Source organism: Tiliqua scincoides, chromosome 3 (assembly GCF_035046505.1).
Source record: "Tiliqua scincoides isolate rTilSci1 chromosome 3, rTilSci1.hap2, whole genome shotgun sequence".
NCBI lineage: Eukaryota > Metazoa > Chordata > Lepidosauria > Squamata > Scincidae > Tiliqua > Tiliqua scincoides.
This window is the reverse complement of record NC_089823.1, coordinates 44,922,973-44,995,061: the sequence shown is the minus strand read 5'-3', so window position 1 is coordinate 44,995,061 and position 72,089 is coordinate 44,922,973. Positions and strand designations below refer to the sequence as shown.

The 72,089-nt window shown below is 44.3% G+C and overlaps 1 protein-coding gene across 1 annotated transcript; it reads right to left on the bottom strand.

The window, feature by feature from the left end:
* Nucleotides 1-44,415: 44,415 nt before the first annotated feature.
* On the bottom strand, nucleotides 44,416-58,963 carry CD2 (CD2 molecule). The gene is made up of 4 exons (XM_066622357.1): nucleotides 58,750-58,963; nucleotides 48,634-48,888; nucleotides 45,989-46,111; nucleotides 44,416-45,309 (listed from the first exon to the last, which is right to left on the bottom strand). Exons 1-4 carry the CDS (start codon nucleotides 58,955-58,957, stop codon nucleotides 45,095-45,097), a joined length of 801 nt encoding a protein of 266 aa, XP_066478454.1. The 5' UTR covers nucleotides 58,958-58,963; the 3' UTR covers nucleotides 44,416-45,094.
* Nucleotides 58,964-72,089: the final 13,126 nt, after the last annotated feature.

The window sequence follows — 72,089 nt, the reverse complement described above, 5'->3', positions numbered from 1 at the left end:
ATTCTTGTGCCAAAACGTTTGGGAACCACTGCTCTAGGTCAGTGATTCTTAAACTGTGGGTTGGGACCCACCAGTGGGTTGAGACCGCCCATATTTGATGAATCGTGAAACTGACAAACTTATAACTGACCAGGAAAATGTATTGAGCCCTATGGAAACCGAAACGGAGCAACACTTGCACATTTATGCACCAGCAAGCAAACATGCCTCAGCATCTATCAAAGGCCAGGCAAAGGTGAATGCAAGGCTGCCAGAACTGTCGTGATCTGATGGATGTGAAGCTCAACAAACCCTCCAGAAAGCAGCCCCCCCCCACCTCCATCATAAAAAGGGGCTTGAGCTGCTGGTAAAGTGAAACTTTAAAAAAAAAATCTCGTAGAGCTAGGTGGGTCCTGATAGAGTATCATTTTAAAAAGTGGGTCCTGGTGCTAAAAAGTTTGGGAATCTCTTCTCTAGATCCTGGCATTGCAGGCAACTCTTGAAAGTCACCCTTTTCAGTCAGAGGAACAAAAAACAAGTGCCGTATTTTTAAAGTATATTTCTTTAAAAGTGGCAGCACAGTGGATGATAGATTTTGCTCCACAGTCATTTGTTTGCAGTGCTGAATAAATGTTATTTCTGTGCATACACAAGAAAAAGCATCTGGGATACTTTGGATGAAAAGCATTTAGAAATGTTGCTGCTGCTGAGATTCAGAAGCATTAGAACCCATCGTTCAGAATTTATGGGAGGCCCTTAAATAAGTTCTGTTCAAATACTAGTCAGCAGTTTGGCACGCTTGTTTGTTTAGGTGCACAGTAATGCAATCTTTGAGATCTCAGCTTGAGGCATGTGCACTCCCACACAAACATATAAAGTTAACACATCAACTCCATTTCTAACCATATATATCAATTTATTTACATTTTAAGCCACCAGTATTTATGAAATGCTCTGACAATCTTTTGAAACTGGTTGTGTGTGCAGGATGATCAGATTTTCCATGGAGTCACGAGTTTGGAGATCCTCCACAAAAACATTGTTCTGGTCTGGATACATTTAAAGCAGTCCAGAGATTGTCAAACAATTCTGTCCTGAAATTCCATCCTTAGAGGTGGGAGGTGGTGTGGAAGTGCTATTGTCATCCACAATCTAAATCTGAACCACTGAACCAATAATAAGTCCTTTGCAGACACTGGGAAGCATGAACGGGTTGAATTAAGAAAGATCAGGATCATGCCTGCTGGCCTGGATCTAATCTGTAAGTATTTGAGGCCCCAACTCCACAGTAATCACATGTGCATCGCCTGAAGAAAACACAGGTCATGGTTCAGGATGTGGCCTCACCTCCCTGCATTACAATCTCTGAACATGAACTGGAGGTTGTCCATGACTTTGTGTACCTTGGCTCAACGATCTCCGACACACATTCTCTCGATACCGAGCTAAACAAGCGCATCGGTAAAGCAGCTACCACGTTTTCCAGACTCACAAAGAGAGTCTGGTCCAACAAGAAGCTGACGGAACATACCAAGATCCAGGTCTACAGAGCTTGCGTCCTGAGTACACTTCTGTACTGCAGCGAGTCATGGACTCTTCGCTCACAACAGGAGAGGAAACTGAGCGCTTTCCACATGCGCTGCCTCCGACGCATCCTCGGCATCACCTGGCAGGACAAAGTTCCAAACAACACAGTCCTGGAACGTGCTGGAATCCCTAGCATGTATTCACTGCTGAAACAGAGACGCCTGCGTTGGCTTGGTCATGTCGTGAGAATGGATGATGGCCGGATCCCAAAGGATCTCCTCTATGGAGAACTCGTGCAAGGAAAGCGCCCTACAGGTAGACCACAGCTGCGATACAAGGACATCTGCAAGAGGGATCTGAAGGCCTTAGGGATGGACCTCAACAAGTGGGAAACCCTGGCCTCTGAGCGGCCCGCTTGGAGGCAGGCTGTGCAGCATGGCCTTTCCCAGTTTGAAGAGACACTTTGCCAACAGTCTGAGGCTAAGAGGCAAAGAAGGAAGGCCCATAGCCAGGGAGACAGACCAGGGACAGACTGCACTTGCTCCCGGTGTGGAAGGGATTGTCACTCCCGGATTGGCCTTTTCAGCCACACTAGACGCTGTGCCAGAACCACCTTTCAGAGCGCGATACCATAGTCTTTCGAGACTGAAGGTTGCCAATACTATCCTCTGATCACATTCTCCATGTCCTCCAAAAGCAGTTGTACAGATCAGGTGCACAGAATCTATGAAAAATGCTGCAGGTATATTGATGAGATTGTGAACCTGTAAGGGTGAAAGGTGAGTCCAATAGGTGTTATCCCAACCCCAGTGGGATTTGTACATGACAGATTGATCTGTACATGACTTCACCATCCATATAGAGCTTCTATGCACAAATCAATTCAGGATGTTTAATCAAATTAGTCCCAGCATAATTTGTAAAGGATATTATAAATTTCATTTTGCTCTAATTTCTGTACTCTCCCATTTTCAGTCAGTGTATACACAACAGAAGATGAAGGCAAATGATGATAGGGTTTTGAGTTTGCCCAGAATGACTTTATTTCTCCAGCTTTTTTCTCAAGTGGGTGGGTTGCAAAGGTTAATCTCATGTCATTCTTGGGCTACCATTGGGCTCCTTTACTTTACTGCTGGGCTCCACTCCAATACTATATTTCTCCAATCTCCCATTTTTTTAAGCATTGGTAGTCATCACTAGGTAGTCAATGGTTGTGACATCACTAGGATCCATCTCAAAAATGGATCTGGAACTCATCTGTTTGGAATTCATCTGTCCTGGCAATCATAATTATTGATGAGAAGATAAAGCTCCAGAGACAGAGCCCTGACATTGAAAACCAGTTCTGGGGCTAGGCCCTGGTGGGCCCAGGTTCCAATTAAGCCCTGATTGTGTTATCCAATAATAGCATTCCAGCAAGGAAAACAATCATGTACACTGGACCTCAAATGTATCTACCCCATTGGTGTGGGTCTCTCAGCCTGAAGATGAAAATGCACTGAATTCAACCCAACAATAATATCAAATGAAATCACACAGTAGCTTCAGGGTGGTTGTTTTTTCATCACTCTCTCTGTCTCTTAGTGCAAAGGCTCTAGCATGAAAATTGCTCTGTTTTCATCCTGCAAGTCAGTTTTGTCTCCACGCTACAGCTTTCTTAAGCAGACACGGTGCCTTTACAATTGCTCTCTCTAGTTTTCCTAAGGGGGTTCTATCAAAAACCTCAGTAAAGACGACTCATCTCAGTGCCCAGGAGCTTTACATAAGCAGTGCCCATTAGCGCTAATGGAAGATGCTTGCATAAGTCTCTCAGGCAAAGATGGGAGAATAGACCCTGGGGTATATGCATGCATCAGTGCCAGGGTTCTTATCAGACAAATGGAGGAAGATGCACTCACACCTATTCCTGTTCTGCTTCTTGGCCTCCCAGAAGAAGCCTCATGTGTGCCTGGTTATTCAAGCTGACCACTCAGAAAGCAAATTCCATTGTACTACTGTATATCTAGTGAAGTCAATTCTACAGCTGTAAAATCCAGGCCAGTATATCAGAACATTCAGCACCGAACAGGCAAGGCGCAGACCATGTTTGTCAAAAGTGAATGGGTAGGATCTCTATAGCCTGCATTTCACTCTTTGTTCTTTGTGCTCCCATTCTGCACACCAGATTATTTCTTCAACCATGCAAAGAAGAGCTTAGTAACAAGAATCCCCCACTTTTCTCTTGGAAATGTGCCACATTTTTGCCTAAGTAGAAACTACACTGGTAGAGAGGACAGAGCAGTTGAGTTTGCTTTTAAAATTGGTTCTGTAGTATTCAGGCTTCCAACTCATTTGAGTGGGGAGGGGCTGTAGCTCAATGGCAGCAGGGGGTCCCAGCTTCAATCCCTCGCATCTTCAGGTAAGGCAAATAAAGAACCCTGCCTGTAACCCTGGGGCAATGGTGTACAAAGAGGGTGTCTGGGGGATAGCCCTGGGTGCCAGGTTGTAGGGGGGTGTCTGAGAAACCTTAGTATGCCACTGCCCTGGGGACCAGCTGCCAGTCTGTGTCCACAATGCTGACCTAGATTGATCAATGGTCTGACCCAATATAAGGCAGCTTTATGGTGTTACGTATTTGGAATTTGATCATAAATGAGTATTACAATTAGCTAAGCAATGCTAAGCCAGTGGAATTTTGCAAGAGTTAGAATCATAGAGTTGGAAGGGACCCACAAGGCCATCTAGTCCAACCCCCTACCTGTAGCAGGAAATCCTCCTAGAGCATCTCCAGCAGGTTCCTATCAAGCCTCTGTTTGAAGATCTCCCGTGAGGTAGAATCCACCACCTCCTTTGGCAATCTGTTCCACTGCCAAACTGCCCTTACCGTCAAGAATTTCTTCCTGATGTCCTACTGGAATCTCCTCTCTTGCCATTTGTGCCCCTTCGATCTGTATGGTTCAAGGTGTGTCCTGAATGAGAAATTTCCTGGGAAGGTGGAAAAGTCATTTGATGGGTGGGATTGAGGTATAAGGTTTGTCCCCTCCTTGCATGGTCAGTGTTGTGTAAACAAGGAAGCGGTTTTTGCTCACAGTTTCTGAGATGAGATAGGATAGTTGATTTGACTTCGGCAAGAGACCAAAAAGATGACCTAAAATGGAGAAGCCAGGTGAGAGAAAACCAAGAGCCAATGCACCTTGGGGTGTATGGCAGGATTCTGGGAAAAGGATGTAGCTTGTTGTTTACAAGGAGTGCTCTGCTATCTTCCCCTATCAGTGCTCAAGCTGCAAATTTGTAAATAAAGCTTATATTACAAAAGTACCATAAGTTTCAGTGATCTCTCCTTCAAAGAAATCCAGGACTTTGGATAATGCTCTGCCCCTGGAACTTCTCACCATACTGGGAAGTGGGGTATGCACATATCACCATGTTGAATCATACCTGGCTACTGGCACGCTCACTAACATAATGATTTTCATTTCTACGAGTATATTGCCAATGATCATTGATGAAGATGGGTTTCATGTTCTTCCCCTCTATATCTCCCATAAATCTGCATCAAAGAGTCCTGTGGCACCTAAAAGACTAACAAATTTATGGTGTATCACTTCCATGGTAACAACTTCCAGAAGGGTAGCTGTGTTCCTCTGTAGCAGCAAGAACAATAAATACTAAAGTAAATTTGATGGGCTTTGAGGTGACACAAGTGTCTTGGTTGTGTTTGTTGCTGCAGACAAACCCAGCTAACCCTCTGAAAATTATCTCTCTGTGTGAAACTGAGTGATGGATGTTGGTGCATTGTTTTGCAGGGACTCTGCAATGGTTTGCCAACAATTTCTTCATTTACAGGTTTTATGAAAATAAAGGAGACACAAAACTAAAGCATTAAAATACATGAGCACATAAAATTTTTGCATGACGTAACATGATTAAAAATAAGAACAAACTACACCAATGGCATTTTCTCATCTGCTGAGTGTATAAACAATTATCCCAACAGAGTATATTACAAAGGATGAATCATTGTTTAACCAGAAAAATGGGTCTCTTTGCAGATTGTACATTGAAATGCTTTAACTACCAGCTCAAGTAATTTCTTTCAAATCCTTATACAGCCAATATTTCAACATATACGTAGTATCTTGGATCTTTTATTTCATCTAATTCACATGGATATCCATCATGAAAAAGAAAGCCTGTTCCATCATTCCAAAATTACAACAGTTTTACATCACTAAAATATAAGCTAGTAATTACTTCACTTAGTTTAAAATTCAAAACAGTCATTAATTCGTATATTACAATAAAAGAATTCTTAAATTATAATATAAAAGAGATAGTATGAGATAAATTTCCTACTGACACATCATGCTTGATGATCCTCTGTGTTAGCAGAGTGACAGCATGCTAGCCAGAACATATGGTAAAACCCCAATTGAAAAATGGTGATGTAGTTTAGCCTGCCTAAACCAACTAGAATGCTGTGCTAAAACAGAGATATATATAAATACCTATGTACAGGTGGTGCCTCCTTATCTGTGGGGGTTCCACTTCCGGACCCCCCACAGATACTGAAAACCACGGATAATGAAATCAGTAGTTTTTAGGGCCCACTGGATGCGTCCAGAGCTGTTTTAGTTTAACAAAAACTAGAAGTCACTGAAAAAAAGGCTTTGGGAGGTATTCTGAGCATCAGAGAGGCTATCCATGGTCTTCAACCCTTAGAATGGCTCAGGATGTGTCTGGAGCTCCAAGGGGCCCCGAAAACTGCCAATTTTACTATCCGTGGTTTTCAGTATCTATAGGGGATCCAGCAATGGAACTCCACAGATAAGAAAGCACCACCTGTACATAGATATTTATATATTACCTTTTTCTGTTTTTGCACAGCATTCAAGGTGGGTCAACATCTGAATGACAGCACTGGAAAATTCAGTGCATTTTGAAAACTTGTGAAACATCAGTTCAGCCCTAGAAATGGCCCTCTCTGAGGCTCAGAAAACCTCCCAGATGCGAGCAGAACAAAGTTTTGATTACATCTGGGAGGTCTTCAGAGGGGCAATCTGGGAGTTTTGCATGTGCAGTGAGGCAAATCCATGGATGCAGAATCCACAGATAAAGAGGCCCCCTATGTATGTGTGTATGGCCCTTAAAATGCTGACCCATTCAGCTTGGGTCACTAGTGTACTCCCACAAATTACTATGACAAAAGTCATGTCAAGAGTATTTATAGTCCAACTTGAATTCATGTCCAACTTGTGGACACAGCTATGAGACTTTCTGACATGATCTTTGTTACCTCTGCACAGTCAAAAACCACATGAGCTACTTAGAAAAAGGCGCTGATCCCAGCTTCCAAAATTGAAAGTCAGAACCATAACCAGCGATAGCTATAACAGATAATTCCTGCACGCTGCAAGAAAAGACTGGTACGTCAAGCAATTATTTCATTAAAAGATGGGGGACAGGGGGAGTACAGCAGTCTGTTTAGAAAGGAAATATGCTGAATTCCTGTGAATGAAATGACACTCGGTGGACATAAGCAATTCCAAACTTTGCCATTTGAATCCAAAAGGTAACATTACTGCATGCAGAGTTCACAATGCCCTCAAGTATGGAAGGGTTGTTTTTCTAAAGCCAAGATACAGTTAGTTTTGCCACTGTCAGTGATGGATGAAGAGACCTTTTTCCATTCACGGACATTTCCCAGGCTCTGGCACCAGCTCCAAAATTCATTTCACCCTTTAATTTGATTTCATGGTGCAGTGTTAAGAGAGGTGGGGCAGGGAGAGAGGGCCAGGGGGATAAGCAGGAGGAGGACATTTGACATTTTTCCTTAGAATGCAGAGATGCTCTTGATCGGTGAGGGGTGGGATAAGTGGTTGCCATGGCAATATATTCCCAAATACGCACATACACACACACATGGCAGGGAAAGAATCCGGGCCTTGTACTGGGTGTCAAATTTCAGCAAAAAAGTCACTTCCATTTCATCACACTCAAACCTCCCCCCCCCCCAAAAAAAAAAGAAAAACGACTGGCTTTTAACTAGGTCACTTTTCCTTACCAGAGAAGAACTACTTGCTCCGAGTGGTTTAACCACCCGAGAAGAATTTTTGCTAAGGAGCTCCTTATATACACCAGATTGGTGATAAATTCTCTTCCAGTGCTCTCAAGAAATAAAGAAGCCCAGTGTAGGAGGTGGGGCAAAGAATTTGGCACAAGTCCATTCAACTGATATATTAGAACAGCGGTTTAAAACAATGACGTATTCCAAAACAGAGCACAGCTGCACACACATTGAACAATTTTGGAAGGGGGAAGACAGGAGGGGGACGAGGGAGAGAGAGAGATTCTGTCAGAAAGCCTTTACTCTGTCTTTCATTTTCCAAGACTAAATGGAATAGCATGTGATGCTATTAATTCATTGCTGGAAAATACACAGAATGCACACTAGACCAAAGAAAATACTGGGCCCAATCAAGGCAAATCTTAGCGCATGCAAGTCCCATCAGTTTTATTGAGGCCTAAAATCAATGTGCTAAAATATGCTTAATTTTGGATAGACCTTGCTGCCCCTTTGATTTAGGAATCTGGCATTCCTATTGGTCAATTTCAGTGCAATCCTATCTTTGCATTACACTGGCTGAATGAGGATAGATTGTTACTAATTGCTTATGAAGTGTAATATTCTAGTTACATTGTAAACATTGATTCAAAAAATACCTAATTGCTGGCTAAGAATCTGAAGTATAAAACCAAACTGGGCAAGTAATCTCAAATCACAAGGTGGATACACAAAGTATCTGGAATCCAGCCTCTGCCCTACAAATCAGAGCCACTCTGACAATGGCATAGCTAATGATTATATAGTTCAGGGCCGGGTTCAAAATATCACAACCAGAAGTGACATCAAGCCCAGGCTTTTGAAAAAGTGAAAATTGAAACCTGCCTCCTCCCCCCCCCCCAGTAGCTCAACACCCACTTGCCCTCAGCCATTAGCATAGCTAAGGCATCTATCTGCTACAGGGGATCAAAGAAGAATTTGTAGCCACCCCTTCACAACAAAATTGAATTTAATTAAATACATAAATAAAAAGTGTGTCCCTTATTTGTTAGAACACTGTCCTGGGTTGAAGAGAGATATTTATTTTCCCCCTGCTAAATATAAGAGGAGCACTACTTCAAAAAGTGCCTCTTTATCCAGTTAGCAGGAGTAACTGTATTATGATACATGGAAATGAGAACTGGATTCATATTTACACCTTATTGGTTCCCTGCTATATCATAATAACACCTCATTGGCTTTGAGAATAATCAGTCTCATAGGTCAGTTTTGAATTGAAGAAATTGACTTTTTGTTCCATAAGGCAGTTGTGTTTTCATTTTCTGGTTAATTGGCCATAACTTTTGAAAGAATATAGATATTCCAATGCAGTTTGTTTCATTGCATTCTGCATTAAATTACTTTTCCAATGATATAAAACATGATGGTATTATTCATACATACCGAAGTTTTCACAGTTTTGGCCACTAGTATCAAGCTCAGCTTGTTGCCCCCCCTAAAGTTTGTTGCCAGTTGCGGACCTTCCATTAAGTCCAATGGGGCAAATGCCCCAGGCGCAGGCCTCTAGGATCCTACGGAAGCCTGTCTGAGGTTCCCAATGGGGTCAGAAACTGTGCTTCTGGAAGCACAGTTTATAGCATCGGGGAACCTCAGAGAGGCTTCCCAATGCGGGCTAAGGTCGCACAAAACTCCATGAGCCTCAGGTGAGTGGGGGTGTGGATTTTTGCTTGGGGAGTGGTGACAGCCAGTGGGGGGTGCCATCACGGACCTTTGCATGGGCATGGGGCTGGGGAGGTCTGTTGCCCAGTGCAATTGCTACCCCCTGCATCCCCTTAGCTATGCCACTGAACTCTGATATCTCATGGTCCTGGCAATTGATGAAATGCCTTACCAATGTTTTTGATGAGAAACTTAAAGCATACTGTGGGTTGTGCATGTTGCTCTATCGCTTCCAGAGCTGGAAAGAGTGCAGAAAATATCCTGGAAATAGGCAGATACTTTTCCACCTTCCTACAAACCTAGAGCAACATCTTCATGCTTCCTTCTGAAAGCAGTTGGGTAGGTGACATAACCTGCATTGGTTGTGCCACCTGCCCAACTGCCCAACTGCCTGTGTGGATCTTTATCAGATTAGTAGACGCATTTGGTTTGATGCAGGATGAAGTACCCCAAATTCTGGAGAGGGATCGGTGCATAGTGATGTATAATACTGTCATCCACTTATATAGTGATGTATAATTCTGTCAGGCCCAGAATTAGGGTCAAAACATGTATGATAATTACTTTTCCACTTACAGGATCCCAGCTGAGCAAGTAACCATCTGGTTCGCATTTCAGGTACCTCTAATTTTCTGTATTCTCATTTATTATCTGTAGCCCTGTATGAGCATTCCAGATCTGTGAATACTGTAGCCAGGTTCCATATCCATAGATGTGCCTAACCAAGACCCCACTCGTGCATTGAAGTGCACTAAAAACCCCTCCACCATACTTCTAGCATCTGTCTGAAATGACAAATGCTGTACAGGGTAGAGATCCTTCTGGCTCTCGCAGGGCCCAATCCTATTCAACTTTCCAGCGCCAGTGCAACGCAGCCCCAAGGCAAGGGGACAAACGTTCCCTGACCTTGTAGAGGCCTCCATAACTGCCCTCCCACCACAGGGTGTAGTGTACATCCCTTTGGCATGGCTACAGCAGGGCTGGAAAGTTGGATAGGATTTGGCCCACAATTCTTAACTATGAGGAAGTTATCTCCCTGTGCACAATGTCTGTCACTTCAGACAAACTTCGTAAGTGTCCTGGGTGGAGTTTAGCACACATCAGCATGGGGAGCTTTGGGAATTGCATCTGCTGATACTGTAACTACAGTAGGTGCAGCATTCACAGAGTCTGAGTATCTGTACAGAGCTTGTACACCCAGTCCTATCCAACTTTCCAGCACCGGTGTAGCCAAAAGGCAGCCCTGAGGTAAGGGAACAAATGTTCCCATACCTTGAGGAGGCTTCTGTGACTGCCTTCCTGCTCAGGACGTAGCATATGTCACATTGGCAGTGCTGCACCAACACTGGAAAATTGGACAGGACTGGGTTCTGTGTGTTGGAGGAAATTAAAAATAGTTTCCTCTTTGAGGGGAAGCAGAGTAGCTTAAGCACCGGACCTCCCTTTGGGTATCACCCCAGGGAACTTCCCTCACCCGGCTGACTGCTAATCAATAAAAAAGACAAAGGGGCAATGGCTTGTTAAAGTTGCAAAAAAGAAGTTATTTACTTACAGTTCCATTGAGTGTATATTTACAGCATCTGATTAGGATCAGAAGTTCAGCTAACACTTAGAGATAGCAAGGCCCTGGAGCTGTCTTGCCCTGCATGCCTTGTGCTCAAGATGGCCTGGGCATCAGAGCCCTGGGGTGCGCATCTTGACAGGTCGGTGGTCAGAGGACAAGAAGAAGTGCTCAGAGAAGGGAAGGATAAAGGGTTAGGTCAACACCCCACAAGGATCACAGAGAGAACAGGTAGAAAGGTCAGAGTCACTGGGCCATAGCTTGACCCCTTCTGGACAGCATCCTGCCCCCTCTGGACAGCAGACGGAGTTGCACAAACACCAGTACTGTGTCCCTGCCTTGTGACTGAACTATCATGCCCTCACTGCTTTGACTCCACAAAGTTCACTGCATTCCAGAGCCTCTTATATGCATATTGGTAAACTCCCTATTCTGGAAGAAGTATTGCTGCCACCATCTTTCACCCACCAAGCCCCCTAGGAGAGTCTGACACCCCCATGCATGGTCATTGAGCCTTGTGTTGGGGTCACCTAGATAAATGACTAGTGCACTGCAGCCAGTAAGTGGACCCCAGGCAGGTTCTGTAACTACTTATGTAATTACTTATGGAGGGGGTGGGGCAAAGTGCTAAGTTTTGCAGGCTCCCTAAAGTCAGCGTAAAGCAGCTTCTCTCCTTTGCCTTCAGAGCCAGTTGCAGCTGCGACTGGCTCTGAAGGTAAGGGAGAGGGGCCACTTTACACTGGTGTTTGGGAACCTGCAAAACTTAGTATTCCCCCCCCCCCAGGAATGGAGGGGATGGATGGAGATGATGGATCAATCAATGGAGAGGATGGATGAATAAGGCTAGCATGGTGGTACTGTGAGTATAAGGAGTCTCCTAGACCCTGGTGCAAGGGCTGGGAAGCTCTACACTGTGATGAAATATTATTCTAGTAATTGCAGAGTCAGCAGAGAACCCAAGACTGAATGCAATGTGATTGAAACATTTCACATTTGATGAAAGGGGGGAAAGGCTTGGTGGGATTAAAAAGAATCGCAATAGGGAAGCAAACATACATTTAATGTTGCATCTGTTTTGATCCTCAGAGCTTAGAGGAAGTGCTCTTGGCATCTCTTACTTTGATGAAATTTGAGACACCCACACTGAATGTAATCAAGCTTTTGTCTTTTGCTGCACACACAAGTGGTCAGTCTTCTGTTGAATTTAAATAAGCTCTTTGCCCTACTCTCTTATGGCAATGTGTTGCATACATTAATAATACATAGGGGCCAGTTTTAAATATATTGCCTTTTACAGGCATTGCGAGCTTCTTCTGTGTCTATTATTAGAGTGGGAAGCAGGCTGTAGATAATTTCCTTTCATTCATTATTTTTAATGTGTCTGCCATGGCGCTTATTCTCTGCCTGTATAAATTAAAGAGTCAGTACTTTCGTTCTGGCTCATATTGAGGGCTTCCCCAGGTGAGAACACTGGTCTCTTTTTCTCTTAGTTAGTACTGTACACAGCTGTTCTTTTGGGATAGTCTGAAGATTACTTGGCTGAGAAATCCTCCTGAATGTATATAAAGCTGCTATAAGACTTGCTTATTACTTTCTAATTGGTCAGGAAGCTCCTTGAACTGGTAGATCAGCCAACTGAAGTTAGGAGTGATTAATCAAAAGGTGGTGTTTTTTCCAGTGAACAGGAATACACTTGTTGGTTTGGATTGCTGTTTTTATTCTGGTGTTTCACCTTAATGGAGAATTAAAAAATATATTATGGATATTATTATGGAATAAGTGGCACTTTTTTGTTAAATTATATGTTCTCACACATCCTTTGCTAGCTACGTTGAGAGGTTTTGGTAGTGTGCAAAGATATTTAATTGCTTCAAATTGTATCTTACTGCACCCAGCGCACACCCTTTCAGGGTGTTCCTCAGAGCCAATGTCAGGTGATATGAGACCCAATCTGTGATTCAATCTGTCTCTGTATCTGCACTGGTTTTTCAAAGGGCAGAACCAACCACTGGAGAAGATGTTTCAACCTCTGCTGTTTTTCTGATCTGAATCACCCCAGAGTTGAGATTTGCTCCATGGGGCCAGTCGTCCATGTGGCCATATGATGCTTTCCCCCAAAATTTCACCTTTACCATTTGTAATGGAAGATCAGAAGATCATCAGGTGGATGCTGTGGTGTTGACATGTTGTTGGCAACCTTCAGTCTCGAAAGACTATGGTATCACGCTCTGAAAGGTGGTTCTGGAACAGTGTCTAGTGTGGCTGAAAAGGCCAATTCGGGAGTGACAAACCCTTCCACACTGGGAGCAAGTGCAGTCTGTCCCTGGTCTGTCTCCCTGGCTATGGGCCTTCCTTCTTTGCCTCTTAGCCTCAGACTATTGGCCAAGTGTCTCTTCAAACTGGGAAAGACCATGCTGCACAGCGTGCCTCCAAGTGGGCCGCTCAGAGGCCAGGGTTTCCCACTTGTTGAGGTCCACTCCTAAGGCCTTCAGATCCCTCTTGCAGATGTCCTTGTATCGCAGCTGTGGTCTACCTGTAGGGTGCTTTCCTTGAACAAGTTCTCCATAGAGGAGATCCTTTGCGATCCGGCCATCATCCATTCTCACAACATGACCGAGCCAACGCAGGTGTCTCTGTTTCAGCAGTGCATACATGCTAGGGATTCCAGCACGTTCCAGGACTGTGTTGTTAGGAACTTTGCCCTGCCAGGTGATGCCGAGAATGCGTCGGAGGCAGCGCATGTGGAAAGCGTTCAGTTTCCTCTCCTGTTGTGAGCGAAGAGTCCATGACTTGCTGCAGTACAGAAGTGTACTCAGGACTCAAGCTCTGTAGACCTGGATCTTGGTATGTTCTGTCAGCTTCTTGTTGGACCAGACTCTCTTTGTGAGTCTGGAAAACACGGTAGCTGCTTTACCGATGCGTTTGTTTAGCTCAGTATCGAGAGAAAGAGTGTTGGAGATCACTGAGCCAAGGTACACAAAGTCATGGACAACCTCCAGTTCATGTGCAGAGATTGTAATGCAAAGGTGAGTCCACATCCTGAACCATGACCTGTGTTTTCTTAAGGCTGATTGTCAGTCCAAAATCTTGGCAGGCCTTGCTAAAACGATCCATGAACTGCTGGAGAACTTTGGCAGAGTGGGTAGTGACAGCTGCATCGTCGGCAAAGAGGAAGTCACGCAGACATTTCAGCTGGACTTTGGACTTTGCTCTCAGTCTGGAGAGGTTGAAGAGCTTTCCGTGTGATCTGGTCCGGAGATAGATGCCTTCTGTTGCAGTTCCAAAGGCCTGCTTCAGCAGGACAGCGAAGAAAATCCCAAACAAGGTTGGCGCAAGAACACAGCCCTGCTTCACTCCGCTTCAGATGTCAAAGGGGTCTGATGTGGAGCCATCGAAGACAACAGTGCCCTTCATGTCCTTGTGGAAGGATCTGATGATGCTGAGGAGCCTGGGTGATTCCTGGATCACCCTGGATCACCGAGGAGCCTGGGTGAGGCTGAGGAGCCTGGGTGAACCCTGGATCACTGAGGAGCCTGGATGATGCTGAAGAGCCTGGGTGAGGCTGAGGAGCCTGACAGCGATTCCATGTTTTGACAGCTGGCTGACAGCTCTGGGAAGGGCAGGGCTGGCTCCACAGCTGTAATCATTCAAGGCCAATGGAGACCTGGTTGGACACCTGAGCTTTATTTGACCTTGATGGGACTTTGAATGAGCTAAGGAAGCAGCTCACAGCTGAGCTGCATTTGCACTTAATGGGACACAAAGGATAAAAGGCAGCTTCAGAAGGACCAAAGGAGCCAGGAGAGCGGGACGCTGACCCAGAGGGAGACACTATCTGACCCAGAGGAATCCAGACCAAGAGGGCTACCTGACCCAGACCTATAGGAGAAGGGGACTGCCAGGACTCTGCTGGAGGACACAGAAGACTGGGAAGACTAGACTGTGCTTTGGAGACCGGATTGGACTTGAATTGGAGGCTTCAGACCTTTACCCACTGAGTTAAGTAGAGTTTTGGGGAGGGAAAGCTTCTGGACAAGAGGACTTGCAGGGAGTGTCTGTGTTCATAGCAATAAATTTAGGTAGTTGCTATAGATAAGGAGTTCTGTGTTCATTCCTTTGCACACCACAGTGGTTGTTCTAGATATAAAGAGGGTGTTAATTAGCCAAAAAGTGGGCATTAGAAGGGAGTTGAGATATTTGGACTGGACGAATTGGCGTAGTCGGCAGGATTTGAAAATTAGGATAGGACACCATTGTACTGTGGATTAGGCTGATGAGTTCTGGCAATTTTCCAGGATTTTCAACAGACACTTTCTCAGTTCTACCTGGAGAAGCTAGAGGTAGAATCTAGAAGCTTCTACATGCAGAGGTGTTCTACCACTGAGCTCCTGCTCATAAAAATAAGTGCATCAAGGAAAAGGTCTTAGTAGACCTCCTCCTCCATATAAATATGCTTGCTGTCCAGGATCGCAGTGCCCCTCAAATGGTGGCAACCCAAACCCTGTGCCAGTTTCTGCCATGATTTGCTGGGAGAGTTTGCCAGCTGTCATCTAAAAGTTTCACTGCACCTTCTGCAAAGCCCCCATCAAACTGGGCTGTATTTATGTAGTCTTGACACGATGTAATGAAAGCAGTGACTAAAGTATATGCAGCAAAACCTTCCTCAACTGTTTATTTTATATGCTCAGAGAAAGAAAATACTGTGCACGTTCAGTGTATGATTTTAAACAGAGCCAAATGCAGATCAAAACAAATTTTTCTGATGCAAAAAAGAGGGAGGCATTTAGTTCAGTAAATAATCTCTTCCTCTGCCAAATTGTGATGCATTTCCAGCTGGTTTGGCTAGGGATTTGCAAAAAAGAAAATTGAGGATTTTGTTAATAAGGCAAACACATTTATTTCACTTTCCTCTGGCTTGTTCCAAAAAAGGGCCGAATTATATTTGCTCAGCCTTTCAAGTACATTGCACATCTAATCTGAAAGGAGGCTAGGAAAACGGCTGCTTGAGAGATGAAAGTTACAAATGGCTGGAAATAGTAGTGGTGGTGATGATGACTGAGCAGGTTAAAATGGATATCTTTTGTGCTGCTTCAAATCACAGCTTTCTTGAATAAAAGATAGGTGTTCCTCAACGCATGCATGCTGGAAGCACAACAGTTCCTTTGTAAAGAATTTGCTGCGTGACCACTGCATGTTCCGAGTTGCTCCCTGCAGCTCTACTCTCAAGTCTCTCATTCGTCCCATTATATGACACTGCATCCCACTCCTCAGCCTTGTGCCCACAATGCTTAGATTTTCTATCCCCAAGTTAGGGCAATGTTTGAAGAAAGCTCTTCAAGGTTTGCAGTTCATCATATGTCTGTTGTCGTGAGGATTTTTTTTATTAGTCCCTGCTAACTTGTTTAAGAGGCACCTTTTAAATGGTAATTCTCTTACATTCAGCAGGAGGAGAGCAGCTGTTTCTGCTCACCCCAGAATAGCATCTTTTCCAGTGCTTGTTTGCTGGCATCTCTTTTAAGACCATTAATCCACTGGGATGGAACCATTTTTCCTTTTACAATGCAAATCGCTTTATGAACTTTTTTGTTCAACAGTAGTATGTAGCTTCATAAAAATAAAAATGTATTAGGAACTTAAACACTATACAGTTGTGGCTATCAAACTGTGGGTTGTGACCCACCAGTGGGGTCATGATCCAATTTTTGATGGGTTGTGAAAAACCTACCACTTACACCCCCCCCCCCAGCCAACAAGGAAAATGTCCTGAGTCCTATGGAAACTGAAACAGAGCAGCATGTGTGCATTTATTAATGAGTAGGCAAATGCGCCTCAGTTCACTTTGAAGGGTAGGTTGAAGGGAATGCAGTGCCACTAGAATGCAACAAAATCTCAAGAAAGATACCTACCCCCCAACTCAGAAGAAACATGCATTGAGCCCTATGGAAAGAAAAACTGAGCTACATGTGTGTGTTTACTCATGAGAAGGGAAATGTCCCTTGGTTCTTATCAAAGGCCAGGCAAAGGGGAACCCAAGGCTACCATAATGGTCCTGATCCAATGCACGTGGAGTTCAACAAACATTCCAGAAGGCTGTCCCCATCCCGTCCCCCAACCATAGTAAAAAGCATAAAAGCAGAGGCTTGAATGGCTGGTAAAGTGAAACTTTTCTCCAGCCTCTGCTCCTCTGCTTCGGCCGCTCCAGGCCTCATCATGATGGCACTGGATGTAGGTAAGTAACAGAGCACTGCTTATAAGCAACATCAAGTTGCATCAGTTTCCCAGAAAGCAGTCCTGCATGCCAAGGTTCTCTAGCTTTTAGTCCAATCCATTCAGCTTCCTTTTGATATCCCTGTCTCCTTCTGTTCGGATCAACCCTCCTGTATTGCTAAAAAACTGTCACCAAAAACTCTGCCTGTCAACTTGCTTCCTTTGGTCTTTTACATTGTCACATCCTGAGGAGGGTGCAGAAAGCACCATCTTTGGTGTGGTCTTTATCTTTCAGCCTTTGATTAAAAGAGCATCCTGGGCCATTAAGGATTGTTAAGGAGACATCAATTGGCCACCTGAATTATTAGCATAATAAAGCAATGGCTAGTCAGCATGGGGGCTGGGGATAAGAATAGATCCTTAGTTTGGCTGTACTTGTACTAAGGGCGACTAAACAGCCACCTGGTAGATGGGACTCAATAGCCTGGGAAGGCAGCTCATCTGAGAGAAGGAAAACTCTGATCCCAAACCTCCACTGCCTTGTGGCTACATCCAGTTATAGAAAAGGCTTCAGGAGTCAACCTCGAGGCAAAATCCGGAGCCGGAGTCCCTGAGGCAGTTCACAGCTGAACACAGTCACGTTCTGGCAACTCCTGCGACGCCGCTGGAACCAACCGTATTGGCCTCTGCCTTTCCATTGGACCATTTCAGCGACGTGGAGAGGGGGGATTTGCTGCATGGGTAACAGCCTATCCTCCATACCTACTTTACCCAGGCCTCGCGCACTGGAGAGGGCACTCTGTTCCAGAACCACCATTCAGAGCGTGACACCATAGTCTTCCGAAACTGAAGGATGCCAACAAGGCTAGTCAGCATTTTGGACCTCAAATTTGCAATAGTGAATAGCTGAGCTCTTCTTCCCCTTTTCATGCAATCTCCAAGCCCAGGAGAAGAAAATGGGGCAGGAGGCTGAGAGAAGTGGTGGGTGAACGCAGGTTGTGAGGCATCCCCTGCCACTTTTCCTCTTCCCCCCCCCCACCTAACTCCTGAAACTAGGGTTTCAACTGGCCTCAGGTTGTCCCAGCCTGTTATGGGAAACACATGGTTGGCCCCCAAAACGGCATCCCTGCAAAACATGTACCCTGTACATTTCTTTCTTTGTGACACACAAGTGGGGACAGGGTGCTGCTTTCAAGACATGCCTCCCATAATGTATAAAGCAAATGAGCCATTTGGACAAAATCTAATCCTTGGATGCAGAATCCCGAGTCCTGTACGGTACAGAAATGGGCACTGCCTATCAGCTCTGCAAGTTTCACTGTTGCTCCTCTGCCAGCAGTTATGTACCTCATCACAATTTCTATTGGGGAACCAATTTATGTAGGAGATTTTCAGCATATTTCCGGTTAATACCCCCAAGGTCTCTTTCTTGATTACTGCTTTCCAGGTATTATTTCTTCCCTATCCTCCAATATCTGTGTTTCGGTTGATTTTCTCTCTCACCTCCCCAGAACGAATTAGTGCACATCTGTGCCAGCTCATATTTCTACCTGTTTGCAAATCTCCCTCCCATTCCTTTCCAAAGCAGGAATCCCACTCCTGCCATATAAAACCTGCTTTGCAAACAAACAAGTTTTTATAAAAGAAGTTACAGGGCTGCCTGGACTAAAACGATATGATAGGAAATAATGAAGAAGAGGAGTCATCATCTCGTGCAATATTCCTCACATAAAGCACAAAAATTAGAAGGATATACCAGGAGGAGACACGACTTTGCTAATGAGGGCTATTTCAGAACTTCACTGTAATGACAAATGATAGATTCATTCCTTCACAGAAAGAATTAATTCAAACCGATTGACCAAAACTTCACACTCCAAACTGCTGTCACATATCATTAGAAGTAGTCAGGTTGTTCACTGTGGATCATTTATATGGCAAATCCAGATCTTTTTCATGTTCCTGAATTATTAGCAAGCAGGTTGTGTGTCCGTGAATATGGTACACGGTAGCTTAACAAAGTGACTGAACAAATGTTAACACACATCTTATTTGCAGACTTATTTGCATTTGATGAAGTAGGCTACAGCTTATGACAGCTCATGCCAAAATAAATTAGTCTAGCAGATCTTATAGACTAGAAGTATAAGATCACAAGTAAAGCCCTGCTAGATCATGCAAAAGGCCCATCTAGTCTAGCATCTGAACTCTGGGAAGGCCAGAGGTTTCTTCACTCCTCCCGTTGCTCCCCTGCAACTGGTATTTAGAGGCACACACAGAAGTGGATTCCCCCAAGGACCTGTCTTGGAACTGGTGCTTTGTAACTTGTTACAGTTATGGTCTGGTGTTAGGGAGAGGAAGTGAGGTGACCAAGGGTGCAATCCTTACCCCTTATGTCAGTACTTTCCAGCACTGGCATAGCAGTGCCAATGGGACATGTGCTGCATCCTGCAGTTGGGTGTCACTCATGGAGGCCTCCTCAAAATAAGGGAATGTTTGTTCCCTTACCTCAGAGCTGCATTGCCCTTATGTCAGTGCTGGAAAGCTGGAAAGCACTGACATAAGGGGTTAGGATTGTGCCCTAAGTGTACAGGCTGCACCCTACTACACCAAACCAGATTGCAAAGGGTGTCCTCTCCAAACTGGCCCTCTCCAAATTGAGTGAACAGGTAACCAAAGGGCAAATGTAATTTAGTGTAAATAAGTGTAAAGTGATGCACAGTGGGGCAACAACATCTCGATTTCACATATACCCTAATGGGCTTAAGCTGTCTCTGATTAACCAAAAAAGAGGTATTGGAGCCATGGTGACTTGCTCAACAAAAATATCAGTCCAGTGCAGAAAGTGAATTCCACAGCATTTTGAAATGGCTAGAGAACAACAGCCCAATCCTACTTAATACCCCCCCCCACCACCATGTGGCAATGCAGCTGCTCCAACATGGTGCCTGCTGGATCCCATGGGGGAGTTTTGGCCTCAAGAGGCCTCCACTGCCGGCCCAGTGGATCAACCTGGGCTTGTACCAGAGCTACCATTGGCGTAAATCCACATTGCCCCATGCAGGTGGAGTCACTGGTGGACCTGGTTATGGGGCAAATGGGGCAAAAGCCCCAGGCACTGAGGCCAGGCAGCCTGGAGAGGGGCGCTGAAGCTGGGTTCCCCCTGCGCCCCCCCTCACGCATTTCACTTTAAAGAAAATGGAGGCGTCCGCAGCTTCTGCAGAAGGAGGCTTTTTCTGAGCCTCCATGTGTTGGGGAGGGCGGGGTGCTTCCCTCCACCCCCTGAGCTCACTGCCCATGCCCCGTCCCCCCAGCCACTGCCCTCCTCTCCCGTCCTCCATTGCCACCCCGCCTGCTCTGTGTTTTCTATTCTTTTTAATTTTGCTGGCTCTGCTCAGCAGAGGTCCCTGTTTTTACCCTTCCCCAAGTCTCCAGACAGCTCAGCTCATCAGCATCCAGCAGGCTCCTGGTCTTTTTCTTTGGAATGACTCAGGGCAGTCACTGGCTAATCCTCAGCCAATCATGAGCCAACCTCCTTCTGTAGCCTCCCCCCACCCATTCATTCTCTATTCCCATCATGCTGGCTGCCTGCCCCTGACTCCAGCCAGGTCTACTCAGAAGTAAGTCCTATTTTGTTCAATGGGGCTTACTCTCAGGAAAGTGTGGGCAGGATTGCAGCCTTTGTTGGCACAAACTGGAGGGTAGTTTAAAAGAAAACCATCCTGTTGTTCAACTGCTTTGCTCAATTACAGGGGGGGGGGGCAAGAGAATTGAATTATTTAGCCTTCTCAAAAAAAAACTTATTTATATATATAAATTTTCTTGTTTGTGAAGTGAGCAGTAGAGTGCCTGCTGGTCATTAATATAGACCATGAGCATTTATAACTTGGAGAGGAGGGATGCAGAACTGGATTATTTAGCTTTAAAAAAAAATAATTATTATTTTCTTGTTTGAAAAAATGAGCAGTGGCAAGGTCTTGCAGCCACCCCTCCCTGCCAACATTTCTCTACCCAGCATTAGTCTGTGGAACTCCTTGCCACATGACATGGTGATGGCATCTTGCGAGGGGATTGGTCAAATTTCTGGATGAAAAGTTTATTACAGCTTACAAGTCATAGTAGTGATATGTGCAGAACTTGGGCTCAGTTGACTGCTGTAAATTGGCCTGAGGGGATCATAACCTGTGCCTTTCATGAGCCAATAGACAGTCAGTCTTTGTCTGAGCCAATCATTATAAAGTTTTGTTTGAGCCAATGGGGTCATTGTTGAGGAAAGTGAACTGAGTACCTTGTAACAAGCTCTTGAGAGTTGGAGGACCAAATGGAAAACTGCTGCAGGAGAGAAGGCTGCAGTACCACTGGAGGAAAGGTAGAGGCTGCTGTGTGCAGAGGAAATGAGGCTATAAAAGGAGGTGTATCAGGAAAGAGAGCTCAGAGACCACCAGGGAAGCTCTGCAGTGAAGGAGCTGGAAGAACAAACTGGAGAGAGGAGCTGAACCCTGAGCTCTGAGAGAGCTGAGAACCAGAGGGGAACTTCCATCAAGCTTCCAACCTTTGGCCTGCCTCCTGCTGCCTGCCTTAGTTCCTTTCTCAGTTGGGTGAATTTGAAATAAGGTCTTTCCATTTCTTTGGTTGAGGTTCCATTCCTCCTAATAAAAGCCTTAAACTTAGTTTGGTTTCTTTCGATCCTGCATAACAGTAGGTATGTGCAAGCTCTTGGTTTTAGAGGCAGGCTGCCTCTGATTGCTATATGCAGGGCACCAGGACACAAGTTGTGCTGTTGTCTTGTGTGCTCCCTGAAGTATTTGGTGGGCTACTGTGAGATACAGGAAGCTGGACTAGATCAGCCTTCGGCCTGATCCAGATCTTGGGGCTCTTCTTATGTTCTTAATAATAGAAGCCACTAAACTTTCATAATCTGCTGAGAGGCAGGGAATTGGGTGTCTATTATTACACTGTTATTCTGGGCTACTGTTAAAAATCATATATGCAGTAAAAAATGAAGACCTGAACGTAGACTACTGCTGCGGATCAGGGCCTAGGAGAGGGGGATAAAGGGGGTAATTTAGAAAGGGTCAGAAAGGGCCCAGGAACCAAAGGAGGGGACCCAGATAGTTCTTGGGATATTATGTTTTCCAATCTCGCCCAAACTCACTGCCTGCACATGATGCTGGGGGCACAACCACAGGCATGAAGTGGCAACTGCTGCTACAAGCCATGCACACTGGGCCCAGGAATGCATCCATGACCCTCCCTAACAGAATCAAATCTGGGAGGAAACTGGCCTGCTATAGTAGCTTTTTGGCTTGTGGATCCCATAACCATGAAGGAGTGTATAGGGTAGCGATTTTAAACTTTTTCCATCTCATGGCACACTGTTAAGGCACTAAAATTGTCAAGGCACACATCAGGTTTTTGATAATTGCCAAGGCATACCATGCTGCCAATGGGGGGCTCACATCCTCATTGGTCCTACTATTAAATGACTTTCCCCCAAATTCCTGTGGCACACCTGTGAACAACTCACTGCACACCAATGTGCCATGGCACAGTGGTTGACAATGGCTGGTATAGGGGTTCAGGGGCTACAGTTGCTGCAGAAGTTCATTTTGGTGCACACAGCACACTGCCCATTCTAGTGCAAGCCTGATGATGCTAATTTTCCGCAATGGATTTTCTATATTTCAAAGATTTTAGAGAGACTTAGCAGTGTCTTTGGGTCTCCATATTACTTTATCTAGCTGCCACTGCCGCATGGTCAGATAGAACTGGGCTCTGCCTCAAGAAGCCTGGTAGACCTGGGCTCCAAAGACTGTTTTGGCTGTCAGCACCCTCCCCCAGCTTATTTGGCCCCCCGTTCCACCTGCCCCCATTGCCCCCTCCTCCTTTGAAAAGGGGCCCAAAAGAAACTTTGTACCCCCTGATAAAATTCTCAGAGGCCCTGCTGCTGATGCTTTAGTCTAATGCTCTAACTCCAATGCTCCTTACTGTTGTTTCACATAAACAAATCATGCATTTGCTTGCTACAGTGCTGTGTTCAGTAATACGCTATCATGCTGTCCTGGCCTTCACTGTTATTTAGTCTACCACTTAGGCAGCTATCTGTGGGAAACAGGGATAAAGAAAGCAGGACTAAATTGGGCTTGGCTTAGGTTGATTCACACAAGGCTCTTTTGCTGGCCGTGTGGTTTTCACCATGCCCAGAAGTCTGGGTTTGCTTGCTATAGTGTGTAGCCTTGCAATCATTTATCAGATGTGAGATGGCTAATGCTGCTGTGTTGTGCTGCTTCTCCAGTGTAGCGGTGTCTACCCTACGCTGCTTTCTGTGGGAAACAGAGATGCTAGATTGGCCTTACCCTGGTCTGTTTCCAGTATGGCTTGTTTCTATGCTCTCTTGTGAACCACTCACACAAGTCTCTTCTGCTGGCCTTGTGGTTTTCACCACAGCCAGAAGTATGCATGCTACAGTGGTACAGCCTTGAAATCATTTGTCAGATGTGAGATGGCTAATGCTGCTGTGTTGTGCTGCTTCTTCAATAGTGGTGTCTACCTTACACTGCTTTCTGTGGGAAAAAGAGATGCTAGATTAGCCTTGCCCTGGCCTGTTTCCATGCTGTCTTGTGAACCATTCACACAAGTCCCTTTTGCTTTCAGTGAACTCACATGCACATGTCTGTTTTGCTGTCAGTGTCTCACTAACACTGCAAATTTGGTCTTGTGGTTTTATGCCATAAATATCTATGTTGCTCAGTGTGTTCAGCAGGGTTGAACTCAAGCAAGGTTGAACTCAAGGGTTGAACTATGCTCTCAAGCAGTCCAGTGCTGCAAATCAAGTCTTTTGTGCAACATTAATATGCTGCTGTGCTGCTTGTCCAATGTGGTGCTGTCTATCTTAGGTAGCTGTGTGTTAGGCAATCTTTTTAAAATCACACAGTTTTGCTAATAATAAATTTAATTAGTTAATTAATTAATTAAATTGGGGGGGCAAAACTTTAGTTTGCCCTGGATGACAGATGGCCTTGGCACGCCACTGGGTGGACTGAACCTGGGAAGTAGTCTTGCTCCGCACCACTCCTGCCCCATCTCCTCTCCATTTCACCCCATCCCTGCCCTTCTGCCATCCCCCCACTCTTACATTGGACTTACCAAGTCCGGCAGGACTCCAGACTGCTGCCAGCCTGTGCGGGAATGCTTTTGCCTTCTCACCAGCTTCTTTGCCAGCGCACCAGCTATTAAAGCTGTCTCAAAGCACTTTGTGATATTTTTGTGATAGCGTGCACCAGCAGAACATGTGTTCCATAGGCACAGACCCTGCATAGGATTGGGCTATCTCCCCTCCCCCCCAGTCTACCACTCAAAGCAGCCGACCTAAAAAATGGGCCATCTCCAAGAAGTCTTGGGCTGACCCTGGTCATTTTTCTTTAAAAACAAAACCTTCAATAAGAAAGCAAAACAAAGCATAACAAATACAGTATAGTTCTCATTACCAAGAGCAGCAGTTAAAACTAATTTTCCATGGATACAAATGGTTCCTTTGCTTGCACTATAGCCTGTCTTTGGGGGAATGGGTATTTTTTTTTTTCACTTGGAGATGATCTTTTATTGCCACAGCTCTCTGAATCACCTCCTATTTGAAAAAGACCATGTAAAAGACCGTATCTCAAGAGCCAGCTTGCTGTGTATTGGATTTTCAGGATGAGAATGTGAAGAGCAAAGACATAAAAGCCAAGAAGACAGCGAGACTAAGAAAACTGCCTCATATCATTCGATGAGAAATGAATTCTCAGGTCTGGCTCGGAAGCTGGAAGAGGCAGGGGTTCCTGTTGACAAATCTACGTCAGCAGCACACATCAGGCTGATGCTGCATTTCACTGCCAAACAATCCCCCAGACAGGAGACAGCCACTCTCAGGCAGGAATAAGACCCCTTGCATGAATCTCCTGTGTAACAGCCTTCAGAGACGGCTGCTGCTATATGGAAGCCAGCAAAGTCTGAGCATCTCTCGGGTGCAGTTACTAAATGAAAAGCATAACACAAATTAGAACTGCTTCCTCAAGGAAATTATAAGCTCCCATAACTGTCAAATTCTCAATATCTGAAAAAAAAAAGTCGGTTAAATATAGCAAGTTAAATCGTATATCAGGGGAAGTGCAAGTAATTCAGAATCGTAAAAAGCAAGGCAGTGACTCATGGGGGAAAGTCCCTGAAATCTTCCTCATGGCTGGAGTATGCTCAACCCCAAATATCCACACACATATGATTTTGATGTTTACCTGAGGCTGTGTCCATGCTGGCACATTTTCCTTAGGACTGGTTGTGTTCTGGCATATCAGATGGGTGTTTGTTGTCAGATTTCAAGTCTTATATTGATCCTATTGCCTTTCATAACAAAAGGGCCTCTCTTGGCTTCATTTTGGAGTGGTTTTAATCCTTACCAGAAGATAGGCTTAAGCCTAAATAACTGGCAACAGAATTGACATCCTTTCTGGAATGAAGAGATGTTAAATGGACAGCTTCTTTGTTCTAGAAAAAGAGCTTTCCCTTATCAATCTGATGCTTCTTGTCATTTTATATATCATATTTGCATTAAGGGTCTTACTATTGCATTTTTGTCCAACCGATCTTCTAAGGCAGGGGTCTCCAAACTTTTCGGCATGAGGGTCACATCGTATATCTGACACGATGGCAAGGGCCAAATAAATAAATAAGGAACACACAGAGAAAGAATGTGCTGAGAGTTTGGAGACCCCTATCATATATAAAGCTTCTGCTCATATTCAGGCTATAAGTCCATCTAGGTCAGTCTCACGGGGACCAAAAGTGGCTCTCCAAGATTTCAGGAAGAACTCTTTCCTATCCTCTCTAGAACCTGAGACCTTTTTCATGCAAGGTGGGTGCTCTATCTTTGAGCTACAAGCCCATCCCCTATCTTGGCCATGGGTCAGACTCCACATTTGGGGGGGCGGAGACTAAACAAAAGACCTGGAGTAAGAGATGTGAAGTAGTTTCTTCCAGGTGGAAGACTGCCTCTAACCTCAGCACTCATGTTTTATCTGTCTGGTCCTTAATTTAACCTCCCTCCTAGAGTTTGTAGAGCTGGAATGGGATAGAAAGGATCAATTAGCAATTAGAGCAAATCCAAGCCTTAGTATGGCAAGAAATACAAAAATCGATAATCCCAAGCTGCAATATGGCTGACTGTTCAGAGTTTTTCCAAGGAGATAAAATGACTCTGCTTCATTCTGAGAAGGCCACACTATTTGTTGCTCTTATTCAGGCTCATATTCAGGCTCATATTCAGGCTATAAGTCCATCTAGGTCAGTCTCACGGGGACCAAAAGTGGCTCTCCAAGATTTCAGGAAGAACTCTTTCCTATCCTCTCTAGAACCTGAGACCTTTTTCATGCAAGGTGGGTGCTCTATCTTTGAGCTACAAGCCCATCCCCTATCTTGGCCATGGGTCAGACTCCACATTTGGGGGGGCGGAGACTAAACAAAAGACCTGGAGTAAGAGATGTGAAGTAGTTTCTTCCAGGTGGAAGACTGCCTCTAACCTCAGCACTCATGTTTTATCTGTCTGGTCCTTAATTTAACCTCCCTCCTAGAGTTTGTAGAGCTGGAATGGGATAGAAAGGATCAATTAGCAATTAGAGCAAATCCAAGCCTTAGTATGGCAAGAAATACAAAAATCGATAATCCCAAGCTGCAATATGGCTGACTGTTCAGAGTTTTTCCAAGGAGATAAAATGACTCTGCTTCATTCTGAGAAGGCCACACTATTTGTTGCTCTTATCTGACTTGGTGCAAGACCGCAGATCAAGACCAAAATTGTACAAACGAAACAAAGGATTTTTTCCCCCTATGAAACAAGTCCTCCCAAAGATGCTGACCTTCTTTATGGAACAGCACAGAAAGGGAGTTTTTCATATATATACAGTTACATTGAACTAACCTTGATGTGTTAACTACATTGAACAAGCCATGATGTGTATGCGCAACCTCCTGATTTTAGGAATGGGTTAAGTCAGAATGCCAGATGTAGGGGAGAGCACCAGGATGAGGTCTCTTGTTATCTGGTGTGCTCCCTGGGGCATTTGGTGGGCCGCTGTGAGATACGGGAAGCTGGACTAGATGGGCCTATGGCCTGATCCAGTGGGGCTGTTCTTATGTTCTTATGTTCTTATGTTAACCTAAAAAGAATTTTAAGTGGCTGTTCCTTCTCTCCAAGAGATCTCCAGAAGGATGATTTCAACCTACATCTAACAGATCACGTGTATGATTTTGGGTTACAGGGCCTAATATGCAAATAATTCATACAGTTTTTTCATTGTATTTATTTATGTAAAAATGTATAAACCACCCTTATACAGGCTCAGGGTGGCTTTCAATGAGAATAAATACTATAGAAGTAAGAAAAGAAAAACAATCGTAATAAAACTGGCATTAGACTAAAAACCCAACCCTGTCCTTGAGATACACCAGTGTATCTCTAGGTATGCTGGTGCAATGACAGCCCTGCCAGTATAGAAGACTGCTTGCCAACAGAGGAACCACATATGCTGGTGCACTATCAGAAAAACACCACTGTGTTGTAGCTCAGATGTCATTTGAATGCCAGTGCAACTCCACTGGCAGAGAGGTCAAAATAGGAAGGAGATTGGAGGGACATGGGAGGGTCAAGGAGAAGCTGACATACTCCATATACTCAACCTATTCAGAGAGCAGCCATACCCCTGACACTAGAAAAATGCTACACCTTACAATGCTGGTGTAGAAGGAGTAAACCCAAAAGGAACAATGGGAAAATTGCACATCCTGCCACTCCCCTGGTGTGCCCACTTTCCTACAGCAGAGTATTGGTTACAGGCTACATTTGATACCCAATCGCGGCACACCGAGTCCAGTACTAAAGCCAAAGGAGACTATATCTCAGATTATAAAATGCATGGCATGGGGTTGTCCATCTCTGGTCTCTCAAAGGGGAACTTTGGTGATGGAAACTACTATGAAAGGGCCCGGCACACGAAGGGATCACTTTGCACAAACAACCTCTTGACCATTACAACATGTATGGCAAGAAAGTTTAACATTTGTCTTCTCAGATTTTTGTTGCAGGGACTCTGCCCCAGGAACTCCATACACAAACACCCACCTGGAACCTGTACTTGACCACCTGAACAGGGCAAGCAAGCACAGTGTACCCCAAAGGGGGAAGGGAATTCCATGCCACAGTGTACTGATGCTGTCTCATGTCTCTACACCAGGGGTGCCCAAATCCCGGCCCTGGGGCCACTTGCGGCCCTTGAGGACTCCCAATGTGGCCCTCAGGGAGCTCCCAGTCTCCAATGAGCCTCTGGCCCTCTGGAGACTTTTTGGGGCCCACACTGGCCCAACGCAACTACTTTCAGTGTGAGGGCGACTGTTTGACCTCTCGTGTTAGCTGTGGGATGAGGGCTCCCTCCACTGCTTGCTGTTTCATATCTGTGATGCAGTAGCGGCAGCAAAGGAAAGGCCAGCCTTGCTTTGTGCAAGGCCTTTTATAGGCCTTGAGCTTTTGCAAGACCTTCATTCATTCATATAAGTTAATCTTTAATATATTCATTTATGTAAACTTATGTAAATTTATTCAAATTTTAAATGTAAATTAATTCTTTTTTCCCCCTGGCCCCCGACACAGTGTCAGAGAGATGATGTGGCCCTCCTGCCAAAAACTTTGGACACCCCTGCTCTACACCCTAGTGGTGTAGCTAAGACATCTGGCACCTGGGGGCACAAACAAAATCAAATTTAACAACCCCCCACCACATCTGGGAGCTGATCTGAAAATCCGGGTACCAGAACTTGAGAGGGTGTCAAGCCACCGCTTCCTGATGGAGAAAGAAGCCCCCCATGTCTGGGAGGTAGTCTGAGGTTCAGGTCGGCTGCATGCCCTGTGCCTCAGATCACTGCCTGGACGCCAGGAAGCTTCTTTCTCCAACAGGGAGCAGTGGCTTGACACCTCTTCAAGGCCTGGCATCTAGTACAATCTGTCCCCCTGCCCCCTAGCTACGCCACTGCTACCCCTGCCTCCTGACCCCTCAGGATTATCACGTGTCTCTGCTATCAGTTTTGTTAATGTTTAAAAAACAGAGACTGGCTTCTTGGAAATGACCCAAATTAGTAGGACCCTGGAGACAAATTAAAAACAACATCAACCCCCCCCCCCCCCGAAATATTTTAAAAGCAAATCTGAAGGAACAAGGTGGGAGGGCTAATCCAAATTACAGTGCATCCAGCTGCAGCAGTTTGAGAAACTTGCTCACATTTGAGGGGAGAAGGGGATTCAGTCATAAATAAGATATCAAGACAGTAAAGGATTCCATTGCTAAGGTCAGTGTTAAGAGACATATTCAAAATACACACATACCCCTAGCTGTACCTAAGCATACTCTATCAGCTGGTACAGGGTACTTCTGTACTTCTTCCATTTCTCTGGTTCAGCATGAGGGAAGTTTCTGCTCATCTTCCAAGCGGCATAGAACTGCGCAGGCATGTCATCAGCTCTACCATATCTCTTCCCTTCTCTGGACAAGAATAAGTAGAAGATAAACAATATATGACATTGTTTAGGGGTTGTTAAGACATGCAGTTGACCATCAGTAGCTAAATGTCAACAGAAGCCACTGAAGTGCCAAAGCTGGCTAGGTGCACAGGGTGCGTCTGTGAAGTTTATGCTCATGTAGAGCTGTGAGTGCGTCACACAATAATTGTTTTCTAAGGGGTCAGCCAGAGAGCAAGACGAGGAAGTCTGAAGAGCAGTAGGTCCACTTATAGTGCATCTGTTGCAAGGGTAATGAAGGGAGGATGCATTCTGTCAAACACTGGATTACGAGTTACAGATTAAACATGTAATGAGAAAGTTCCACTGTCGTCAATGGTTAGATAAGGGTGTGTGCAGCGTACAGGCAGCAGCCCTTTTGAGTTTGCCACAACCAATGGCAGTGGTGCCAGGCACCTGCTGTCTCTGCCAGCTACCTCCAGCAGCAAAGGTAAGGTGGGTGGGTGCAGAACACCTGGAAGTGGGTAGAACACAGGGTGGAAGGGGAGGAGTAGCTGGGCAGGGAGGGGGGAGGGCATGAGGCAGAGCAGGAGGGGAAGAGAGCAGATCTAGGCAGTACTAGCATGCACTGGATCCTAACACTGTCCCCTGTCCCCTTCCCTCTCCTTCACTCTCCTTGGACTTGTACCAGCAAAAGAACTGGCACAGATCTGAAGAGATCCATTGGGCTAGCAAAGGCTTAACCCAAGGATAAGTAATAAAAGTTTCCTTATATTGAGGAGACCTCTGAGACTGCCCCTGCCCTGCAGGATACAGCACACACTCCTTTGGCATGGCTGCACTGGCTACAGGTTGTTGTGAGGACAGCATCAAGATAACACAGGCAAAGCATATGCAGAAACAACTATACAAATGCTAGTGTCACTGTATCACATTGATGACCCAGTGTGCAAGCAAGTGTACAGCTGGCCAGTGCGATCATCACTATGTGACAAGTCTGTTGTAAACCAGTATCAATGCACAATTAGGCTGCTGATCCACACTGCATACTGATGTGCTTGCATTTGCATGAGGTTAGATATAATACCGGTATAATGCACCATTCCTGATTCTTCTTGCAACAGAGCTGCAGAAGCCAAGGATGCAAGCAAGCAAATATAGCTCTACATACCCATGTGGTGCCACAGGAATTTGGGCTCACGCCTTTTACTGCCTTTAAAACCTTCATCTCCATAGATCACTTCTGACCTTAGTTTAGTCCATCACTAACCTCCTTCCATATCAGAGACCTGAAAGCAAATGATGGCCTTTAGCCCACATGCGCCCACACTCCTGCTGTGCAGTGACCTCTCTTCATCCATTGCTGAACATCCAGCTTTGTTCTGGCACACATAATGCGAAACCTCAATCTCCCAGAGAGAGAATCCTGGAAAGCAAAGGCCTTTGCAGAGAGGAAAGTAGGGGCTGCATCCATTTGCCACAAATGTGATATTTTATTTATGTGCACAGCTCTTTTGGTTAAGTGAGCCTGGGGGGCTGAGGATCTTCATCCATCGATGCTTTTAGCTATTGTCTTGGATGTGGCTGGAAGTCTAGGAATAGAAAGATTTTGAGTTGAACCTTGACAAGGCAGCAGCCAATTGCCAAATGCAAATAGATTTAAAAAAAAAAATTCCTGTTAGAAGTTCAATCTGTAGTTACTGCTAATGGCTCGGGGTGGGTTGCAAGCCACAGAAGTGGTCTATTCCTAATATTCCATTTCATTTCAAATGTGTGGCCACAGTTGCTTTGCTGAAAGCTCCCTAGTGCGAAGATGCAAAATACAGGAAGTAAACTTTTACCTTACAATCACTGACTGACAGCTGAGACAGAATCCTGTGAACCATGTTGCAAATTCTTCCATGCCAACTATCCAGAGCATAACAAAACATATGTATGTTGTGGCAAGGCTCATTGGCCTGCTGAATACAAAGACAACAAACATGAAGTCTGGGGTTTTCTAGACACCTGACTTTCTCATTGCTGTTTTCTCAGATGGAAATTCAAAATGTAAATCTGAGCAGATGTATATAATAATTTCAATATATAGTTGTGCTCATGTGCTTTGACTAAGAGTTAGGGTTGTGCACATATTGTAGTTTTGATACAAGGGGCTGTTACCATCTGCCACCACACTGGACTAGGCCAAGACATTCAAGTGTTTGAGGCTGTATGCAAAAATGCTAGTCCCTCCTGAAGACAGACAGGAGGTGCCCCCTACCAATCCATCACCTGAGGTGATTACCTCAGTCAGGCTCAGACCCAGTGGCATAGCTAACTGGGGGGAGCCACCCAAGGTTCCATTCCAGAGTGTCACATGAGAGTGTTTGACTCTGAGGCCAGCCCAGATGGCAGCCGAAGTCTCTTAGTATAGAAAACACTGATAGGTGTGGCCTAGCAGTCTTGCTGCTGCCCCCATTCTCCTTTGGAAGAATGGGGTGGTGGGTAGCAAGATTGTACCCACCGCCACCTCGGTGTTTCTTTGGCTTCTTTGCTCTGAGAGTGGAGGGCAGCAACAAAGTCAGTGGCTGCTTACCAGGAAGGAACTGGTAGTGATGTGGTGACATCATCACCAATTACTTCTGAGTCTGCATGGTGAGGTGATTCCAGGAGTCATCACCCCAGACAACAGATGAGCCAGCTGCACTACTGCTCAGACCGGCTCTGACTCCATACTTCACTAGGTTGTACTGATAGTTACTCTCTCAGGGCTGGTTATATGTTATGCAAGTAATCTGGCTGCCACCAAAACCCTCTTCTGCATAGCCTGGGCTTAACACAGCTATGATCATGTTTATAAGAGGCTCACAAGTGGATACTTGCTCCTGTATGGAAAGGCTCCCTAGGAGCAACTGGTGATAACTCAGGCACTTTCCACACTATATGGCCAATCCTGCATAATGAGCCATTTGCATATGCTATAATTGCAGCCTGGGCTCCTCACCATATGGAGACATTTTTGTGCACCAATCAGGCTGCACTCATAACGTACAAAGCAGTCTTTAGGTCTCCTGACCTTGTCGCAAACCACAGCTTTGAGACAGGCTTGCAGTTCTGAGATTGTAAATGTAGCATTTCCTTCATGAAAAGAAGGAGGGGGCAAAAAACCCAGAGAATTAAGAAACTGAGTTATTTTTATACCATATTGAAAAAAGGGTGGCTTTAAAAATCTCTTACAAAATTAGAAGTGTCATTTGAAGTGCAAAATGTGTTTGATCAGCTTAAATTCAGTTGTGCTAAATTTTGATGGGTATTTGTCTAAAAGACGATGCTTCACTGATGTCCTCTCTGGAGATGTCTTTATCCTCTACTAGCTCTCGTTAAGACACATCATTCTAGACATCATGGAGAAGCCCCAGGAGAGCCATTGAGTAAAAGCAAAATCACGTGCAACAACCCAGTGCCGAAGCATTGAGATTTAACTGCCTTGCTCAACAGCTTAGTGCTTGTTTTGGGAGCTCTTGGCTGACTGCAAAATAATGTCAGTGCCAACAACTTAAAACTTTATAATTCCATATCCACAACAAAACGATACACATTTTACCTTTTCCCCCCTAGCTCTTCCTTCCCCTCTCTTGCTTAGGTCAAGTGGCAGAGAAGAAGTAGAAAATTCTGATCAAAGGGAAGGAGTTTGAGGGAACCTCCTTCACTGGGATGTGCAAGCGTTGGTAGGGAGGCATGCTTTCTTCTGAGCACAATCTGTCCAGTATCAATTTTAATTTTGAGAAGACTTACCCAGAAAGGGAAGGAACACCGCTCCATGGTTGAACCCTTGTCCCAAGAGGATTATAGTGACTGGCCCAAGGCCACCCAGTGAGCTTCACAGCCAAGTGGAAAGATCTCCCTGTTTCTTGTCCAACACTCTAACCGCTATACTGCACTGGCTTTCTGAGGATACCAGGGGTGGAACCCGAGACCTTCTGCACACAAAACATGTGCTCTTGCACTGTGCCATTGTCTATGTCAATCATCAACTCATATAAAATGGAAAATTATGTGGAATCAGATAATTAATTAAGCTTAATCAGATAAGCTTACTTGCCCTGGAGTAAGCTTCCAATGATCTGACCTATCTATTCAGATCTACACCAGCTACTTTGCTGGTGCAGGTGGACCTGGGGAGAGTGGATCAAGGCTGGGAGAGTGGGATAGGATTTTGGTGGCCTTGCTGTTGCTGATACTGCTCCCTTTCTGGCCTCAACACTCTGCCCAATTACTCCCCCTCCCTTCCCCATTCCTCACACCCTTCACCCACCACTCACCCCCTACACTGACTTATCAGCACCAGGGCTTCTTGCAACCATTGTAAAGCACACTGTACCATTGGAACACCTGTTCAGGAAGTGCAGAGGTCCAACTGGAGAAGTCTATCAATGGTTACTAGTCATGATGGCTATGTGGTACTTCCACATCTCTTGAGGGGCTCTTTCACTTAGCCTCCATTCCGAACTCAATGTGTTCTTGATAAAGTCAAAATGCTTCTTTGGTTCCCACTCACTTAAGGAAAAGTGAGACACACTCACACCTCAGCCTCACCCCACCCCCACAGTTCCTGCTTGACTTTTACTGACTTTCCTCTCGGTTAAAGAGGCATCCTTAATCTATTTAATAAAAGTTTGAGTTCTTCATAGCCATCAGGGATAGTCAAGAGCCATCATCCTCTCCAGTTCCAGCCACTGAGTTCTTCGCCTAATACAAGTAGCTGATCAAATATTTATCATCATCACTACAAAACGCATTTCCTAATTTCGTAACACTGCGTCAACTGTTGAGGTGGGGGGAAAGGAGAGCAGTCAGACTAATTCACAGCACTGCAGGAAATAACTGAGTGAGCTCTGATCTGGTCAGAAGCTGCGAGAGACTTAAAACTATCCCTAGAAACAAGGAAGCAGCCAGCTCTGAAAAATGCCTCATGATGTCATTGAATGCTAATTCCTACCAAGCCCTGAAAGTGATTGCAGCACCAAGAATGAATTCTGCCACAAAACTCCACTTCCTTCTTTCCCAGGAACCTGATTCAGGAAGACGTTATAAGCTTTCTCCATCTGCTCCAAGTGGAGATCCACAAAATACCCTGTTCAGTGCATAGGAGTGACTACAGTGTTCATTAATATGATTCCAGATCATTAAGCTGGAATGAGTTTCATCAAACCATGTTTGATGAAATCCTGCCATCTGAAACACTGGAAAACATTATTTGTGCATAGCTGCCAGCTGTACCAGACAGGATCAACCCCCTTTGCCAACAGTTGTTGCTGTTTCCTGTGTCCAACTCTGAGAAACTTGAAAGAACTGGCAATTTTGGTTCTCTAATGCACTCTCTACCATTCACCCAACTTTATTACATTGATAACAATCACCTTCTGCCATTGTTCACTCTCTCTCTCCAAACCCTTTTCAATCTCCACTCCCATCCAGACTAGGCTACTAGGCTCAGCACCTCTAGGCACCCCACCTGGTCCGTCCCATGTAACCACAGCACGGTGCCCTGGATCAGATTCTGACAGATCTGGAAAAAAAGCACATTGTGTGAACTGCATATACCATAGATATTTAACTGGGTGTGTTGCAAATTGTTCTGGGCAAGAGTTTTTCCAGCCTTGCTCAACCCTAGCCTTGCCCAATTTTATTACCAAAAGTCCTTCCTGATCCTATCGGTGACTCCCAGTTACCACATACACCTGAATAATCTGCAAATACTTTCCCTTTCAATTTGCAACCCAACAAGCTGTAGACATGAGGGTCAAAGAGATTCTGATTACATCATGTTTAATCCTGTAGGCTACATGAATCAAAAGATCTATCGATGGTATGGCATTTAATGCAGATCCAACATAATCAGGCAAGCCTCAGCAAGCCTGCTGACATGTACTGTTCAGCGTTAGCAAAGAAGACAGCATGCACCTTCAGCAAAAACTAGCATCCTGGAAAGAAGTCTGGTGGAAGGAATGAGATGGAAACAAAGGGGTAGAAATACTTAGAATGGACTTGCAGGTTCAGCTATCATAGTGGTATTTTTTTCATGTGACTGTTCCCACCCCCCTCCAGAAATGAAAACACAGCAGCATAGGGGTCATTCCTGTAATACACAAAACTACACTGTGGAAAAGCACATTACAGGGGAAGAGTTAGATCACCACCTATGTAACTTGACAGAGGCTTTGTGTCACTTCTAGCTGCATGGTAGGCAGAAATTCAACAGGTAATGCTTTTCTTGGCAAGGAAAAAGTTGGCCATATCAGTGTTTTAATTATTTTAACTCCTCCTTCTACATATTGACCCCCCCCAATGCTATGCTCACAACAAGCCTGCAAGGTAGGTTAGGCCAAGGGAAAATGACCAGTCAAAATACACAAACTTGCCTCATGGATCGGGATATGGGGTTTGAACCAAAGTCTCCTTAGCTTGAGTCTGACACTCTAACTAGGCTTGGAGAAAAGACAGTGTGGAAGTCCTAAATGGAAACCTCCCATGTGAAACAAATGTAGCAGTAGGCATGGCGAATGAGCACGGCTGCTACTGAACCTCCAGAACGGGCTGGGGGTCTCCAAGAGTCAGCACCATTCCCCAGGTACAGTAACTACTGAAAGCTATTCTGGCGACCTTCTTGGCTTAATGACATTATGTCACATTAGACAAAACATTATCGAGGAATAGACGCAGTCAGAGTTGGCAACCCTACGGATAACCATGCAAATTAGGGTGACTAGATGCAAAGGAGGCCAGCTAACAATGAACTATTAATAGCTGTGCAGAAGAGGAAGTTTCAGCAAGAGTAGTTTCTCTCACTCCGCTGTTTTTAACTTTCTTTGAACATCCAGACCAGGCCTCATTTGATCCACATGAAATTCTTCTCTTTCAGGGCCAAACCAGTATGTTAAACATGCATTTCCCTTGTAAAGCAGGTGTATGGAGGCTATTCTCTATACCAGCCATTTTCAACCACATTGGTGTGCCGCGAGTGGTCCACAGGTGTGCTACAGGAATTTGGGGGAAGGTCATTTATTAGTAGGACCAATGGGGGACATAAGCCCCCAACTGGCAGCATGGTGTGCCTTGACTATTGTTAAAAACCTGATGGTGTGCCTTGACAATTTTAGTGCCTTGTCAGTGTGCTGTGAGATGAAAAAGGTTGAAAATCACTGCTCTATACAAAAAGAAGTGGAGGGAGAAGAGCAGAATTCACCCAACTGATCTTACCACGTTTCACTGATTTTGATCATGTGTGGTTTATTCCTGCCCTGCTCCAGTACTAGAAATGCACTGGGAACAATCTAGCTTCTGTTCTAGAATTACTGATTATGTACTGTATACATAAAGGATGGGTAGACATAGAAGAGAACAGAGTTTGTTTCAGGACTCTGGGCCAGACTAGGCCCTGCTTACAACTTGGGTAACAGTCAGTGTGTCCTGAAACACATAGGAAATTGTAGGGAACAAAGAAAGACAGGAATGGGGCAATCAGAGTTAACTGGCACTGGGGAAAGGAGAAGCAAAGGACCCCAGGATTGCAATAAAAAGGTGGGAGTTGCAAAATCCCTGAAAATAGGAACAAGAGCTGAGGAGGTCTAGAAAGTCCCTAAGCTTCTGACATACGGAACAGGGATGAACCTGGTTCAGGCTTTGATCATTTACAATGACTGAAGTAAGATGAGAGGCCACTCTGAAGACTGACTTTGCTAAACAACCAAAGAGGTGTTTTGGTAGTGAAGACTTTAGACAAGAAATGCGTATTTGAATATATTTGCTTTAAGAACAAACCCTTTGAACTCCACTGTGTTTACTCTGCATTTGACACATCTGAAAAAATGTCTTGAAAGTGTTATAACTAACTTTCTCTAGCTCAGAATCATTGTGCACTGTGCTCCCTAGATCCTAAGGGTCCTAGATCCTTTGGAGGGTAGGGCTTTTTTCCCCAGGTCTTGTCCTGTTGACCTTTCATTACTGATTATTTTTAGTTATTGCATTGTTTGATGTTGTTCGCTATCTTGAGGCTTCACTGAAAAGGTGGGATACAAATTCAAACTAAATCAATAAATATGTTTCCCTGACCTACATGTGCCACTGATACAGAGGGGTGCGGAACAGTAGGATACTTTTAGATGACATTCACTAAAAGTATGTGCATGTCATCTAAAAGAGGTGCATGCATGCATATGTGTCTTTCAAGTGTTCTCAACATCTATTTCTTTACAAGATTGCAAAAACAATATCAAAATGTGTGAAAAAACAGCAAACTACTAACATGAGTATATGCAAGTAAGGATCCAGCAGTAAAAAAAATCAACAAAATACTCAGGCTTCTAGTTTTATATAATCCAGATGTTTTAATATCAGGATAGAATGGCGAAAGCTCTATGCCTGGGAAAGGCAACTGAAGAGACCAGAACTTACTTTTCATTAAGTAAATTGTTGTCATTGCGCTCCCCCTACTGTTCACTCCAAGTTTAATCTCCACCTTTCTGGATTTTTCAGAATAGCAGCAACCAGGATTGTCAGGTAGGATACCCTCCCAAAGATTTAAGAGTTGGGGCCTGGTAATGCCACAAGAATGTCAACCCTTGAGAAAGAGGGGAGGGGAGAAAATCTGAGACCAGAGTGAAGCCCAACAAAAGGGCAGAGCCCAGTGACAAAGGGTGGAGTTGACCAGTCACTCAGCAGTGACCCAAAAGAAACCTGCAATTAAGCCTTGCTGCCCCTCTACCTGTGATGAAAGGAAAAACAAAACAAACCAGCAAAACAGATTCATTTGGATTGGGGCAAACTGGCAATGCTAACAGTGGCCAACAGGAAAGGACTATTATGAGACTGTTTTTGTTTGTTTAACAATGGGAATCAGAACCCCTTGGCCATAGCACTTTATTTTCACTTATCCCAATCCTGTACCCCTTGCATGAGATCTGTGCAAAGTGGGGGGGGGGCAGGGGAACCTGCAGCAGTAGGGGTAGCCTTTACCTTGGGCAGCTTCAGAGGGTGGACCTACCAGGATGCATGCAGGGGCCTGTTGTCCCTTTGGGAGGGCCTGCCTGAGACTCCAGGTCTTAACTATGTGACTCTAAACTTTCATAATTCAATTTCTAGGCTGCTACAAGTCACACAGCACTCAATGGGATTCTTCCAGGAGCCCTCTAGGGTTGCTAGGAACAAATTCTATTGGACGGGGGGGAGGGGAGGAAGTACCCACTCTCTTTTCCCCAGATGTCATTATGGTGCCAGTTGGCTGTCAGGCTCCTTCTGGGCAGCAGATTCACCCTGCCCACCCACCACCATGATGCTGCAGCACTAGGTAAGCGGACGGAAGCATGGGACGAGCAGGGGTAACAAGGAAAGCCAGGGGTGAAGTGGAATGATGAGCCAAGGACAATAGGGATATCTCTCCCTTGCAATTGGAAAAGGGAAGGGCACATTGGGAGGGATGTACTTGTACAAGTCCTCATTTATGGGTGGGTAGAGGACCAGCCAACTCAAATGCATTGTCTAAACCTGACCAACCGAGAGTCTTGCCATGGTATTCCTGCTGTTTATACATAGTAGCTGGCTTCTACATTAAAGTCCTATTGAAATCATATGTGAGGGACAGTTTAAATGACCACGCAGACAACTAGGAAAAGGAGACTGTTACCTGCAATGGTGATATGAACGGAAGAAAACACATCTGTAATCTGATTTCCTCACAACTAGACCAAATTTTTTTCTTTTCTGAGAAGCAGAGCTGCAGTTTCATGTGAATGTTTTGGCTCACACATACATGTTATTTACCTAATTTTGGTGTAGTTATTTGTTACAAAATATGAGTTAGAAATGCTAATTGTATTTTCTATTGGGGGCGGGGGTCCATACAAGAAAAGTTGCACTTCAACACTTAGGCTGCAATCCTATGTACTCTTTCCTGGTAGTAAGTCTCATTGGACACAATGGGACTTAGTTCTGAGTAAGATGCATAGGAACTTTCACTGATTTTCACTTACTTCCAGCTGAACTCTCTCCCAACTAAACATGCTGCATATCTGAGATGATCCTTTAAAACAAATTGAGGCTTTTTTCATTTTGTTTCGTTGGGAAACTTTGGTTTAGCAGTTTTTCATAGAGCCCAAATGAAATCTGGACCTATCTTATTCATCAGTATTTCTTAATCTGAAACAATATCCATTGTTCTGTAGTCACTCAGGACACCCTGGCATACATTGAAACAGGCCAGGACAGTGATTCCATGCTGTTATCACTCTTCAAACACCCTCTTTGTGAGTACAACAGGGCCATAACTAATCCAACTTCAGTCATTGTGTGTATAGGCTCTTATACTCAGTTCTATTACACATAATTATTTGAGGTTGTTGAGCTGAGCATGGATGTACGCGTAGGGGAATGGATTCTGTGGGGAGATGTACTATATATGATTATTATGATTTCATATGTTCCAAGGCTGATTATAAACATCTAATAGGAAGGGAGAAAGACTGATTTTGTCTGGCCTTGGAATTTTCAAAATACTGTATGCTGTATTCTAGTTTCTGTAATTGTGATTGGTAACAGTTAAATTAAATTGTTACTTAGAGAATTGTTTGATCAAATAATTGTGTCTAATACCCTGGTGCTGGTCTTTAATGATATGAATTCTGATGAGTATGCTTCAGTTGTATGCTTTGTCACAACACTATAGTGACTCTCAATAGGTTAAGGTGCATACTATGGTATGTGTGCCCTGTCCAGTATCAGAAGCTCCAATGGCAACCATTTTGACCCAATTAATGATTTCTGTTCCAAAGCATTTTCTCACATTTTTTTTCATCTGATTGTTAAGTAAACTGCAGCCAACAATATTTACGCAGCTCAGGATGTGTATGTACCAAGATAAGACTTTACACAGAAGGGTTTTGATGGGAATGAGTGCAACACATAGTCATTGTGCCAAAAATGTAATTAGTGCTAGATAAAAATTTAACAGACAAACCAAAAATGTTGAGAAGTCCTTTCCAGTTGAGAACTATGAGGAAACATCGTATCCACTAGGTGGCAGCATTAACTTTCTCTTGTAACCACAAATGAGAGTTTATTAGCATGAAAGATGGTGGTTTCAAAATTGGTTAACTTGACTTTGAATTGAACCGATAACCTAATACCAGGTTTATTCACATAAACCATAATAATTATCTCAGAATCCTGGACACTTCAGTGCAATGAGACCAAAGCACAGTGACATACATAATTTTCTTTGTCCAGGAATCAAAAGCCCCTTCTCTTCACGTCTGCTGTCTGGCTTGAACAACAAACTTTATACCCTACTAAGCATAAGCAAGTAGAAATGCTATAATAATTTTTAAGTGCTTTGAGCTCAAAGCTTAAAGACAAAGTACAGTAAGATTCCCCATCATTCAGCCTATTACTCTCCTGCAGATAAGGGCAACACTTACAAAAGATAAACCAGGACTGATGCAAGATTAGCAAAATGTTGACCTATTGCATAACAGACAAGTGAAAAATGGAAATTCCCGAACACAATTTTTTTACTCTCCTTAGCTACTCCTGTCCAGCAGAAAAGAAGGAGGTCTAGTTCCTGCAGGCCTACAAGGTTTGGGTGAGCACTTCATTAATGCATAGACACAATATGTTATGACCTAGAGGCAACAACCCTGGTCATCCATATGCGTGAACTTAAACCTAGCCTCGAAGATGTCATGGGATTATCTGTCTGAGTGCCAAATCCTATCCAATTTTCCAGTGCCGGTGCTGCTGCACCAATGGGGCATATGCTGCATCCTGTAGTGGGGAGGCAATCACAGAGGCCTCCTCAAGGTAAGGGAACATTTGTTTCCTTACCTTGGGACTGCATTGCAGCTACACCGGTGCTGGAAAATTGGATAGGATTGGGCCCTGAATGATTTGGGACCATGGCCATCCCATCCCACCCTTTTGCCTCAGTTGGTGGACTTGGCTGCCCAGTTGGCCACCACATGCAAATCTTGGCAGAAGGGTTGACCGGAATCCTCTGAGGAAAATTCAAGATGCCACATAATTTCTTCATACTTGCCTGAGATGCCATGTTGCCCTTCTATAATGGGGCTGAAGGCAATAATAATGTATCATGTCATGTCGTGAGAATGGATGATGGCCGGATCCCAAAGGATCTCCTCTATGGAGAACTCGTGCAAGGAAAGCGCCCTACAGGCAGACCACAGCTGCGATACAAGGACATCTGCAAGAGGGATCTGAAGGCCTTAGGAGTGGACCTCAACAGGTGGGAAACCCTGGCCTCTGAGCGGCCCACTTGGAGGCACGCTGTGCAGCATGGCCTTTCCCAGTTTGAAGAGACACTTGGCCAACAGTCTGAGGCAAAGAGGCAAAGAAGGAAGGCCCATAGCCAGGGAGACAGACCAGGGACAGACTACACTTGCTCCCGGTGTGGAAGGGATTGTCACTCCCGAATCGGCCTTTTCAGCCACACTAGACGCTGTTCAAGAACCACCTTTCAGAGCACGATACTATAGTCTTTCGAGACTGAAGGTTGCCAACGGTACGGTATTGAGACAGGACAAGGGCTTCTGGAGGATGACTCAGATATTCTAGGATGCTGGGACATCACAGAAGCCTCAGGTGGGAATGGAGAAAATAAGTAGAAAATCAAGGATTTTTGCCATGGTTTTATATATGCTTTTACACTGAAGAAATTAAGTAGTTGGTTATACTTGGCGAACACAAAAGCAGGAAGTGGGCATTTAACATGCTTTTCTGCAGAGTCTATTGTGTTAATCTCTTCCTGTCATGAGCAACACAGGCTGCTGAAACCCACACCTTAAAGAGGCAAAACAAAAGTACCAGTATTTTGCTGGGCCTCTTGTGGCTGGTAAATGAGCACATAGGGATCTCAGTTTTTTTAACCACATTTCTTGCTTCCAGATGTTGTCAAAATAGCAAACATCTATTCTTGCATTTTACTGTTCAAACAACATCAATTCCCAAACTTTGAATTGGGGGAATAAGAATACCTGGATGCTTTCCAAAGAGCACCAGTTCACTTTTACTGCTGTACAAAAATGCACATACCCCCCCCCCCGCCCCCAATTAAACCCTGTGTAGTCATTTAGGGTTTGGCAGAGTTCTGGCCTGTTGTGTTTCCCCACTGCATAACTCTATTCTCTCATTGTCAAATGCAGGGGTTCTCAAAGTATTTGGTCTCTGGAGCCCTTTACACTCCTCAGAGGAGTCTCTGGGAACTCTGCTGGCACATACACAGAGTCTCAGGGAGCCCCAGAGAGGTGTAGACCAGGTGGAGGTAGATGGCAGCCACTTATGCTGTGCTTGTGGAGCCTCCGAAGGCATCTCAGGAGAGCCTCAGAGCTCCTAGGAGCGCACTTTGAGAAGTGCTGGTCTAATGAGTGCAAGTTTCTTAAAGAATTGCTTCCTAGAGAAGAAACAATAGTTCACAACTGTGTAGTAAACCATGGCACTCTTTAAAAGATTGGGGACCTCTGTGGATTTTTCCTATTTTGAATTGTTCAGTGAGAATATTTATTGCAAAAGGGTCTTTCCCAACTGTACCCTGAGGAATCAGGAACAGAATCTGAGATTGCTTGGCCCAGCTCAGAATGAGTCTTCATCTAGGAGCGGGTGCACACACACACACACACACACACACACACACACACACACAGCTCTTTAGAGGTTCTTCAAGCTGCTTCTAAGAATGGGGCAAAGATTTTCTGTAACTGCTCACAGCCATGCTTTCACAGGAAACTATTTTGGCTTTCTTGCAACCTGTGGTTCAGCACTCCTACCCATGTGTGACCTAATTCAGAAGTCTCTGAAAGCAAAAGCCACTGCTAGAGGTGCAGGGTTTAACAAAAGGGGCCTCGAGTGTCAATTCTCCTAATGTCGTCCTCTAACGGCCTGAACCACCTGCAGAAATTCATCATGGGCAGACATTCACAGACTTGAGGTGAATTAATTTAAATGATAGCTAAAACAGCACATGCCAAAATCTGGCAAATTGCAGGGCACAAAGCAAAGAGTCATTTTAGGGGCCGTCCAATTTTACACCTGTTTACTCAGAGGGAAGTCCTAATGCATTCAACAGAACATATTCCTACCCCAATCTACTCTTGATATAGAAGGAAGCTTCAGCTGTGCCAGACACAGCATGAGTGCTAGCAAACCAGTTACTGCTCCTCCAAGCTACTTTTAAATGAGGGCTGGCTAGGATGAAGGAAGATTCTCCCCTTCCCTCTTCCCTAAGAGTGATAGTCAGATGTCCAAGGAAGATGTTCCACATTAACACGTCTGGCAAGGAATTATGGTGCACAGCAGAAGAAAATGGGGTATGTGGAGAAGATCATGGCCAGGCTTGTTGACAAACTTTGTCTAAGGGTAAACAGTACTGTGTCCCTAAGACACAGCATTGCCTTAGCCCTTCCGGAGTGCCCCTTCTCAATCCCTGATGGCACACTGGGTGCTGCCACTAAGACTAAAGATTCAAGGGTTGGTCTAGACCAGGGGTGTCCAAAGTTTCTGGCAGGAGGGCTACATCATCTCTCTGACACTGTGTCGGGGGCCGGGGGAAGAAGAATTAATTTACATTTAAAATTTGAATAAATTTACATAAGTTTACATAAATGAATATATTAAAGATGAACTTATATGAATGAATGAAGGGCTTGCAATAGCTCAGGGCCTATAAAAGGCCTTGTACAAAGCAAGGCTGGCCTTTCCTTTGCTGCCTCTGCTGCATCACAGATGTGAAACAGCAAGCAGTGGAGGGAGCCCTCATCCCACAGCTCATGCGAGAGGTCAAACAGTTGCCATCACGCTAACAGCAATTGCGTCGGGCCGGTGCGGGCTCCAACGAATCTCCGGAGGGCCAGAGACTCATTGGAGACTGGAAGCTCCCTGAGGTCCGCATTGAGAGTCCTCAAGGGCTGCAAGTGGCCCCAGGGCCGGGGTTTGGGCACCCCTGGTCTAGACAGTTGGGTCCTCTTATGGGCATGGGTCAATGCCAAACCTAGCCCACCCATTGCCACCCTGAGCAGATCTGTAACTGAAACAGGAAGAATCGAGCAGAAAATTCTAAGAATACAATGCAAAAATGCATGTATACATCACAAACAGAGGCTGGCTCCCTTATACCACAAACAGCCTCTGGCTGGAAAGTTCTCATTTGTAGCACTAAGTCTGTTCAGGTGCATTCCTTTCTGATGCCACACATCCTGCATATGAAAGGGAAGCAGGCAAGCACTACAGATTAGGCAGCTCTGAAACGGAAAACACTGGCAGTTTCCTCCTGGCCTCAGAGGGTCTAAAGCTGAGGTGAAAGGGGATGGTTGAAAGGCAGCAGATCAATGTAACATGTCAGAACAGAGCACAGAAGGGGAAAATCCAGTGAAGCAGTGCAGCCACTTTATAGAAGTTGTATTTCAAGACCAGGGAGTTAAAAGTGGCCATCAGGTGTTGCCCATACAGGCCATGGGCCAGAGTCTGACACTTCAGCACGTTAGGGTTTCTCTCGCATGTGCCGTGGTGGCTTCTGATGAGGACGGGGTCTGGGCTGAGGGGGCCCTGCCTGCTGTGGTACTTCAGAATGAACTGGTGGTGGGTTGTATGGCTGGGGTGGCTGGTTCGAGGCTCCACGCACCGGAGGCTGAGGAAGCTTCCGATTTTTCAGTCCATTTTCCACAGCAATCCGGGTCCGCATTTCTCTCTCCTCAGCTACAAAAAGGTGAAAAACTCCACACCGTTAGTGACTAAGAACTTACAGTAGTAACAGAACCAAAGAGCAGAAATGCAGCAGCAACATTACTAATTGTTGTTTAGTGTCAATTATAAGTAGCATAGCATCTGTACTAATTACTGATGTGGTTCTTACTTCAGTAATCCTACTGCAGTGAAAGTCACCCTTCAGTGTGGTGTTTACAAAACCAGGTTGGGGGGGGGGATGAGGAGAAATCATGGGACAGCAATATAAGAGGGACACACAAGAAAATGTTGCCTCTCTTATTGGTAACAGATCTATAAATTAAAGCTCATTATTAACCATAGAGTGAATTGTGGCCCCAGTGGGATCACTGAAAGGGAGATTACAAGTCTCCTATACTGTCGCTCCAGCAACTTCTGGTAGGGCATGTTGTGGCACTGCAGAGAGGAGGATCTCTAAACCAACTGTAAAACTGGCACAGAGCTGTGTAGGAGGTAAGCAAGGCTGAAACAGCACAAGCACAGGATGTGTGTAGGAGTCAGGCAGATGTCAACAGGTTACATGCTGGGTAAGAGTATGCAACAAGGTTGCACACTCCAAAGACCTAGTAAGTTTTCAGGTTTACAATTATTTGTGAAAAAGAAAAAAAAAATTAATTATAGGCACTCAGCCAGCAAAGTGAACAGGGTTTACCTTCCAGTTTGCGTCTTTTTGCTCTCTTCTTTCGGATGCAGTAAATAATCACAGCCAAAATGGTGATGAAGACAGCTATACCTCCTCCAATTAACAGGTAGAAAAACATGTCTTCTGTAGGGTCTAAGACATGGACAAGTCACAAAACAAAACAATTAAAGGTGGATACCTATCTATAGATCATGCAGCATTGATGACTGTCATAAATATGCTATTTATTCCTTGTAGCCAGACAATCACTACCTTCCCAAAATTCAGAATCACCAACATGAACCATAATAAGTAGGAAACCTAAAAAGCTAGAAGAAGTGAAATCCTGGAACATATTGAGGAAGCTCACGTGCCCATAACAGTTTCTGGGGCTTCTGACCTGTGTAAGATCCTTCACACATGCCTAGTCATTACTTGATATATTAGTTCTTGATGACTTATCACTTGGTAACTCCCTGCAGTATGTGGCCCAAATCCTAACCCACTTTCCAGCACTGGCATAGCTGTGCCAATGGGACGTGTGCTGCATCCTGCAGTTGGGGGGGCACTCACAGAGGTCTCCTTAAAGTAAGGGAATGTTTGTTTTCTTACCTAAGAGCTGCATTGCTCTTAAGTCAGTGCTGGAAAGTGGATTAGGATTGCACCCTGCGTGAACTGCTTCCATTGACTTCCATACAATCCGGCTTGTCCTCTTAGGTCATCAGAGAAGGCCTTTTTACAAGTGCCACCGCCTAAGGAGGTACGTGGGTTGGCGGCAAAAAATAGGGCCTTCTCAGTAGTGGCACCAATGTTATGGAACTCCCTTCCCCTTGACTTGAGAATGGCTCCCTCTCTTGAGACTTTTCGGCGAGGCCTGAAGACCCTTCTGTTCAAACAAGCCTTCTGAGTTCATGGCCTTTTTAACATCATTTCTACATCTTTTAGTATTTTTTACTGGCCTGATTCCTTATGATATGCTGCTATATGCTCTTTTTTACCTGACTTTTTATCTGACTACTGTTTTATGATATCTGTTAATGTGTTATTATGTTTTTATCTGTTTCCTAAATCATGTTTTAATCTGTTTTTAACCGTTGTAAGCCGCCCTGGGTCCCTTTGGGGAGAAGGGCAGGGTATAAATAAAGTTATTAATTATTATTATTATTGACAAGATTTGTATCTGAAGTGATAGCAAAGGTCAAAAGCTCTGTGATGCCTGAATTTCATTGGTGTTTGCATTATGATGGCCACTTCCAAGATGGAAGTTGCAGTCATCGATTGATGAAACTGCACTGATAAACTGCCCAGTGGATTTGTACATACAAGTAGCAGTGCCTTCAAATTTTATTCTCATATGCGCCCAAAATCACACAAAGGAAGATACTATATGCATTGGAAGCATACATGTACATGGTTACTTAGGGCTGCAGTAATTTCTAATTGCCTAAGGTCACCCTATCATGAGTTCATGGCAGATGCAATATTCAAAGTAAAGAGAGAGGCTTTAATAGTTTGCTCCCGCTATGGTTTTAATCCTGATCACATCTCCCCTTGCACCACTTTCACATAATGTTTTTCCTGTAAAAATGGTGTGTGGAGGGAGGGATTTGGACCGAAACAAACTCCTAAAGCCTCCTATCCCTTGCTGCAATTTTTGCCCATTTCTTAAGCTTTCATGTAGCTGCCCCCTTAGCCACTTACTACTTCCCTTCTGCTTTTGAAGGATTATTCTTGACTAGCCCCTCTGAACTTACTGTAGAGTATCTCCTCTGAAATTGCTGAATTGTACTATTGTAATGGAAAAGAGCAAGTTAAAACTTAGCAAGGGGCCAACCAGTAAGCCAAACCAAAACTTTTATTTCTCAAGAGCTTATATCTTCTGTGTACATTAATGGGCAGCCCAATCCTACTTAACACCCCATGTGGTAATGCAGCTGCACCAGTGTGGCATACACTGAATCCTGCAGGGGATTTTCAGCCTTTAGAGGCCTTTTTTGGGTTAAGCCCGTCAGGTCTACTTGGACCTGTTCCAGCTGTACAACTGGCACAAGTCCAAGTGAACCCAGTTCAGAAGACCAAGAGAAATTGGCATGTCGCACTGTTGACAATATGCCCCCTTCCTGATTCTGATCTGCCTTACTCCTTGCCCTTCTCCTGCCCCGTCCCACCCTCTCCCCATATCCTTCCAACCCCCTATGCTGATTTACCAGCACCAGCAGCCTGCGCCAGTCTGTTAGCATGTGTATCAGGCTGCTGAATCAAGCCCTGCAGTCCGGTGTGTCACATTTAGTGACATCCATCAAGGGACTTATGCCACCAGAACCAACATTCTGGTGGTGTAAGGCCTGAATGAGATTGGGCCATAAGATGCTTTTCAAGAGGGTAGTTTTGACTCAGATATTGCTAGAACTTACTCCTTCCAAAATGTTCAGACCTACTCTTTAGTGGGACTAAAAGTAGGGCAGTATTAAGTGTCTTACTGAATAACTTGCATTCATTCTTCCTAACTGCATGGCATTAGGGAAGTCGTAAAATACCTGAGTTGGTTTTTTACATTCACTGTAGGTGACTGAATATGACAGAGAGCATAATAGTGCTTTCTATAGACATCTGATGTTGGTAAGTGCCCTCTGCCTTCTATCATTAAAAGATATTTGAGAAATACAGATTTATACCTGAACAGTTGATTTCTTTCTTAACACGTTGTTTGTTGGCTTCATTGCTTGCCTCACAGATGAAGTTCCCAGAGTGGGTTTTCAGGGTGTAGTTCATGCTCACTCTCCCATCTGTATAGAATGGTCCTCCAGTATTGTTCAGTCTGTCACCATTGGAAAGCAACACAAGTTTGGGCTTGGGGGATTTACTGTGTGTCACCTCACAGGTCACTATTTTAGTGAAACAATTCTCAACGAGTTGTGGCCAAAGCTTTTCTGAAAGAGAGGAACATAAAAAAGTAAGAGACCAGCTGGATCGGGCCACAGGTCCATCTAGTCCAACATCCCATTTCCCACAGTGGTCCACCAGTTGCCTTGGGAAGCCCACAAGCAGGAGAAAAGGCATCTTGCTCTCTCCCACTATTGTTCCCTTGAAACTGGTGTTCTGAGGTATACTGCTATTGAACCAAGAGGTTGTAGAGTTCATCCAAGTCAGAAAGAAACCATGGAGACATGATGACCATCCAACAATTGTATTTATTAACTAGAATATAATACAATTAGAAAAATTAGCAACACAGCTCTGGACCCAAAGGTATGACTCTTGCAGGCTGCCAGTCCCTGTATACTGCCAGTCTCCATGTGCCCTGGATCCTGTGATCTGAAGACAGCTAGTGGTTTTGCTGTGTGGTCACAGTGTTTGTTCTGTCCGTCTTGTAACTGCTGCAGCCAAAATTCTTCTCCTTGGGGAACCTTGGGCTGACAGACTGAATACGTTGGTTGGAGAGCTGGAGACTACTCCAAGCTAGTCTATTTCTCATTTCTAACAGAGCTAGGTGAGCATCCTCCCCTGATGCAGCCTCACACTGAACCTTGATGTGACTATTTATTTATTAAAACATTCATAATCCGATTCCTTAATAATAATGCCTTCCCCTTTTACTATAAAGGGAACTTTATTTTGTTCACTCAGCCATTCCATTTGATTCAGGATATTCTGGACTGGATGTTTTTCCCTACACACACACACACACACACACACACACACACACACACACACAGAGAGAGAGAGAGAGAGAGAGAGAGAGTTATATTTTATTCCACTAGTGACTAGACCTTGCAGAGTGTGACACTTCTCTCCTTGCAAATGGGACAAGGTAACTCACCACCTCTGGTGAGATGTCACACCTGGCAAGAAACATTTTAGAGGTGACACAATGTGCCGACTTGTTTGGCAAGTGCAGGACATCAGGGAATTTTGAGGTGTAGTCCCCTAACAGCAGGCAGGAGTGTCTGCCAAAGTCAAAAATGTATATTTTGTTCCACAGTCGTTCTGGGATTTCATGGGGTAGTAGTGGTTGCTCATGATTACTTAATCTCTGCTCCTGACACATTTTGCATCATTCAGTCAGTTGTTCTATTGTCTCTGCCATCTTTGGCTGGTTCATGGTCTGCTGTGCATTTGATTTTGTTGTCAAGATGTCTTTGTATGTCTGTGGAGGCCATGAAGCATTTCTGTTATGCTGCTGGGTGTAGAGTTTTTGTCATTAGCCATCATCATGCCAACTTGCAGGAAAACAACATATTCTGTAGACCAGTACAAGTGCAGCAAGGTCAGTCATTCAGGACTTGTTTCAACTTTGTCAGTAGATCTGTACTGAGACTGTGGATATAGGATCTACCTGTCAGATTACCTTCTCGTCTGCAGTGCAATCATATGGTGGTATGATGTTTGCTAGGGCTGCTCTTGAGAACACATCTGCAAGTAGGCAATTTGAGTGTGCTGAAGGACCAAAACATATTTCTGCAAATGAAGCAGCATACACTGTAGCCTTGTAGGGGCTTGTCTTGGGATTTAGAGCACATTGCTTCAAGCAGTTTGTGGTCTATTTGTGCCATTACGCACACATCATAAATGAACAGGCGGAACTTTTTAGTGGTTAATGCAACAATAAGAAGCTCTTTATCAGTGTATAATTTTGCTCTTTCTCAGTCAAAGCCCATGAGGTATATTACACAGCGCCATTGCTTGGGAGCAGACAGACTCCTGAACCATCCTTGGGTGCCTCTGCTTGAACAGTGATTGCCCTTTGGGGGATCTTAGAACTTCAGTACAGGTGATGTGCATAGTGTCCCTTTCAGGTCTTGTTCCCAGAACCACTGCCATGTGATACAGAATACTGTACCATGTGGTATAATAATAATATCTCATAATAATCGTCTTAGTGGAGCCGTCCAGGTTGCTCAATGTGGTGTACATGTGACCATAAAAAACCAAAATCTATCACCATGAATTCCAACTAGTAAAAACCTGGAAGTCTCAAGCATATTTGGAGATTCACATTCTAACCAGACAGAATGTGATGCTTGGAAGCATCTTCAGAAATCCTAGTTCTAACTAGTCAGAATGGAAAAGCACTGGGTGTTTTGGTACAGCACTTTCTAGTTCTTACTAGTCAGAATACAACTCTCCAAAGACACTCCGGAGCTTCACAAGCATCGAGCATCTTAGGGTGTCCGGTTCCGACTAGTCCAGTTGGAACCAGAAATCCCAAGATACTTGAGCTGCCAACTATTTTTAATAGTTGAGATTAGTTCTGACAAATTTCTCATTTATACTGCAGCATATATACTGTGCATGAATTCTGACCATCACCAACAATCTCTGCAAGGTATTCTTATTTTATAGGAATGTCTTGCCAACTATGGTTTGAACTTTGCTTTCATATGGCTTAGTTCCTTCCATGTAGCTAACCTTCAGCCTGAAGAAAACACAGGTCATGGTTCAGGATGTGGACTCACCTCCCTGCATTACAATCTCTGCACATGAACTGGAGGTTGTCCATGACTTTGTGTACCTTGGCTCAACGATCTCCGACACTCTTTCTCTCTATACCGAGCTAAACAAGCGCATTGGTAAAGCAGCTACCACGTTTTCCAGACTCACAAAGAGAGTCTGGTCCAACAAGAAGCTGACGGAACATACCAAGATCCAGGTCTACAGAGCTTGCGTCCTGAGTACACTTCTGTACTGCAGCGAGTCATGGACTCTTCGCTCACAACAGGAGAGGAAACTGAGCGCTTTCCACATGCGCTGCCTCCGACGCATCCTCGGCATCACCTGGCAGGACAAAGTTCCAAACAACACAGTTCTGGAACGTGCTGGAATCCCTAGCATGTATTCACTGCTGAAACAGAGATGCCTGCTTTGGTTCGGTCATGTTGTGAGAATGGATGATGGCCGGATCCCAAAGGATCTCCTCTATGGAGAACTCGTGCAAGGAAAGTGCCCTAGAGGTAGACCACAGCTGCGATACAAGGACATCTGCAAGAGGGATCTGAAGGCCTTAGAACTGGACCTCAACAGGTGGGAAACCCTGGCCTCTGAGCGGCCCGCTTGGAGGCAGGCTGTGCAACATGGCCTTTCCCAGTTTGAAGAGACACTTGGTCAACAGTCTGAGGCAAAGAGGCAAAGAAGGAAGGCCCATAGCCAGGGAGATAGACCAGGGACAGACTACGCTTGCTCCCAATGTGGAAGGGATTGTCACTCCCGAATTGGCATTTTCAGCTACACTAGACGCTGTTCCAGAACCACCATTCAGAGCGCGTTACCATAGTCTTTCGAGACTGAAGGTTGCCAACATGTACCTGACCTTGCTGATCAGAAACTGGGTTGAGTTTGATATTCTCAGCTTTGGACCTCCCTACTGCTGCCATCAGTGTCTGGCCATGCTCTTCTCTTGCTGGAAGTTGCTATGATCACATCATCAGCTATTATGTAGACACCATCAATATCACCAAATGCTTCATTGTTCTTTTGCTGAAATACTTCAGGGCCTGCCTGCCCATGATGATGACCAAAAGGCCGGAACTGAGTTGAAGGGACCAGTGAACTGTCAAGCACCTCCATCTGTCCACTGCCCTCTCAAATCCTCTGCTAATGGAGCCACTCTGGTTGGTGTGCCAATCCTCTTCCATTTCATTGAGAGTGAGCCAGAAGGCAATCAGGTCAACGGCAGCCCCCTTTCTCCTTCCAGCACCAGCATGCTCTGCTCTTCCTGTTCAAAATAAACAGGAATGTGTGGATTGAAGATGCTGCATGGGAGCATCAGGTAAGGGGGCAGGTAGTAAGATTGCTGCACTTCCCCTCCATTCTCCTCGTCCAACCAACGGGCAAGGAGGAAAGCAACTAGGTTGATGAACTAGGTGATGGCAGCAGAGGGATGAAGGAGGCAGGCATTTATGCCTCAGTGCCAGACCTCACCAGTTCAGACCAGGCCAGCTTCATTTATAGATTTTATACTAAAGGAAAGACAAAGAAACTTGGATCTTCTGGAATAGTGTAGTTTCCCAGCCAGCCAGTTTTGAATCTTTGTGGGTATGAGAATGGAGAAGTCATGTCTGTATGATTTTGTTGAGGTCCCTGAGATGCAGGCAAACCCTGATGTTGCCATTCTTGTTCTCAGGTGTCCAGGGCCCTTGTGCAACCATATGTCACAGAGCACTTGCAATAAGTCTTTTCTAGTGGCTGTTTCCAACATCTTTGCAGACTGTCAGCCCTTCGGGAAAGGGAATCAGTTATTGTTTTCATATTCATATATACCAGTGCATATATACTGTATATTCTTAAGAAGAAGTGCTATGGGTAGAAAAGTCACATCCTTATTTGTCAACAAGCAAAGCGCATTCTTAAGGGAAGAGGCCAGGTCCTTTATGAAAAATGACTTAACTGGTGCGTATTTATTGCACACTCCTAATATAATCTGAAAATTTTTTCTGTCTTTGGAGATATTCAGATGGCAGGGAGAAGACCTGCTATCAGAATGTAGAATCCTATCCCCCTGAGACTGCAATCCTATCCATACCTGGGAGTAAGCCCCATTGACTGTTATGGGACTTACTTCTTAGTAAACACGCAGAGAAACTGGCTCTCAATCAATGTACAGTGGACCACTGCTTTACAATAGTAATCCATTTTGGAGGCACTATTGTATTGTGAAAATATTGTAATGTGAACCCAATCATGCTTTTTTTGTTTTGTTTTGTTATTCTTTCGAAGACCTCAGAAGTTGAAGTTTCCACCCCAGAACTAAATTATTGTCTTTCTTCAGGGATTGGTCATATGCCCTCTGAAGGATCAAAGCCTTTGGCTGCAGTCCCTTGATACCACCCATGAGACAAATAATTTGGGCAAAAGATCACACAAAAGGACAAAAGGTAACGCTAATTCTCTGGAAATGCAGCACAATAACTTAAATGTCCACATTATATGCAGAGAGCTAAGGTTGTAACACATTACAAAGTGGGAACACACAAATGAGAGGAAGGCATCAGGCAAGGCAAGACATTATTGCTTTGTGCAGAAGCATTGCTGGAAAACAGATTGAGACAAGAGCAAGCAGTAAACCAGTAATCCTTTGTTTGTTCTGTCAAGTTGAATTTGTTTGTTCTGTCTGCTGATTTTGGAAAATATATTATGTATTTTCCAAAAGAAAGATCATGCTGATCCAAGTAAGTCTTACTCAGAGGTAGTCCATTTGCAACCCCATCTTTAGCATATTTTTTCAGAAGCAAGCCTCACTGAGTTCAGTGGGATTTATTGCCCAATAAATGTGCACAGCACTGAAGCCTGAAGAAGGTGCTGTGTCCTTAACTCATTTCTGCCTAGCCCAGTGTACACATTTGATCCCTGTTGCGAATATGCAACATTGGGCAGAAATGGCTTAAGAGAACTGCCTGTAATGTTGGTATCTGGGTGTGACTGTTCGGAGAAGGAACAAGGGAAAGCCTGGATTGTTCCAGTGTACGCACTAGACTGTAATGCCCTGAAGCCTTATCCAGGATTGAGAAAAGATTGTAAGAAACAGAACCTTCTCTCAAAAAATAGGTGGCCCAGAATCATCCCTGCCTGTTCACAAATGGTAGCACACCCGTACTTTTAAACTAGTCAAGTGTAGCCTTTGGCCAAACACATGAGGTATCAGTTGGAATGACATGTCCAAGCCAGCCTGCCTAATTACAGGCAGGACTGCGATCCTGTACCCTCTCCCAGAGGCTTTACCTCCTTTCCTAACCATGGTGGCGGGGGGCATGAATTGGACAAACTGCCATTTCACATGGAATGAATGGATCGTATGTATGGGGTTGGTTCATATAACCCCACCCATGCTATTAGGAAAAAGGGAACAAGCATTGGAAGTACGGAGCAGCACATGCATAATCCTGCCCTTACAACCCAGTCCTATTTAGGCACCACCACCACCCTGCCAATGTAGCCACACCACCAGAGTGTGCACTGCATCTGGGGGAAGTTCCGGAGGTCCCCTCTAAGTAAGGGAAGATTTGTTCCCTTGCCAGGAGATAAACCTCTACTGCCATGATGGGTCTACTCAGACCTGAGCCAGCAGTTGCTGGTGCAAATCCAAGTAGACCCAGAAGGGTAGATCGAGGCCGGAAATGGGACTAGGATATTGACAGAGCTGTTTTCCTTGGGCTATCCACCACCAACCCAAGATTGCTTTCCTGGTTGGGCACCTACAGCTCAGAGCCCTGTACAGTATATGTGAAATTTGACTTTTGTTTTCCCCCAGTGTGCATAGCTTTGTAGTTATTGACATTGAACCGCATTTGCCATTTGGTTGGTGGTTCACCCAGACCGGAGGCCTTCACAATCTGTTTTATCTTTTTATCACTGTGAATAATTTTGTGTCACCAGGAACCTCAGCCATTTACTTTCACCCCTCACTCTGTTCAGATCATTTATAAGTTACAATATTGCATTTTCTGTAATGGAAAAAATGGGGAAATTAAAAAAAAAATTAGGATTCCCCCTCTGGATTTTTTCTCATTCTTCTCTTCCCTTTGCTTTATGCTGACATTGTTTTGTGCATTCAGTCTTACACAACTGCATGACAGCTCCAGGCCCTGCCTCCTGCATCTCAGGTTTGGAGGGCCTGGCCAGTGATGAGGTGAAATGAGGTGGACTGCCTCACGTTTCAGATGGGCAAAAGCAACACCTATCAGTCATCTCTAGCTGCCTTACCTAACCTAACGCCGTTTCCCTGCTATCTGTTCCTCCTGGCTTTGCGACTCCAGTTTGAAATAGAGCAACAGAGCAGAATGGAACAAGAAAGGCAGAAGAAGAACCACAAATTTCTGTTTCTGCCAGCTTCCTTCCACACTATTTTAAAACAATGCAGGCAAACCAAGAGGAGGAAGCTGGTAAGTTGGGAGAAGGGAAAAGTAGGTAGTGGTGTCAGTGGTGACAACAGCAGTGAAAAAAGACTACTTCCACAGCATTGAGCCACCACCACCACCAGCATATCTTTCCCTGTAAGCAAGGAGGAGAGAGATTGCCACATGAGCCTCTTAGCCCATCTGTTGCCACCTCCTCCTCTGCTACAGGCAGGAGAGTTGAGTGGCTGCCACCACTCCTCTTCTCTTTGCTCACAAAGAAGGAGGCAGACACCTAAGGCAGCAATAGCCATTTTCATCACTTCTCCTCCTCTCCATTTCTGAATTGAAGTAGTGGGGTGTGGCAGTGCACACATGGGTAGCAACAGAGATTGGGGGAATAACTTCAGTTTATCTTTTTCCCCTTGGGCTGGGCCTGCCTCCAACCTGGCAACCCTAAATCTTACCCCACTCCCTTGTTCTTGTCTCCCATGCCACTCTTTTTATATGGCAGGAGCAGGACAGGGAGGAGGTAAACTGGCCCATTCCTTGAGGAGGGCAACTGGGGTGGTTGCCCTGGTCCCTGCACTTGGAGGGGCCCCACTGCCACAAGCAAGCATTGTAGTAAGAAACCGCTTCAGAAGCAGGCAGTAGAAACACAGGGGAAGGCTGGGGCTGTTCTGTGCCTGCTTCTGCAGCAAAGCACTGGAGGCTGGGCAGAGTCACACAGAAGGAAGGACAAGCCTCTGCATGTCTAATCAGGAGTAAGCCCCATTTATTTCAATAGGACACCCCCAGTATACTCCCAGGGTGTGTAGGACTGAGTTTTTAGGCAGGGAAGGCAGCAGGTGGAGTTTTGCTCTATGTTAAAAAATAATGACCTTGTAATCTCCACCTCTTATGCCCTTTTCATATCAGTACATGCTAAGGCCTCCATGGACTGAAGTCTTGTTGCATGCAGCCTCTTCTGATCGTACATGAAATGAAAGAAAAATCTCTCCTGGTAAGCACCAAGTTGTGTGGGGGGATGGTGCAATTTCAGCTTCCTGGCCATTGCAGATTATGAAAATGACTGCTTTAAAATAGTGATTTGTACACATTATAAGTTATGGAAACGTCTCATGTGACAAACCTTCTCCCCCCACCCTATATTTTTTTCTACTTTGTTTCTAGTTGGGATTTTGTTTCTACTTTCTCCCTTTTCCTTACTCTTCTTGAGATGCTTGCTATCTGTCCACAAGGCAATACATATTATATATATTTTGAGAGAAAAAGGAACCCCCCTTCTGTGTCTGCCCATCCTTCCGCCATGTAGGTAGAAGTATTGTACTGTATGGGAACAAACTAGGCCAGCGTTTCTCAGTGTTGGTCCCTTGCTGTACCATTTTGCATGGTTCACCTGTTGGAAGTACCTTGGAAAGTTACTGGCAATGATGTCATCACCATTTACTTCTAGATTGGGAGGCCACTCTGAAACAACAAACACCAGTAAGATGCTCAGGGTGGACAAAAGGACTTTTTTGAGTATGCAAAAAGTGCTTGCTGGAGCTCTGCCCACTAAGCCAAACCTATTGGTGCTTGGTGCATTGTATTGCTGATCTCCCTGCCAGGCGGCAAGGGTCCGGATATCCTGTGCAGACCACCAGACGCCATCTGAAGTACCACTGGTTGAGAAACACTGAACTAGGCTTTCTCAGTGTTCAAAGCTTATCCTTGCACTAGATACAAGGTGTCAGCAATACCCCCTAGGTAGCTACCCCACTACCACCAGCCCAAGAACCAGGATTGCTAGAGGGGTTCCTTGGGCTAAATCCCTCTTCCTTACACCATAAACTGTTTAATGGAATCTCATTAATTCCTCTCTCTTATTCCCTACAAAAGAAGAGAGTAATGGTTTCCAAATACCTCTGTGAGACCCAGATGAAATGGAATAAGAAACACTGAGTTTTTTTAAGATCCATTAACTGTTACAAACTAACAAAAGAGGGCTTCTACACAATTCAGATATGTAGTTGGCTAAAAGTACTACAGTTAGAGAAGGCTCCCAAATGTGCAGGATCCCAAGTAGTAGAACTACTCCCATGGTATGTGACTGCATTTGGGGAAAAGTTACACCAGTAGCAGCCCCATATTTGCTTCCTTCGGGTGTGATAAAAGACCATGAATTTTGAAATGATGATGATAAGGATTTCAGGTCTTCAAATTGTCAATGTGCCAACAACAATTATCATTTGAAAACAATATAAGAGGAGTGAGCAGGAGGTCTGGTCTAGAGGGTAGAGGTTAGCCTGAAGATAACACCAGAAGACCAGTTCAAGGACACCGGCCACTCCCTGAACAGCTGAGAATGGCGAGACCTTGAAGCAGCTAACAAGCCCAGCTGAGTGATTCCACCTGCTCTTGGTGTGAGCAAGAAGCATCTTGGCTGCCCTCCATGTGAGCGATGGAGCTGCTTGTCAGCCTGTGTGGGAGAACTGGAGGCCAGAAGTGAGACCAAACCAGGAAGATCCATTCTGAAATGTGGTTGGTTCTTGAAAGAGAGAACCTCTGTGATTGTAAAAATCCCCTTGAGGGATTTAGAAATGCCTGTCTATGTAAACTGCCTTGAATAAAGTCAGAGGAGTAATCCGATGACCAGAAAGGTGGTATATAAATACCGAGTTATTATTATTATTATTATTATTATTATTATTATTATTAGTTCTGCTGGATCATCCCAAAGGCAAACCTTTTTTGGTTTGGTTTTGTTACCCTTAGCAGTCAACTCGATACTTCCAGGAAACCCACAAACACGAAATGAAGGCAATATGAATAGGCTTACCTCACTGTATGAAATGAATAGCCTTACCTCACTGTTGCCCCCACAAAAGTGGTTAAGAAAAATGGGACGCAGCAGGATTTAGAGGGGAGGAGGGGGAAAGAAACAAAGGAGCTCACCCACTGGTTTAGAGTGATGTAACTTACCCTGTACACTCAAAGTCAAGTTACTGTTCATAATCGTTGCTCCATTTTGATCATATGCGCTCATTATATAATTTCCAGCATCTGCCTCTGTCAAATTGTTTATCATCAGTGTTCCATTGGCGAAGACAGTATATCCCTCTTTTTGGAAATGCGTTTTTTCCCCCTTACTTTTTATTCGTGCAAGTCGTGTTTGTGGATTTGTGTCCATACGCCATTCTAGGTCATCTGGCTTCTCTTTGAGAGGAACAGACAGAAAAACTGGATAACCCAAAAGTCCATAAACTAGTGGTTCGTTAACCATGACCACTGCCACAGCACCTGCAAACAAAAAATTGGGTTAATGTCCCATGAACTTAAAATGTAGAACAACCTGGTTCGCTTGATGGCTAAAAGTTAAACATTGCTTATTTTGCCCCTTTATCTCACCGCACTGTGTAGTGATAGGGAGCCTTTCACTGTAGGCTTCCCAAATCATTAATATACTAAAGAAGTACGGTGGGGGGGAGAGAGAAGGCACTTATACAGGACTACCAAAAAGCAGGGATGGGCAAATCCAGCGCAGTTTGACTCAAGTCTAGTCACAATACTCTGCACCCTGTGACTCGACTCAAAAATGAGTCATAATGGGGGCATTTTCTGAGTCATTGAGTCACCTATTTGCAACTCAAAGACTCGAGTCACCCCCTTATAAAAGCCTGCCATGAAAAAAGCAGGACTGCTGTCGGGGTGTGTGTGTGTGTGTGTGTGTGTGTGTGTGTGTGTGTGTCAGAGTTCTCTTCACACACTCCTCTGCTAAATTATAAACTTATCATTTAGGTAAGCAGAAAATCATCAGGAATTTAATTAGAAAAATGCTGGTCTGGTTCATTTGAGACTTTGTTATGCTTCTTTGAATGTCAGCTAATGCAGCAAGCTGGCTTACAATTTTATTAGTTGAAAAAATACATTGCTAAATAGATCAATTTTCAAAAGCTGCTTTTTCACTCTCTGAATACTAAGGGAACACTCTCAGTATTACATAATGTCAAGTTTATTGTCATATGCAGTTATTCTGAAACACTGTGATCCTATTGAAAAGCTAACATTAGTCAGGAAGACATTCTATTTAAATTTGATAATGTGATAAAAGTTTTTATACCGGTCCCATGAAATCTATTTTGCTGGGATGTAGAGTCACTCAGGGACTTAACCAAATGGCACCTTATCTCCATTAAAGAGGAGAAAACTCTTTAAATTAAGGTCTCATAGTGAATTTCTAGATGATCAACCTTTAAATCCTTATCTACCTGTGGTAATGTGTTCAGTCTTTTATGGAAGGAAGTGTTCAATATGTGGTATTGGGTCAACATTGTATTTTGCTTTTCTCGATAAGCAACAGGGCAGTCAGTTCAGTATGGACTCTGGCATAGCACCTTCCAAGAAATACTGCACAAGCATCTCCTCAGAAGTTAAGGTTGAAATAGAGGGCCCCATGCTTAAATTATGGGAGACAATATAGGAGGGCCTTCATGAAATATTCAAGCCCCACCCCCTGCCTTCTCCCAGTTGAGCAATGTTATGCCCTCCCCCCAGAGCTTTCTAAAACAGTAGCAGGGGGGGCTGAACAAAAGATAAGGTACAGGATCCTTGCAATTCAAGCACCTGTGTGGACCATTTGAAGGGTTAAATACAAGCTTCTAGCCACACCTGGTATCCTAACTAACAAACAAACTGATACATCAAATTAGGGTTTCCAAGAACTGAACCACAGCAGATGTTGTCTTCTTTGCTAACTGGTACTCTTCTTTGACTTATGCAGGCAGATCACATGCAGACACTGCTCCGTCTGATAATACTAAATGTTCACTGATGCCCTATAGATTCTTTTATACTGTATTGTAATCCTCATTTATTTATTTTACCTACATAGCTTCTGAAATTTTAAAAATGTTCCCTTTTCTTAATTTTTTATTTGTTTGAAAACTCATCCTTTGCACTCACAAGTGCTCAGGGCAGCTTACGTATCAGTTAACACACAACTAAAAAAAATGCCCATCAGAAAGAGGATAAAATCAGCAAGGCAGCAGAAACAACATTATTTCAAGGCCAGGTCGAATATGAATGTCTTAAGGCAGTAGTTCCCAAACTTTTTAGACTGCTGGCTCCCTTGACCTACTTGGACCATTGGCTGCAGCTCCCATCAGGGCTTGTTCAGTCATTAAGTTGTGTCCGACTCTTAGTGACTCCATGGACCAGAGCATGCCAGGCCCCCCTGTCTACCACTAACTTCCGGAGTTTGTCCAAATTCATGTTTATTGCCTCAGTGAAACTATCTAACCATCTCGTCCTCTGCCGCCCCCTTCTCCTTTTGCCTTCAATTTTTCCCAGCATCAGGGTCTTTTCTAGAGAGTCCTCCCTTCTCATGAGATGACCAAAGTATTTAAGCTTCAGCATCTGTCCTTCCAATGAACAGTCAGGGTTGATTTCCTGTTGGACTGACTGATTTGATCTCCTTGCAGTCCAGGGAACTCTCAAAAGTCACCATAATTCAAAAGCATCTATTCTTCGGCGCTCAGCCCTTCTTGTGGTTCAGCTCTCCCAGCCATACATTACAACCATTAGGACTAGACCCTATGCATTGTATAAGGTGGTGGGTTTTTCACAAGGATTCTGCAGCTTCCCAGGTTGTTTTCCATGGCTCCCTAGGGAACCATGGCTCACAGTTAAGCTCACACTGCCGTAAGGCCTTTCTGGAAGGCCAGCAATGAGGTGGCAGTCCTGAGCTCCCATGAGAGAGAGTTGCAGAAGCCAGGTGCCACAACAGAAAAAGCCCCGTCACCACCAACAATCTGAGGTTGGCAGCACCCACAGCAGAGCCGCCTGGGATGACCCTACAGTCATCATGTATTTTTATCTATTATTTCTAAAACATTTTTATCCAGCCTTTCCATTTTGACAAAAACTGTCTAAGGTGGCTCACATCAAAGATTAAAAACAATCAACTGAAAACTTTATTTAGTCAATGCCCAAAAACTAATAAAAAGTAAATTTAAAAAATATTCATCAATTCAGCTGATACTTCTCATAGATCACAATCCTCTTGTGGTCCATCAGTGCAGTAAAGAAATTTTAGAGAATGAACATGCTCCACACTTTTGCCGAATGGATTCCTTTACTTGGCTACAGTCCTGCGGAGAGTTACATTGCTTAACCCCATTGACTTTAATATAACTTAAGCAGCCCAGCTTTCCATCTGCCCTATATTACAATCAAAATGGTTTATTTCAATAGTGAAAAACCAATTCCACCTATAAGATCTGAGCTACACACTCCTCAATTGAAAACGAGTGCCTTTCTACAAAGTCCCTACAATCCAAAGGAGGAATTTTTGAGAAAGGAAACCTCAGAAATAACACCTTACTTCATCTTCCTGTATAATAGAGACCAATCTACTTGGAGGTTCTTCGATACCTAAATGAAGATTATCTGCACAACAATATTTCCCAGACAACTATGCTCCAGGTTTCTTGCATCAGGAAAACCTGACTTCAAATCTGCTCTTCGCTGTGATCTTGGGCCGTTCTCTATCTCTCAGCCTAACTTACCTCATAGGGTTGTTGTGAAGATAAAAGGACGGAGAAGAGCCATGTATTCTGCCCTGAGCTCCTTGACAAAATTGTGGCTTATGTATGCAAAAATATATTGATCCCTACATTTAGGGACAAACGACATGTTTCATTAAGCATGGGCTTAATACTGATCTGCTTCCTTCTTTTAAAGTAAATGGCAGCTGGATCGTACCCTCCTGTGAAAAGGGACCACAACAGTTAAGGTGGTTTTGCCCTCTTCTCCCACTGTGACCTCATGTTTGCCCTTCCATGGCTGCCATTTGCATCGGTTGTCTCCTTCAAGGCAAACAGTAGCTACTAGAGGCCTCAAGTGAAAGCATGGTGGGGTAAAGGGTTAAAACACTCTCCCACCACACTGCAGTCCCACTCCACAGGAGGGCCTGATCCATCTGCTATTTGTGAAAAAGAAGCACACCAGTATTAAATATTTGCTTTTAATTTGAGCCTTCACTTCAGTATTTGCAGAATTTATAAATCCTATATAGTATGTAGACTCATAAATCCAGGAACAACTGATCCCAAAGGATCTCCTCTATGGAGAACTCGTGCAAGGAAAGCGCCCTACAGGTAGACCACAGCTGCGATACAAGGACATCTGCAAGAGGGATCTGAAGGCCTTAGGGATGGACCTCAACAAGTGGGAAACCCTGGCCTCTGAGCGGCCCGCTTGGAGGCAGGCTGTGCAGCATGGCCTTTCCCAGTTTGAAGAGACACTTTGCCAACAGTCTGAGGCTAAGAGGCAAAGAAGGAAGGCCCATAGCCAGGGAGACAGACCAGGGACAGACTGCACTTGCTCCTGGTGTGGAAGGGATTGTCACTCCCGGATTGGCCTTTTCAGCCACACTAGACGCTGTGCCAGAACCACCTTTCAGAGCGCGATACCATAGTCTTTCGAGACTGAAGGTTGCCAATACAAAATCCAGGAGTGTAGACAGCATCTGAATTAACCTAATTGACTCTGAAATGGTGCAAAGATTATTCAGGGTCTACATGTACTGATAAATATAAGTTTGGCCCTCTTTTTTCTTTTTAAACAAATACCACATACAGATTCAAAATGGCCCAAAACTGCCACAGGTTACAATTTTGATCACCCATTCCTTGTGTACCATTTATAGAAAACACTTTAAAAAAAAAAACACAAACAAACAACAACTCGTACAAATAGTATTATGGGATGGGACATGATTGTGATTGTAACCATGGTGGTGGCTAAGTACTTAAAAAAAACCCTACACCCACCCATACGCTTTGGGCTATGCATGTCCCCCTCCCACAATATTGTTTAAAGGGGGGGGCGGGAACCAGAGAGCCAAAGACACATTTATTGGCAGAGGTGGTGGTCCCTCAATGATAACTGCTTTCTTGCAGCTCAGTCACAGCCACATTGCCACATTTATTTTACAAATTCAAATGTATCCCAATCCTAGTTGGATAAAATTATAGTTTACAGGGACAGATTTTCACCTTCTTTGGGAACAAAATATTGGCCATTATTTTAAATGTTTATTTTTATTATTAAGAATAGTTTATGTACTACTTTTTAACAATAATAAGGCCATGAAGTGGTTTACGTAGCAAAAGAAATGACACCACGGTTTGAGATACTTCCAGCTATTAGAAGCGGGAAAGTTAAGTTGTTGTAAACTTACCTTTCAGGTAGAAGGAGAAAATCACCAGGAATTTAATTAGAAAAATGCTGCTCCAATTCATTTTCAAGCCCATATTTCTTGTTCAGAAAGCGTGTTGCACACAAGAGGAAGACTATGTTCCAACTGAGCATGCAAACCTGTCACTGCTAACACAACAGTGTACCCTTTGCACCTCCCTCCAGGCCCTTTGTAGCCTTCTTTTTATCTGACACACACAGAGCTAACTTTATTGCTTTCATTTTCAGCTGAACACACAGAAATACAGAACTTGTCCTTTTGCTTTGAATTGCCCTCTTTCCCATATCCAATCTCTCCTTTTTAATTTTTTTTTATTTTCACAAAGCAGGACTGAAAGGTAAATATCAATTATATCTGACATTTAATTTCAATCTTGAAATTTCTCCAACTTTTAAACTACAGGTCTGGGTTTAACATTCCTCAGTCTAATAGGTTTTGCCTGCTTGGTTTCTAACATCTTGCATTGCAAAATGATTGTCCTCTAGAATTTCTTGATTGTAAGACCACTTCATCATATGTGTCCTAAGCCTAATTATTTTGGGCTGCAATTCTCTGCACGCTGCCCTGAGAGTAAGCCCCATTAAATACAAGGATATTTATTTCTGAGTAGACATGCCTAGGATTGCATTGTTGAAAAAGTGTAAACCTTCCTGTTTGGGTTGACATTGAATTGTCAGCTGTAAAGTAGTGTGGGGCAATTACAATTTATTTGCATTTATTATTAGGTATGTTCATCATATCACAAAAGTGCAGACATAAAAGAGAATGTGTGTTTTAAAATATGCTTCAGTGAATATTTATTAGGAGTTGTGGCCTACTCCAAGTCATTGGGATGGGGAAATGAGGGTTTAAATCTGACAGACGCCAGATTCCAGGAAGCTGACATCAGTCCAAGTGTGTCAGAAGCAAATGTGTGGTCCAAAACAGGAAGGAGTTGGATTCCGAGGCAGCAAGGTAAGATTGCAATGACCAAAGGCAGCCATGTTGGTATGGAGGTGTGGCCGGCAGAGTTGTACCTCTCTGGGTTTCTTTAAGCTCTTTGCTTTTGCCCCTTAGAGGAGCAGAGGATGCATTCTTCAACAGAGTAGGCTGGGCCCTCACCAGAGTATAAGATTACAGGTGCAGCCTATTTATCCATGGATTTTTTATCTGCAGATTTGTCTCAAAGTAAATGGGGTGGAGGAACTGAAAGTTACACACACCTTTGCTTCCTTTGCCCTTCACTGGCATCTCGCTCCATTTCCAGGCAGCCCAAAACACTGCAAAAAGGCTCTGCCTGGCACAGCAGGGAAATAGCTCTGGAGCCATGGAAGAGGTTCCCCTTGCAAAGGAACAGTAAGACTCCTGGAGCCCCTGAGCCAGCAAAGAGGCTAAAGAGGGGAAGGGGGGGTCCGAAAACTTCTGTAGCCAGAGTAGGTGCAGCAAGGTGGAGCTCTCTCGCTCTCTCTCTCTCTCACACACACAGGTGCAGTAGCAACAGAGGGGATTGCTTTAAAAAACCCAGGGAGTGTTTGCCGAATCCCCCCCCCAGATGGTGGAGGCTCTCCGTGCTCCAGCCTATGGAAACAAAACAGCCCAGCAAGGCTACAATCCTCTCCACACTTTCCTGGGAGTAAGCCCCATTGACTAGAATGGGACTTACTTCTGAGTAGAAACACATAGGACTGGATTCTCAAAAGGTCAGCATCCCACCTGTGAAAGAAGCAGGATAGCTAGCAACAGGGAGGGCTGAGTACTGAGGGTGGGCTGAGCGGAGGGGAGGGGACTGATAACAGCTGCCTTAGTTTCCTTCCATCTGGAAGTGTCAGGCTGCAGTGTATTTGCGTAACTCTATGGAATTTAGCACAATGCGTTTTTTGTTAATCGCACAGAACGGAACTAGGCTCCACCTGTAGTTTGTATTCAGCATGGCTTTCATTTACTACTTTTGTCAACTGTACTGCAAACATTCTTTATTTGGCAATAACTCCTTAATCCTTTAGGAAAGGTTTCCTGGTCTACCTTTATTCAAAGACTGTTCTCATTCATTGATTTTTTTTAAATTTCTGGTTAGCTTTCTCAAGATATGTTTTTGTGTAATTGTATTACCAAAAAACATGATATTGACAGGATATAAGAAGAGCCCTGCTGGATCAGGCCAAAGCCCATGTAGTCCAGCTCCGTTTCCCACTGTGGCTCATCAGCCTCCTCTGGGAAGACAACAAATAGTGGGAAGGGGCATACCACTCTCCTGTCATTGCCAAAACAAATGTTTGTTTATAAGATCGTGCATTTCACATTTGAGTTCCTTACGCTTCCTTTTATTCCCTTGTTATCTAATGGTCTACTGTCTCCCTTTCCTGATACTGCACTTTTGATGTATTTAAAGAAGTGTTTTTATTTTTGCCTGCATGTACTTGGCTATATTGTTTGTTTCACATCCCTTAGTGTCAGTTTATTTTTCTTTTGGCAGAGATTCTGTTCCCTTTGTTGTTGATTTCACTTGGCCAAGACTTCCATTCTCTCAATTCCTTTTTCTCTTTTTATAGCTTCCTTCAGTGGCATAGCTAATGATCGTCTAGCCTGGTGCCAAGCTCAAAATGTTGCCCCGGAAGTGATGTCACAACCAGAAGTGATGTCACTTCTGGACTTTTTCAAAAGTGAAAAGGCATCTATCTGCTATCTGGGGTCAAAGATTTGTAGCCCTCCCAGACAAAATCAAATTAATTAAGTAAATAAATAAAAAGTGTGCTCCTGATAGGTTTGAGACACTGTATTGGGGTGAAGAGGGACAGTTATTCTTCTCTTGCTAAATATAAGAGGGGCAGCTCTTGAACAACAATCAGTCTCATAGGTCAGTTTTGAGTTAAGAAGATCCACTTTTTTTTTTATAAGGCAAGTATGTTTTCATTTTCTGGTTAATTAGCCATAACGTTTGATAGAGTACAGATATTCCAATGGGGTTTATTTCATTGCATTCTACATTAAATTACCTTTCCAATGATATATAATATGATGGTATTAATCATATATACCAATATTTTCACAATTTTGGTCACTAGTGTCAAGCTCAGCTTGTTGCCCCCTAAAGCCTGGTGCCCGGTGCAACTGCTAACCCCTGCACCCCTTAGCTATGCCACTAGCTTCCTTGACTCCAGTTGTGAATTATGCTGGCATCCTAGACCTGTGATGGGACTGGGAGAGGGCCTAAGAGAATGTGCCAATCTGATGCTGTGCCAGGTCTGCATCTTCTTCACATATTGACTCCCTGAGTAGGGTGAGGGGGCAGCTCCCTAACCAGTGAAAAATTTGCTGTGTACTGCTGGTATGATAGACCTTGCAGATAAGAACATAAGGAGAGCCCTGCTGGATCAAGCCCAGGGCCCATCTAGTTCAGCTTCCTGTATCTCATAGCCATCCACCAGGTGCCTCAGGGAGCACACAGACCACAAGATACTTGGATGTCACTGCCACTCCCCTGCATCGCACATTCTATTTACCCTTGCACCACCACCACCCCCGACAAAGCCATCAGTCTGCACTTGGGATTAACTTGGACCACTTTATTAAACACAAGTGGCCGATTTTCAATGCATGAAACCTACTAAACACACCTTCCCTCCCTCACTGGTCTGGGGTAGTGAAAAAAGTTGTACCATAACTACTGGGGAAAAAACAAGTAGGCACTGGTAATCAACGAAATGAACATGGACTGCTGTGATTGGATGGAACAGAGGGGGGATCGTGCATCATTCCTCCTGTTAGGCCTTGCTTTGGGGGGGATATGCTTGGAGAAGCCAACCATTTCTAGTGGGACCTTGTGCTTCTTAAACGACAGGGCTCTCGATCAAGAGCCAGATCCGTAGAGTTGGGCCACTGGGGGCTCACACTGTTCCATCATGCTTCTTTTCTCCTATCTGCTCCTGTACAGCATGATTAGGAACCGGCATAGCGGTGCCATTGAGTGCCTTGGCCATCATTGAAAAAGTGCCTTCACCAGAATGAAAATCTCTACATGGCGGTGAACCAGAGACCAGAGGTCACAACAGAACCCCTGGTTTCAGCATTGCTGGTATCATGGTGTGGTTCTCAAAATGAGCAGTCTCTCCATATCTCAGCTTACTTACAGGAATATCTCATACTTACAGGAACAGGAAACTGCTATACGTTAAATACAAACTATTCCCTGCACAATGGAAACAAAGGACGGATGCACTTGTGTGTGTTTTCTCATAATTTCCTACTGGTGGTGTAAGCAGAGGAAATTTGATTTCCTAAAAATCGTGTAGTGTGCTATTTATAAACAGTGATGATTTTAGGGCTATCAGGTACCTGAACTGAAAGACAGCTTGACATGCCCATAGTGCAGCGATTTTCAACCACTGTGCCGTGGCACACTGGTGTGCCGCAAGTGGTCCACAGGTGTGCCACAGGAATTTGGGGGAAGGTCATTTATTAATAGGGCCAATGGGAGGTGTGAGCCCCCACTGCCAGCATGGTGTGCTTTGTCTATTGTCAAAAACCTGGTGGTGTGCCTTGACCATTTTAGTGCCTTGTCTGTGTGCCATGAGATGAAAAAGATTGAAAATCACTGCGTTAGTGGCAGAATGTATTCCATGTGCAGTTGCATCCAAGGTCATAAGATGCCAGTCTTCGGTTCTCTGCTTTTGTCTTCATGAAGGAGGGGAAAGGAGAAGAAACAGGAATATCTGAACTGTCATAAGAACATAAGAACAGCCCCCCCCCGGATCAGGCCATAGGCCCATCTAGTTTTCTGTAGCTCCCAGTGGCCCACCAAAAATGCCCCTGGGAGCACACAAGACAACAAGAGACCTGCATCCTGGTGCCCTCCCTTGCATCTGGCATTCTGACATAGCCCATTTCTAAAATCAGGAGATTGCACATGCACATCATGGTTTGTAACCTGTGATGGATTTTTCCTCCAGAAATTTGTCCAATCCCCTTTTAAAGGCATCCAGGCCAGATGCCATCATCACATCCTGTGGCAAGGAGTTCCACAGACCAGAGGCATAGCTAGGTCATTTGACACCCAGGGCCCATAAATTGTTGTCACCCCATATGACATAATTAATTATTAATAATTAGTAATTATATTAATTAATTAATTCACATTTTTATACCAGCCTTCCTCTAAGCAGCTCAGGGTGGTGTACATGATTTTGTCCTCACAACAACCCTGTGAGGTAGGTGAGACAGAGATAGTAATAGTCATGACATGGTATGAATAATAATAATGGCCAGAAAAATAAATGCAGTGAATATTTCCCCACAAGCAATGGATGAAATTTTGCATCAAATGGTATATAACATGATGGTATTATTCCTAAAAGCCACAATTTCCAGAATTTTGATCACTAGGGTGTCCCCCCCCCTCCCGGATGTCTCATTGGCCTGTTTTTAGTTAAAGCAGTGGTTCTCAAACTTTTAACACTGGAACCCACTTTTTAGAATGACAATCTGTCCAGGACCCACCAGAAGTGATGCCATGGCTGGAAGCGACATCATCAAGCAAAATAAAACAATTATAAATAATTAAATTAAAGAAAAACAGATAAATAAGGGGAAGCCAGCCCTGTTCCACCAAGTGAATTTTCTCTGTAGCCTGCCTGCAATAACAACCCCCCCCCCCAAAAAAAATCAGTGAGATTTTCAGCCCTCCCCAATGCCCACCTTACCAGCTCAAGCCTCTGTTTTATTCTTTTTGGGGGAGGAGGTTGCTGCCTGCAATAACACCCATCCACAAATAAAGCAGTGAGATTTTCAGCCCTCCCCAGTGCCCACATTTCCAGGTCAAGCGTCTGTTTTATTCTTTTGGGGACGGGGGTTGCCTTCTGGAGCATTTGTGGAGCTCCACTTTCATCAGATGGGGACCATGCTGCTAGCCTTGCATTCCCCTTTGCCTGACTTGACCAGGAATCAAGGCACATTTGCTTACTCGCAAGTAAACGTGACCATATGGCTTACTTTCTCTTTCCATAGTTTTCAATACATTTGTCTGCTTGGAGGGAGGGACTTCCTTCTTGGGTGTTTTTGGGGGGCTGCTTTCATTGGATAGCAACCATTCTGGTGTCATTGGATTGCTCTCAGCCTACCCTTTCCAACACACTAAGGCAAGTACACCTACTCGTGAGTAAATACGCGATATGGCTCAGTTTCATTTTCCATAGGGTTCCACGCATTTTTCTTGTTTCTGGTTTTTTGGTGATAACTTTTGATGAAAAGGAGATATTTCAATCTGGTTTTTTGCATTGCATTCCGCTGGAAAGTTTGCATCCAACAATATATAGCATGATGGGGTAACCTCCGCAATGTTAGCGATGTTGGGGCATTTGTGGTGTCACTCCCCCAAGGGTGGTACCTGGGCGGACCGCCCCCATCCCCTACTAGCAACGCCACTGCCACAGATAAACTATATGCTGAGTAAAGAAATATTTTCTTTTGTCTGTCCTAACTCTTCCAACACTCAATTTTAGAGAATGTCCCCTGGTCCTGGTGTTGTGTGAGAAGGAAAAGAGCATTTTCTATCCAACTCTATCCATCATGTGCATAATTTTGTATGTTTCAATCATGTCCCCCCTCAGGCACCTCTTTTCTAGGCTGAAGAGGCCCAAACACCGTAGCCTTGCCTCATAAGGAAGGTGCCCCAGCCCCGTAATCATCTTAGTTGCTCTCTTTTGCACCTTTTCCATTTCCACTACGTCCTTTTTGAGATGAACTGTCTGTGAGTTTTCTCTTCCCTTGCAAATGAAACCAGCACTACAGTACAGTATTTAAAAGACTGCAGTCATGTTCAGGCATTCAAGGTTAAGGGGCAGGACTTTGGTCAGCAAAGGTACAGAACTTCAGGACTAACCCACACAGTTAGTCCTGAGTGGAAAAAACATTGCTTAAACGTCTGATGCTGAGGTGATTTGCTGCCACCTAGTGGTAACTTCATGAAATGTAGCTCTTAAAATAACTGCTTGATTCTGTGCTGGCTTCAGGTAAAATTGTGTAGTCAGGGCACATCATGCATGCATTTTACTTGCACAAATTCAAGTGATTTTCACCTTACATGCTGACTTCAGAACCTTTCTCTTGCATATAATGCAACCTAACTTTTTTAAGAACATAACTCCCTAGTTATAAGTTTTGGAATGTATATGCAATACAGTATATTCCTTAGGTATGATAATTGTCTTCCATTATTAACCTTTGTTCTGTTTTGTGTAACCTTTTATTTTATGATCATGCATAAGGACCAAGTAGGTGAAAGCCGCTATTCAAAGTATAGCTGAAAAACAGATGCCCTGATGCTGTTGGGTCACCAGACGTACAACAGAATTGGAATTGCTGAAGAATGAGCAAAGCAACTGCAGGAAAAGCCAATAAAGGCAGCAGGGCTAATAAGTAGTCAAGCAGGGGAGGAAACCAGAGACTTGCCTACTTATCTTTTCCATTTTGGAAGCTATCGTGGCTGATAAAAGAGGCTTTCATGGGTTGAGGCTGCAATGAGCAGGTCGTAGTCATAGTTGTAGTGTGAAACATATTGATATCTGCTTTTCACATTATATCAAAGTGGCTACCAAAGTATAATGTAATAAAATAAAGCAGTAAAAAACAGTAAAACACATCATAAGCTGCAAAGGCATATGCATAATCAGTGAGAATTAACATTCTGCCTCCATGCTTCTCAGAACCTTAAAAGACCCTTCTGCTAGGTTTTACAGTTACACAAGTTACCCAAACTGGGGGGGGGGGGGGTGTACCAAACTTGCACAACTTTTGGGGAGGGGTGCCAAAGACGTTCTTTGCCCATAGCACAATTTATCCTAGGGTTGATCCTGGGTGCTACTTGGGTGCCAAGATAAGGTAAAAGGTGGTGCTGTGGGGGGAGTGCACAGGGGCCTCCAGAGATAAATGCAGGGGCCACTCAGAATCAGGCTGGGGTCAAGCGTCCCTCAGCCTGTGGCACCAGCTGGCTCCCTCTTATGCTGCTTTAAATGAAAGGTGAAAACCTTTTGATTTCCAGGAGTGGCTGCATTACTCTGTCGTAACACATAAAACAAAGAGTATTTCATGT

Coding starts and splice junctions, on each gene's coding strand:
- CD2 (XM_066622357.1), bottom strand. CDS start 58,957: ATGGACACAAATCCACAAACACGACTTGCACGAATAAAAAGTAAGGGG. Junction 46,112..48,633: donor GAAAGAAATCAACTGTTCAG/GTATAAATCTGT, acceptor TCCATGTCTTAG/ACCCTACAGAAGACATGTTT. Junction 45,310..45,988: donor AAAAAGACGCAAACTGGAAG/GTAAACCCTGTT, acceptor ACCTTTTTGTAG/CTGAGGAGAGAGAAATGCGG.